The sequence below is a fragment of the Crocuta crocuta genome, unplaced genomic scaffold, assembly GCF_008692635.1.
Source record: "Crocuta crocuta isolate KB4526 unplaced genomic scaffold, BGI_CrCroc_1.0 scaffold243, whole genome shotgun sequence".
Lineage (NCBI taxonomy): Eukaryota > Metazoa > Chordata > Mammalia > Carnivora > Hyaenidae > Crocuta > Crocuta crocuta.
The window spans coordinates 3198758-3259797 of record NW_027529596.1 but is presented as its reverse complement, the minus strand read 5'-3'; the positions used below and the strand labels follow the sequence as shown (position 1 = coordinate 3259797).

Below are 61040 nucleotides of genomic sequence, written 5' to 3'. Positions count from 1 at the left end.
TCCATCGCGTCCCCGCAGGTACGCAGCGCGTCGCCACGGACGTGGCCCGGGCTGGGTTTCTGGTTTCTGCCTTCGCGAGGCTCGAAAAAGTCATCGACAGCGCTGCTTCCAACGCGGGTCAGAGCAGAAAGCCCCGAGCGTGACTCGCTTCGTCCACCCTGGATGATCAGGGCCGTTAACGTGTGTTCGGGGGCCACGGGATTTATTCGCCTACGGAATTATCCGTGGGTGTGAAACAGGGACCCTCGAACTTGACCGGCCCCTTTTTCTCTCAAATGACACCAGGACCTGCGTGTTGTCACGCTGCCCGTTTCTGTGTCCTGGTGACTGCGTTAGAACTGTGACCTATAGCAACTCAAACACCGATTGTGAGAGAGCAGGCTCCGAACGTTCCCACCCGCCTGTCAGGTTAATGTCCTCCCCAAAGGAAGAGGCGCCGAGCGGACTTGAGCGTGTTCGGGATCTTTAAAGCGTGTGGCCAACGTGCGCTAAGCTCGCGAGTGAAATCTGTCTGTGTCGCTCTGCTGTGGTTGAAAGAAACAGAGAGAAGGGAGAGAGGGGTTTCCCAGTGTAATGGTCAGTGACCCTTCCTGTGTACCTGACTTATTTTTACACTGTCTTCTGAGTTGAAAATGCATTTGCATTCTGCACCCTCAGGTAGAATGAGTTTCAAGAGAAGTCATGAATTGGAAATGTATTATAAATGTGATACTTGTAAGGAAATGCCCATTTTTGGTTTAATTTTATTTGATACTAAACTCGGTAGGCATCTGGCCATTTCTTTTCCGTTCTTTCTTCATTTTATTTTGAGACATGAGTTTTGTAAAAAAAAAAAAAAAATCTATTTCCTGGGATTTTCCCATGTTTGATTTCAAATTTTGAAGAAGGTTATATAACACTTTTTTTTCCCTGTTGATTACTTGTGATTAAATTAACATTGCTTCGTGAGTTCAGTCTTTCCCTTGGAAAAGCTAGTGGGGATTGAATGAAGCCTGAGTTAAAAGATGAGTCTTGCTCTGGGCGATCCTCAAATAACTGGCGTATAACCGCTCTGAATGCCTGGAAAACCAGCTTTTCCTGCGGTGAAGAACATACGCGGATTGGGACTCTAGTTCAGCAAGAGAATGTCACAGCAGCAGGTGCAGGAGAAAGACCTTATCTTACCCGCACTGTTCTCATTAGATTCTTGGTGGGACATATTCAAACCATGCGTTGGTAACTCACAATCAATTCCCCATTCTGTCATGGCTGGGCTTCAGGGCACTCCTTATCCAAGACTGTGCCTGCCCAAGACAGATAAGGAAGTTATAGAAAGGTATTTGTTTTACATATCACAGTGGAGAATTTACATTGACCTGTTTTCTTTCTGTTATCAAATGAGCATGTTCCTTTGTCATTAAGGAAAATGCATGAGCGTAGCCATGAAAAATGTCCATATTTTTGCCCGTGGCCGAGTTTGAATGATTTAACAGGGTATTTTTGAAATCATGTCAAAGAATAGACACGGCAAATGAACATTTTATTTAGGGGAGCGCATTTTGATTTTATAGATGAGTATTTTTCTCTTTTTGTATCACAAAGGAAACTGATTGTCAAGAATTCGCCTATTTAAATAAATACTAATTAACTGACCCAACTGAATTCTATGCAGTTAAAAGGGTAGTTCTGTGTCACTATGAACACTTTTCAATCTATAAATATAATATCTGAAATAAATTGAGACCCGTTTCCCTCCTGCCATTCAAACTCGAAAGCGACTTTAGTCATGTTGGTGGCGACAAAGTAAATGTGAGACCGAATATATATACACGCTTGGTCTGAACTAAGACACGTGATGGCATTTTGAAGATAAATGTAAGCAGTGCTTTGATTACTCATTGTTTTGTGCTATCATTCTTCATTGAAAGAAGTAATCAAGAGTTCATTCCCTGTGCATTTTAGTATAGCCAGCCAGAGCTTACCCTATGCGTTTGGTAAAGTTTAAACAAGGTACATGCCTTTAAATCTCTTTAAAGTAAACACCTCTTCCTTAGCCCTCTTCTTCTAAAGCGAAGGAGTGGAATTAGGCTTCCAGTCTGGGCGCCGAGTTCTGATTGATATGGAGAGGCCTGGCCTGCCTAGGTCAAGGACAAACACAGAGAGGCTGTGGAGTCCCAGGCACACAGCAGATTAGACCAGCCACGTTTCTACCGCAGTGTTGCTCTAGCAATCCCACGCCAGACTGCAAGCATTTCCTCGGTATCAGGGTCCTTTAAGTATTTAGGAGAAAGTAATGAATTATTGCAACCAAATGTGACAAGTATTGGGCTTAAAACAAGTCACACAACGGAAGAGCAAATAAGACAAATTGTTTCAAAGGGGAAAGTGTGTAATTGTAAATTTGGCCTCTGGTGCCATCTATTCCTGTGTTTGCTTAGCTGTTTCTCTTCCTACAGCAGAGTTCTCCTTTATATGAATTGGACACACTGGCTAATAATGCACAGAATTAGTCTTGATCACAAGTCAGGCTAACGTATGGTCTTCCAACCACTAATCTAAATACAGATACATCCCATAGCCACCACTTCTAATTGGGAAGATGTCTCTGGCCAGCGCATCCAGAGGACCTAGCTCATTTGGATCACTGATTTGCAGAGCAGGGTCCCAGAGCCTCATGGCAGTAAGATGATGAATAAGGAGAGGGTCAGAGCACCACAGTATGAGCGAAGGTGGCCTAATGATCGGCATCCTTGAATATGAAGCCAAGAGTCAAAGGAATAATGAGTTTATTTCATCAAATAAGCTTCAAGCATGAAAGTTAGTGAGAGTTTCTGAGTGTCTCATGTGAACACATGCACCTTGCACACAGGTATGGGACGAACATCAACACATTCGATGACCTAACCCTTCCGTACACACAGGCCAGGAGAGGGCAGCATACAGACTCTGAAAGGTGTTATCTCCTCTTGACCAGGGGGAGACTCCAATCTCCAAATAGCTGAACCCGACTCCCTAACCGTCCGCACCTTCCTCCTTTTAGAAAGCGGAGTCTTGGGCCTTACTTAACAAGGGAAACCACATGCAGAAATGTTTGGTTCTGGTTCTGCGGCCAGACTTGGTGCGGCCGGGCAAAACAAGGAAAGCAGCATAGTTCAGAGAGAACTTTTATTTCTTTGAATTCGCTTCACTCTTTGAAGCTCTTCAGTCAGTCTTTATCTTGACTCTGCCAGCAGATGAGTGGGAGAAAGGGACGTAGAATAAAAGAAAATAAAAATGGGGTTTCTTGAGTTGGTTCTCCAGGGGAAAGGCTTATGAGCTGCTTCATCCAGAACTTAGCCTTTATATTAAGCATGTCTTTGAAGGCAGGTTCAAGGCCACAAGAATGCATTTTACACACTGGCAATCAGTAGTGTGTCTAGAGTCCTGGCGAATTTGGTTTCAAAACAGAAGGGCGGGAATAGCTTCTCTGAGTGTTCCAGAGTTTAAGACCATGTGCTCAGAAATAAAAATTATGCATCTGCCTCTTAGAATCTCAGAGATGGCTAAACCTCCTCCATAGTACACCTGGTCCAGCCTTTTAAAAACACATGGCCCGTAAGCCTCGCAACTGTTGTTTCTTTCACGGATCAGCCATATTCTGGGAGCAAAATTTAAATGTGCGTAGGAGAGATAATCACTCTTAAAGTGCGCAGCCTGTAGCTGTCAGTGGTCATTTCTGCACATTTCATCTTAATTTAGCTAGGTTGGTGATTGTTGTTTCAACACCTTTGTCTCTTTGCCATCTTTAGTTCAAATGCCACACAACTTGCTACTAAATACGAAGGCCCTAGGACACAGCTCAGAGGGAGTTTTATTTTTTTTTTTAATTTTTTAAAATGTTTTATTTATTTCTGAGAGAGAGAGAGGCAGCGTGTGCCGGGGAGGGTCAGAGAGAGAGGGAGATACAGAATCTGAAATAGGCTCCAGGCTCTGAGCTGTCAGCACAGACCCCGACGCGGGGCTCGAACCCACAAACTGTGAGATCGTGACCTGAGCTGAAGTTGGATGCTTAACCAACTGAGCCCCCCAGGCGCCCCTCAGAGGGAGTTTTAAAACAAAGTCTGAGAGGCCCAGAAGAGAGCATTCTTGGTGAAAAGTTGAGGTTCCTCCTGGGAGAAAAGGAGGCAGAAGGAACATTGGGCTGGGGACAGGCACATGGGGTGAGAGGAGCCGTGAGCTCTTGTCGAGAACGGATAATTCTGAGGCTAATTTGGGGAAGTGAATCCTGGGATTTTCAGGGGCTGCCCGGCAGGGCTCAGCTTGTGGGTACGAATGAGGCCTTGGAGGCTCTGATCACTGCCTCTCTCTGGTGCCACTCTTCTCTGCTGCGAGGTATGGCGTCCTTGAATCAAAGCAAGAGGGTTTTCCAAGGACACAGTAAAGATTTCTTGGTGTCTGGGAAGAAAGGGAGGTCACTGTGTGTCCTCGCCACTCTCAGTCAGATTAGCCTCTGTAGCACTGCCCATATACCGTCTGGAACTCCGTAGCGCCCCAGGGCTGGGGGGGCTTGGATGGAAGGGGAAGATTCATCCAAGGTCACGTAGAACCAAGACAATGCTGTAGTAGCAGGAGGTTAGAGCAACACGGAGGGAGAGGTAAATCTTAGAGGTTGAAAATCTCCACCGTGGCTTTTCAGCTTTTAATGTAGCTCTTCGAATCTCCTTTCAGTCAGAGAAACTCTGGGTTCCATCTCTTTTCTTTTTTTTTTAGATTACTTTGCAGTAAAGGAATCCCATGGCTGAAGGAGAAATCTCTTTGAAGGCACTTACCTGTTTGAGAGGCAAAGCAGGGTAAGTACGATCATAGCCTCCTGGCAGATACAGTAACCCTCAGGAGAAGACATACTTGAGGGCATGTTACACTAAGAAAACATTTCTGAATTATGAATGCAAGGGAATTAGACACAAAGGAAATACATGACTTAATGGAAACATTCTCCCGGAATAGAGTTTTTGAAGGGTATGACGCCAAGAGCACAAATATTCGCAGACATGACTTTCATGTTATGGATTAGTAGCAGTTTCAAGCTAAAATTCTCCTCTCCTGTAATTTATTTAAACAGTGAGAGAGCGGAAAAACAGAACAACCGAGCAGGGGAACACTTGGCTAGCTCATGTGAAACGCTAAGCTAACTTGACTTTGTCTAGTACAAATACTGTCCCCATTAAAAATCACTCCATCTGGTTCTACCGCCGTGATTCTAAAGGCCGGAGGAAGCTAATCTTATCACCTATGGGAAACTCGCCACCTCACTCTGCTTTTATGCCATTGCAACACAAACCCTGAGTAATGCATTATATTTTCTAATCGCAGTTGTGGTGTTTGGGGAAAGTTGATAGATGTGTGATACTGCACCGAGAGTTCATAAAAATCCAGTAGCTCTATAATGAGATCTCATCGCCAACTGCTTTTTCTAGGGGTCTAAATCTCATCAAATTTTCAAGCTATCTTTGACTTTTCTTGATTAATCACTTTACAAGCTACGACTCATCTAACATTTCTCAAACGCTTGGAAGCTTCCAGGTTATACTAGACGTGTTCCTGCAAATTATGTAATTTAATCTTCACTACAACCTCAAGGGTTTATCTTCTGCAAGTTTTATTGATTAAGGCAGTTGATGATAACCACAGTGTTCGATAGCTAAGAACATGACCGTTTATGTAAGCCTTCATTCAACAAGGAGCTGTTGAGCTTCTTGTTTCTATGGCAGTAACAACAGCGACAGTACTAGGATAGTCTGGGTATTGTTCCCAGCGTGACGCTCTATATTTCCACATACAGTCTTGCGTTGAATTCCTGTGTGAGCCATTCCTCATACAGCTGAAAACAACAGCAAACCTCTTTCTAGAAGCACCAGCTCATCACTAAACGCTTAAAATCATGTATGTGGAAATAATCTTGATTGACTGTGGCTCGATTCATGTCTGTCGTCATAGAAGTGTCTCCTTTGACAGACTATAAACAAATGGAAAATATCCATGCTCAAGCCTACTGTCTGAGAGAAAAATAGATAGGTGCCAATCTTAACCCTTTTGCTAAGGCTGTGCTCATGTCTCAGGTCCATGCCACGTAGCCTGCAGACAGCATGCCTCGTTGTTCCTCATTCAGTATTTGAAGCAATAGAAGCGCTTCAAGTCTATCTATCCAAGACTCCAACGTGACAAATAATATGGAAACAGTACTTCAGGTATCTCACTTCTGTGAATTCAGAGAATGTAAACTTTGGAGAAAACAGACAACAACATCGCTTTGTTTTAGAGAACCAAGTGGCATTAAGACTCTCTTGACCTGGAAGAGGGTTCTCTGGTTATTACTAAGACTTATTAAGCTGGGAAACTCAGGAGACCCGGGTTTGCACCTGTTCTGTTTTTCACACTGCAAGTGTGGCCTTAGGGACAACCCACAGTCTCTTGAGTCCACTCTTTAAAAGGAGAAAGCGGAAGTGGATTATCATATTTCATTCCAGCTCTGAGCATCAGTTCTACATGCTTCCTCCTGTGACGATAGCTGACATTCCTTGCAGGATGATTGTTTGTTACATAGTTTACAGGCATCATATGACCTCTACCCAAATCCTAGTGTTCTTGTCCTTATCCCCATTTTACAGGTGAGATGACTAAGGTTTAGAGAGAGATTAAGAGCTTTCAAAAATGGACACAGCCAAGCAAACTGCAGAACTGGGTTTCAAAACCCCTGTTCTCCACCATTACTATAGTATGTTACACCTTCATTCACTTATTCATATCATGTGTGGAGAGGATACCATGTGGGAGGTGCTGTGCAAGGCTGTTGGGATAATCGTGAAGAGCTCAAACAAGTGGAAAAGACAAAGAATATCCTAGTAATTATCATGCCGTTTGCATAGTATTACAATACGGGATGCCTTGAAAATCTGGTTATTATTTTGCCTTGTTAACAAAACCATTTGAATGACGATATAGGTCTACTGATTATTATCTTTCCTCTACATCTTTTGGGTATTTCTCCTCCAATAAACCATGGCTTTAGTGCTCCTTGTATCATTATTTTTGCCATGTGTTTACATTTCTGAATAAATTTTAGGTTCCCTTGTGGACAGAAGCCATTTCGTATCCATCTTTTTTTATTTCCCAGCACAGAATTAGTGCTTAATTCATTGTACCTCCATTGAGATCCAGTTGTATCTAGTTTAAAGCCAGGATCAGAGACTCCTGCTTATTATCTGTTGAAAGGTGAAAAGCTGTAAATACACACATCTAGCACAGGCCAGACAAACTACAAATTCAGTCATTCATCTTGGGGAAAAAACTTTTTTGTTTTTTGCTTTGTATTACTGATCCCTTGTGTTACATCTTTGTGTTTAAAATGATCATCTCAGTAAGAAAATGAAACTGTCATTAAAATTCACTTATTCCTGGGGCACCTGGGTGGCTCAGTCGGTTAAGCGTCTGACTTCAGCTCAGTCATGATCTCACGGTTCGTGGGTTCGAGCCCCGCGTCGGGCTCTGTGCTGACAGCTCAGAGCCTGGAGCTGCTTCAGATTCTGTGTCTCCCTCTCTCTCTGCCCCTCCCCCACTGCTCTCACTCTGTCTATCTCTCTCTCTGAAAAATAAAAATAAACATTAAAAAAAATGCTTTTCAGTCAGTTACTCCTCTTTTCATAAAACATACTGCTTTGACTTTAAAATACCTAATAACCATTTTGACGGATTTTTCTCCCCGTGAGAGGCCGCCGATGTCCCTGCAAGCCCGTCCTTCGTTCCTTTGGGGGTTCATGGGCTGGTCGTAGGCCCTGGAACGCTTGCTGACCTCCTGGTTTCAGTGCTTCAATTTGGAATTAACAAACTCTATCTCATGCAGACAAAGTGATAAGGTTACTGAAGAATATGGAAACAATGAATGACAGCTTCATTTAGGAGAAGCAGGAGAGTTCAAGGGGACTGATTTGATCTCTGTGGTTGCAAGAAACAGTTTTTTAAAAAATCTCTGTGAAAGAATTCTTTACTCTGGGGTAGTCTATGAGAATTCAGGGGAGTCTGTGAATTTGAGTGGAAAAAAACTGCATCTGTGTTTCTACCGCCCTGTAATTGTGATTTCCCATTGCCTTTAGTTATGAGTGTGCGCAACAAACCATAGTAATATTAACAGGACCGTCACTGTGTCACCAGTAGAAATCAGAGCTATTTTCATATCACGTTAGAGTTGCTACAGATGTCTCAAAATATCACACATGTCACTACTTCAAAATTATGGTAATTATTATACCTATTTCTAGATCTTATTAGTAATGGGTTATAAAGAAGACCACATAAATCCAGATCACAGTTTGTTCTAATATATATATATATATGTATGTACGTATATATGCACACACACACACATACATAGTTTTCTAAAGTATACATTTCTGAACTTAGAAACATTGTCCTGAAAAGGAGATTCATCAGACCCAAAGGAAGCCCACGGGGGACAAAAAATGTAAGACAACTCACCCTATAGGATGATAAATTTGGCTTATTAGATGGCAAACTTTCTATCAGCTGAAGTTGCTCCAATTGGAATGGGCCGCCCTGTGAGCCAAGGAAGCTTGTGCTGGCGGAGGCGGTGAGGGGGGCCCTGGATGGAGTTCGGTTGAGGAAAGTCATACATCAGATAAGGAGTTGGCCCTTGATGCTGCCACCTAACACTGAGGCTACATGGTCAAGACCAAAAGACCTAGAGAAGTCCATTGCTTTCCTCAATTCGGATTTGCAAGGGTTTGAGCCAGCCAGCTAGTGTAAGAAGAGAAGAGTCCTGAAAGTCGTACCTTTGCCACATATCTTTGTGTGTGTTTCTAGGCAAGTCTCAAACATCAGTAAGAACTTGTTGGATGGCTGAATTGGATGGCTGAAGGCCGCAGTGGCTGATCAGGTCTGGCTAGTGCCCTGAAGAGTCAGAGACTCTCTGCATGGCTTTCCCAGTCAGAGATAGCTCTAGGCTGCATTCTAATTGTCTTTTCCTGTATTTTCTCCCCTGCTGTCCTGTGAGATAGCTAAGGGGCCATGCGTTTTCATCTTTACATCTCTAGTCCAAGATACTTCACGTTTGGCAGATGGATCAATGAATACCCCTGTAGGGGTCACTGTTGTTGCAGAACCAGGGGCCCCATTTTTAAAAAATAAAGTCAGGAGGAAAATATGAGAAAGAATACTTGTGATTCTACTCAATATAAGTATCACTGTGAGATTATCTCATGGAGAACATAGTTCTGGACCACAAAGTACCCAAATAAGAGCCTCAAAAACGGATCCTGGATATGGCAGGATGAGCAACTTCTGTTCAACTCAATGGAAGTGTTGATAGCAAATGGCTTTCAGGATGGCTGGAGCCTTGGTGGCCTCTGGTAACTTCTAGGGAGGTAAAGCATTTTATTTGAGACTTGGTTAGGCTGAGGAGGAGAGTTCTCCTTAAGAGAGGATTCCAAGGTGTTCCTGTAAATGTGTAGTTCATTTTTCTATTGTTACAGACTTTGTTTGGGAGGACAGTGCTTCGACTGAAAGGCAGAGTTAGGAGGGGGACAGGGAATGACTTACTAAGCATATACTATGCATTTTGGATATTTCAATACACAGTATTTCATTTTTTATAAAAACTTATGGAGATAAGTGCTATTGTCCACATTTTACTGACAAAGAACTGAAGCTTCAGTAAATTCCTAGCTTTGTGAAGCCAGTCGGGGGCTAAGTAAACATTAAATTAAGAACTTAAGAACACCAAATAAAATTCACTGCCTTTCCACTACAACACAGCTCTTATATACTGCCTTTTTCTTCAGTAATTTTGGCTGTATTGCCTTGCATTGATGTAGAGTTCATATCAGAGACTCACAGAGATATAAAAGTCTAGGTAGGCTGTGTTGGGTGGATAACCAAACACAGAGGGAGCACGCACTACTGGTAAGCATGAACTTTGGAGTCAGATAAACCAAGCTCCATTCCTGGGTGAGTGGCGCTATTACTTAGTGGCAGAAATGCTCTTCTGAAATTCCACAGTATCGTTTTAAGAGTTATGTAAGATAATGTGTTCAACCCAGGCACAAAAATATAACTCTTGTTTTTATGTATGTATGTGTTTATGTGTATATGCATGTATTTATTTATTTAGCAGGCTTTTGATATTAGTGGATTGGGGCAAAAAAGCAAAGGTCCTCAGGATGAGTATCGGCAAATGTTTATTAAAACAACAGCTCATTTCTGTGAATACTTTAGAATTGAGAGTTCAAATCCAATTTTATAAACTGAGATAAATGTTTGGGTCTTAATCTTACCTTTAAACAGTAATAATTTTTAGAAGAATTAATTAAAGTTAATTAAGCTAGGCACTCAGTCAGAACCATTGATTCTTTAGACAAATATTTATGGATCCAGAGCTAGAAATGGCAGAATATCAAGAGATGGAGCATATTTTCAAGGAGCTTATAGCTAATTGGGAAGATAAGACATATATTTCAATAATAAAAACACAAGATAAAAAGCTGGATATAAGGATGTGGGCAGATAATGTGCCAAGGGAGTTGGAGGATTGAGAAAACACTTCCAGTGAAGAATTTTTGATGCTTAAGGGCTGGGCAAACATGCAGTGTGCCACTTTTCACTATTTCCTTTCTGTTTTCTGCCCCCTGTTATTAATGTCTTCTAACTTACAGTTTTAGAGATACAAAGAAACAATTCGTTTAATCTTCTCATTTTACAGATAAGGAACTGATAGCTTATAAAGTCATGTGCTTTTTAAGACTGCTAATGAAGGGCTCCTGGGTGGCTCAATTGGTTAAGCTTCTGACTTCAGGTCATGATCCCACAGTCTGTGGATTCGAGCCCCATGTTGGGCTTGCCGCTGACAGCTCAGAGCTGCTTTGGATTTTGTGTCTCCCTCTCTCTGCCCCCTACCTCTCGTACTGTCTCTCTCTCAAAAATAAACGTTTAAAAAAAATTTTAAAGACTGTTAACTAGTGTTTTGTAGAATTAGTAGTAGAATCCACATTCCCTATCTCCCTGTCTATTCCTCTTTCTACTACCCCATGCTCCCCAGTGTGCCTCCACCATTACCCTAAGCCTAAATCAACAGTACATGAAGTGCTGTAGGAGATTTCACAAAGGTCCAAGGTGCAGCCTACAAGGCTGTGTGCCATAGTGGGGGAGAAATCACTTTGCTTTGAGGACAAGTAGAAGGATTTTGTATAAATGCAGTGGAGTTTGTTGTTGTTTAATTTGGATGACCTTTTCTCCTGCTCTCTGTAATACTAAATAATCCAAGAGCTTGAACTCCCCAAGGCTGAGGTCCATTGAAATAGTCCCAGTCATTTTTAGAAGTCCAACAGTGTCTTCAATGCAAGTGATGAACAAATGGAAAATGGAATAGAGTAGTAGGAGAGTAAAGTCGCCTTACATTCTCCTTCCCAGGTCTCCAAGTGCCGTGGTACATTTTGGCTTACTGAAGTAATGGCAATGACTTTTCTTTCCCTCTGTTTGGACCAAGAATGGATCTTTCTTGTGATATATGTAGTCAGGTTTTTCTCCATCCCCACCAACTAGTTCAAATGCCCTAGTTAGACTGGTTTACTTGGTCATATTTAGAATTACCTTAACCAACAAATGCAGCCTCTGGACAGGATTTGGGAAAAGAAAAGAGTTGGTTTCAGAGTCCATGCAGAACCCTCTTCCTCCTGTCAGAGGAAGGTCACTCTCAGGAGAAAAACATTCTGCTCTTCCTTAGTCAAGTCATGTTGACACAGTGTTCTTTTTCCTTCCACTTGCCTTTTGTTTCTGGAACCAGACATGCACAGAACCAGACATTCACCTGGGACAGATCCTCCAGTAAATAATGGACACCTCTTTCCTTTACTCTCTATTTAATGAATGAATGAATGAATGAAGCATAGCAGTCCTTACCCATGGTGCCCCCAGCTTACCATGAGAGTCAGCAACAGATGGACGGTTCACTGTGGGAGAAGCACTGTCCTTTGCAGAGTCAGGAAGATGTTTCCTGCAGCAGGAAGCAGGGGATAGATAAAGCAGGGTACGTCCAAGGCAGGAAAGCCACGCTCCTTGGCTACTTCATTCATGTTTGCTGCCTTACTCCAGTTGAGTTTACATGCCATTGACCTCAAGTATTTGGGCTGTGGAAGATGAAACAGCTAACTCTTCATAAAAGTTCTTTTTATCCAAATTTGGAGCAAAAATTGTGAACTCTATTCTTGGGGGTGAATGAGACAGCATTGCTGATGACTGATGTCTGAATAGGCACCATATGGATTTGTACAAAGGGAAGAAAATAATCCTCAGTTGTAAAAATATCTTCGGTCTCACAAGGGTGATATGCACCCGCATGTTTCTGTCAGGTGGTTTTGCTATAAACGATTATTCTTGGACTAATAGGAAAATTTCCTTTTATAGTGATTGTACATTTTCCCAGATTATCAGTGTAGCATGCAAAATCCCACAACTTCAGAAACTCAAAAGATCAAAGGCAGCGAGGCCAGTGGAGTCTTTAGGCTCAGCACACACCAGAACAATAGTTTGGCTACCAGAAAGCCCCTTTAATGACAACAAGAAAGTGTACTCTCATAATTACCACACTGCTCTGTGAAAACTGATATGCATTCCTAATTCCTGCATTAGATATTCCCGTTGTTTCTTGATGGCAGTAAAACTCAGATCGTCTCCATATGATTCAGACATTGGCCAACTGAGGTTTGGAGCTGTTTAGTCAACAGTTAACTGCTGTGGTGTTGAACTGATTTTCTGTTTCCAATGACGGCCAAGACTATCAAATAAACCCCAAAATATTTATTAGGGCGGCTTCTGAATACATAGACTGTAGCTCATGACACAGACTCAGTAATCTCATTAAAGGAGGGGAAAGTATTTCTTTCCATCTGTGTAAACCCCGAGTACCTGGCGCGAGGGGCGGGTGCGTTGAAAATGTTTTGAGGGTGCGCGAAAAAAAAAACAACGAATAACGTAGAGCATGTGGATTTGAAAGTAAGGATCTGTACTTGTTTAAATGTAGAAAAAGTCACAGGTAATGTTAACAAATGGGCCATCAGTTTAAAACTTCGGCCCTGTTTCATCAGGGTTCCGATTTATACAGTCAATAGACATTATTGCGTGATTACGGTGCGCCAGGCACTAGGAATCTAAAAAAGGACTAAGCTGTGGTCTCGACCTCCTGGAGTCCTGGCCCTCCCGGGGGCACACACGCTAACAAGATAAAAACAACACTCCGTAGCAAGGGCTACCTCTGAGCTAAGGGAAGTGGGAATGGGGCAAAAATGCCACATGGGAATCACTAGTTTTGCTTCGTGGAGACTGGGAAGCACACATCGGAGGAGAGTGTGTGCCTGGTGTGTGAAGCAGTGAACAACCCCTACACGTCATCTGTTTAGCAGGCTGGTTGTTGTTGTTGTTGTGACAGTACAGAAGGTGTGCTGTGCAACTTTTCCCTAGTGGTTTGAACCATGAGTAAGTGCAGACGGTCTGTGGCATCGAAACTGTCCTGCTGGCTTGGCCGCCNCCCCCCCCCCGGCCCCCCGGCATTCTGCTCTCGGAACGCTCTGGCTTCTGGGTTCTGCTGCACACCAGAGACCGTGGTCTCATCCCTGGCTTTTTCCAAACAGATCATAACCACAATCATAAAAAAGGATTCTTGGAATCCCAGCAAGTCACATTCAGGTGTAGCTCTTCGGAAAAACATGATCTGAGGAAGGCAATGTGCCTCAGTAGAGAAGTAATGCTCCTTGTTTCTGGTTTCATATCTGGCGTTGGCTGGATTTTAGTTCAGGACGAAGAATGGCACAGCAGGCGTGTGGTTTCCAGCCTTTATTTACTTGTGCGCTGGCCAGAACGCAGGATGGAGAAAGTGACTATCAAAAGGTCAGATCCTTTTCTTTTTTCTTTCCCCTCTCCCCCAAGTACGCACAAGGAGATAACCAAATGTTTGTTTTTCTGTCAGAGCATAAGTTTGGGTACATCTACGTGACTAGAGGCAGCTGAACTGGAATCCTGTTTCATAACAGAGGCTTACCTGGAGTGCTCTAAACTGCTCTCCGCAGCCCAAGATGGCGTTAAAGATAGATCCGGTCAATATTGGGTGGGTGCACACAAATGACTGTGGTAAGTAGTAATGGGGGACAGAAGAAAGCAAGTGGTCTGTCTGTAGGTTTGCATTTCCTTAGCTTCTCCCTGGAAGAACCTAATGGATTTCAAACATTGACTAAGTTTCCCCCAGCTAAGAAATGTTATTATATAAAATGATTGATTAGAATCAAGATTCTACCTTATGTTGAAATAAGGAAGATATCCATCTCTCAAAGGAATTTAGAAATGCCAAAGATTCGATAATAATAATGACAAGAAAGGTAATCTCTGTCATTCATTGAGACCATCCACAGTAGAGCAATCTAACTATAAGTGTTATTATAATAGCCACACCTCGTTTAGGACTTACTATGTTTCAAGGGCTGGAGTCGGTCTTTTTTAAATGCACTTAAGCCTTAATAACAGTCCCGAGAAAAGCAGTGCTATCTCTGTGCTTCGGAAGCATGGGAGTCAAGTTATTTCTCCTTGAGCAAAAGTTAAGCCCTATCTACTTCCAAAGCTCTAACTCATAACCTTCAGCAAGTTTACCACCTGCACATATTACTAGGTGTTTTACAAAGACATTCCCGTTTAATTTTCAAAGCAACCTTAGAGTCAAGTCTTATTATTATTCCTTTCACACAAATGAAGACCCAAAGCCACACTGCCAGTAGCTAGGAGCCAGAATTCAGACCCAACTCGGCCGGACTCCAAATCCCATGCTTTCCATCCACTCAATATGCTGCCTCCAGACGTGTTCCAGAACGCTATCCTCATCCTCAGATTGCCTTTCTTCCCAGTGGGTTTTCTGGTGCCTGAAATTCCCTTAATAGGAAATAACACCTTCCATTCCATAATTTGGAAAGTGACTTGGAAAGAAAAACACCGCTGTGGTATTTGATGATTGACCAAAGAGCTCTCGGTTGCCAAGGCCAGGATACAGGTGCACCAGGGCAGAGAGACAGAGGGAAGACGGTACACAGGGAAAGGATGGGGCCCAGTGCTGAGAGAGCAAAATAAGTTAAGAAAAGGAGCCTGAGGATTAATAAAGAAGCAACTACCTCACCATTTTCCTGAGGGCTACGGCAGCGAGCCACACTGCCTATTATCAAAAAACAAACAAACAGGCACCCAGGAAACTCTGAACTAAGTTTTTCCTTTAAATTTCATAGTAGCATTCCCTGAAAATATTATTTATAAATAGATATGAGGCCAGACAGCATATATATCCTTGACTTGGGTTTTTCTTTGGTCTTGCCCTTGTATCTCATTTTGGATTTATTATTATAAGCTCTAATGTTCTACCCATGTGGTGTTATCCCACCTCTAATTCTAAATGGCAGAAAGAGTTTCTCAGTCCAATATTCCTATCTTCCTGGACTCATAGCCAATAGTTTACCCTATTTCGTTTCCCCCAAAAAAGGGAAAATAAAGAATGGCTCCATTTTCTTCCATTTATTCTTTTAGCAACTATTTATTGAAACATTTCCTCTGTATGCGGGACTTTAGCTCCATACAGCAACTGATTGACTGCTCCCCCAAACGTCAAATGTAGTATATGTTTTGCAAATCAAGGAACTTAGTTTCTGGGAATGAAGCTGATGAGACGCCTCTCAAAACTAGGTGTCCATAAAATTTATTGTCCAGAGGTTAAGTGGGTGCTATTAATAATTTCTCTGGGACAACAGGCAGAAGGTAGGCCATTACAGGCAAACAATGGGATGAAAGAAGAGTGGTCTGGCCTCTCGGGGAGTGTAAGCCCTTTAGGAAAACACAGTCCTGGAAAATTACATGTGACACTGAAGGCAATCACATATATTCATTGACAAGTACTAAGAACTTCCTGTGTGCCAGGGTGGGGCTGGGCACTATTAAGGATTCCCTTGTTGACACTCACAATCTAGTGAAAAAAGATATATACATGACTTATGTTAGTAATGGTAACGGTGCTAACCAGAATTCCCTGAGACCAGTCCACATGGCACACACTCTGTTAATTGATTTTTTGTTTATTATCCCATGTCATTCTCATTCAGTCCTGTGAACTAAGTGACATATTTATGCTGGCCCTTCAAATTCGGATACTGAGACTCAGCAAGGTGAACGTGTCCAAGGTCTGTCAACATATAACTGGTGGAAACAGGGTTCAAGCCTTGATATGTGCAGGTTCAGGCCTCAGCTCACGGCCACCATGCTTTTCTGCTTCCAAGTTGAGGACCTAAGACACATGTTATGGTAGGCATAGATGACAAGTGATGGTGGGAGTGCAAAGAAGCCTCCCATTTCCTGTGGCGCGTGCGGAGCATGAGGGGAGAGGAAGCATCACAAGGAGGTCGCATTTGAGATGGGCTTTGAAGAAAACCTGGAATTTCATCAGGGGGCAGAGGAGTGGGATGGCTACATTCTAGGCCAACGGCCAAGGAAGCGAATTTCTCCCGTTCAGCATCATGGTGTAAGGCCAGGGACAAGACTCGTGTCTTCGAAATACTTGTCTCTGCAGTGGAGAGTAGGGAAGGCCCAAAGCTGACAACATTTTGGAGGTGAGATGTATAAGCATATGACTGTAGGCAGTTTTGCTTAAGTTTAAGATCACTGATGAGGCCAGAGGTAGATGCAGAACCTCGGTCTCCACTGTACCCTGAGCTTTTCTTTTCACATGACAAACTGACTCCTAATATACTGCTGTCACTAGAAAGTAGTTTCTGTCACATCTCAGAATTGTGATAGACTCCGTGTTACACAGTAAATCAAGAAATAAATCAAGAACAGGAAGACTTCAGGGGCGCCTGGGGGGCTCAGTCACTTAAGCGTCCAGTTTCAGCTCAGGTCATGATCTCATGGTTTGTGGGTTCAAGCCCCGTGTTGGGCCCTGTGCTGACAGCTCAGAGCCTGGAGCCTGCTTCCGATTCTGTGTCTCCCTCTCTCTGCCCCTTCCCTGCTCACGCTCTGTCCCAGTCTCTCTCTCTCCCAAAAATAAATACACATTAAGCATTTTTTTAATTAAAAAAAAGAACAAAGACTTCAGAAAACCCTATTTGTCAGATGACATCAAGTGTTGGACTTCCATCTATGTGAGTTTTGAAAATAATCCCAATGTACCATTTTAACTGCTATGGTTTAAGTTATATGTTTCTTTTCTGCTGGAAATATTTTCAAAAAGTGTTTATTTTCCTGCCCTATTAAATATAACGTACTAAAAGTGATAAAAGCCTCCTTTGTAAAATCATTATCATCCTAGAGAACATCAATTGTGCTGTAGGCCCTCATGTTTTATTAAGCTACACATTTATTTATATTAATTTAATAAGCATCTACACTGTGCTTGCTGTGTGCCAGGTACTGTTTCAAATGCTTTATAATTGAGTCATGTCATCTTTATGAGGCTGAGACATTTCTCATCTGTATGCCGTGTACTGCCTCACATAAGAACTCTATTCCTTTTCCTCCTTTCAGTCTGTGGTTTCTTATCCCTTACTCTTCACCATGGCGAATTTGTTTTATCAGCCACAGCAAACCAAATAACAGAGCTTATTAAAATTGAGTATTAAATAAAAGTGTGCAAGTTTCTAGAGGATGGTCTTCTAAAAAGCGTGGAAGGTTTTGTTCCTAAATTTTGCGCCGCCAATTTTTGCTATTCAGAGATCGTCTTAACCTGGTCCCCAGTTCTTGGCTGCGTTCAAAGATGTCAGATAAATAATGTTTAGGTATATGAGGAGCCACTTTAATTATGCAGCTCAAGGAAGTACAAACTTTTAACTTCGGAGTCACGGATGCTGACCTTCAACATGACCCTGGACAATTCACGTACATACTACAACTCATTCTCAACATTTCCACATCTAACGTTGAAATGTTGAGAATGAGTTGTAGTATGTTTATGAAGCTATAGCAAGAAATCATATGCTTGGCGAGGAAGAAATTCCACGTGAAAAACAGAGGTAGGGCTTCCCTTCAGATATTCAGCAGGCCACTATTATGATGACGTCTCATTGTGTCCATTGGCACAATCAAAATATTTATAAAACAAATCGTCTCTGTCCTATGAACTCCGTTTAGGAATCAACTGTGTCTTACAGTTTTGATTGCCTTTCACTCTAGAGATCATTGGATATGTTAATTAGTGTTCTTTTCTTCTGCCTCCAGGTGAAACTTAATTTTAGAAGTAGTCTTAAATCAGGCTTACCAACCTTTACACATTGATTCTTTAGTTCAGTGCACTTTTTTATTCCAAAGCCAGGAAGAAGGGTCTCTCAGCTGTAGTCTCAGCTTTATGATTCTTCCCGTTGAAGCCTGGAGTAGAGGCTCCAATCACAGATTTTTATATCCTTGAAACAAGACTGTAAAATTTTATAGCCAGTTGTAGAACCATGGTCTGAAAAACCTATTCAAACATTTCAAATATGAACTTCATCATACGGTAGAATTAAGAGTCATTTATTTTCTATCAAAAGCATCATAAACAGCTCCATACCTCATAGTAAATCAGGAAACCAGATTACCAGGGAAGGTACTGGGCCTACTAGTTTGGCTGCTGGAGCTGTTTCAAAAACTGCTGGATGACCTCCAAAGGCCCCTCCACTTCAAAACACTCCCTTTCTTTTCAGCAAGTCATGACTTATGACCGGGTCTTGGGCAACTCAATCCACGGCCATCTGCAAGAGAGCAATCCATTTCCAGATCATTAGGAAAATTACCAAGCCTAGCACTTAGTTGAAATAATGGCCAGAAAATGCTGGAGGTGGGAAATGTGGGGAAGAAGGAACAAATGTACTGAGAGGAAATTGCACCTAGAAGTGATGCGTGAGCTAGCATGAGTAAGGACATCCGAAACGGTATGATACTCTGCACACTTGAACCAGTATGATTCAGAGACCTTGATGCAAACCTCCATAAGCAGATGCCGAATACCTTCTTTAAGGTATATCTCTAAGCCGTGTAATGTCTTTCCAGTTTTCTAACAATATTAATCCTACTTCATTCAATTTATTCATTCAACAGTTTTTTTTCTTTTTAATTCTTGGATGTGTTAGTCACTCTGCCGAGCTCTGGGGATGCCCTGAAAGACCATGACTATAGGATGCATGCCCTCATGAGCCAATTACAGTAGCAGAGAGTGTACAACAAACAAATCATAAATAATTTTGTTAGCTTCTACATAGAAATTAGCAGGAATGTTACTTTAGATTGGGTGGGCAAGGAGATTTTATTTGAAATAAATGTCAGTTAAGAAGAAGCCAGTGTGGAGCACGTGGGTGGCTCAGTCAGTTAAGCGTCCGACTTCGGCTCAGGTCATGATCTCACAGTTCGTGGGTTTGAGCCCCACGTCGGGCTCTGTGCTGACAGCCCAGAGCCTGGAGTCTGTTTCAGATTCTGTGTCTCCCTCTCTCTCTGACCCTCCCCTGCTCATGCTGTCTCCCTCTCTCTCAGAAATAAGTAAAACATTAAAAATTTTAAAAAAAAGAAGAAGAAACCAGTGCAGAATAGGGGGAAGGGGGTCAGAAGGTACGAAGACAAGTAAGCACCGGGATGTGACCTACAACACAGTGACCATGGCTGACACTGCTACATGATGTATACGAAAATTGTGAGGAAAGTAGATCCTAAGAGTTCTCATCACATGGAAAAATATTTTTCTGTTTTCTTCTTTCTCTTTTTATTGTTTCTATATGAGATAATGGATGCTCACTAAACTTGCTGTGCTAAGCATTTCACAATATATGTAGGTCAACCCATTATGCTGTATACCTTCAATCTATGCAATGATATATGTCAGTCATACCTCAATAGAACTTGGGAGAAAAGGAAGCCAGATATATGGAGGCTAGAGGGAGAAGCAGTGCAGAATCCCTGGGCCAGGGAGGAGCAGAAGAAACTTCTAGGAACTTCGAGAAACAAATGTGCTCGGAGCTTAGTGTGCAAATGGCAATGGCATGATTTGAGGTGGAAAAGCAGGCAAAGCCAGGTACTATATCGTGTCAGAGTCACGGTAAAGGACTCTGATGTTATTCTATGTGAACTTAATTCTATAGTAAAAGCATGACTGAGTAATAACACAATAGCATTTAATAAAAAAAAAAAACTGTGTCTCCAGATAAATATTTGTGAAATACACACTTAAGTACAGCACTTCCTTGCTCACAGATCTGCTGCTCCCCAAATAAAATGATACCCCCCAGGCTTTGAGGGTAGAGTCCTTCAGCACATCATGTTCAACGTGTCTCTTCCGTCTCTGACGACGTGTTCTGTGAGCCCGTCACCCCACTGCACTCGACATCCCCTGAACACATATTGCATTTTTCTGTGCTCATGCTGCTCCTTTCTCCCCTCCCCACCCTGACATCCGCCTGCTGAAATCCTACCCATCCTTTCAGATCCAGCTTAAAGGCCACCTGTTCCATCAAGCCTCCCCTTCTCCCTCTGCCAGAATTTTATCTTTCCTTCCTCTATCCTCCCGAAGGACTTTCCACCTCTCTTAGAGTGCTTACCACACACTGCCTTGAACTGTAACTATTTATGCACATCACTGTCCCCCATGAGTCCAACCTCCTAAGGTTCAGCTAAATGGCACTTAGGAGTTTATGACCCCGTAGAGTGCATGGAAGAGACAGTTCACCCTTAGGTGACAAAGGAAGTGACAGAGGTGCTGCAGATGTAACATAAAGAGAATGGAAAGCGGAGATTATGATCAGGAACAAGGCAAATAACTATGATTTTAAAATACTCTGAATAGACTGTATACTTGAAGGTTTAGACTTCCGAAAAGTAATTCAGGCAACATATTCATCCCAAGCTGACCTCACTTTTGAAACACAACTGCTACTTAGTAAAGATACAGTTGTCTAATAAGAAAACAGATCTGGTACTGGCTCTTCTAACCAGCCGCATGACCTTGTACAAAGTTTGCTTAACCTCAGAGTCTGCAGTTTTTCAATATGAAAAATAAACATGGTCTTCACCGCTCTGCTTTTCTGTGAATACGTCAAATGTTATACTGATGTTTGGTGACTGGATGCATTCCTCCATTACCTCTGCAATAACATGGAGGCCGTGCCTTCAGCATCTCTCCTGGTGAAGAGACCGTAAGAGGGGTCTTAGTTTGGGTAATCCCAGAAGCAGACCCTGCGCCAAGGATTCAAGTGCAAGCAAGGTATTGGGAAGTGAGCTAGGGAAAGGAAGACATTTTGTGGTCCTCTTGACTAAGAAGGCTGCCATTCATTGTAGTATATTTCAGTCGAATCTAAACATAACATCCGTAAATTCTGTGGTGTCTACACATGGCACGCGATGCGGTGAATACGAATAATGTATGAAAGCTTATCTATTTACCTGGAAAAATACTCATGAAAGTGACAACACAAGTTAAAAACTTTTGAACATAAGCATGTGTATATAAATATGCATAAAAGTCTGGAAGGAAATATTTATACACAGAGTGTAAATTTTAGCAGAAGTTATTTTTGGGTGGGAGGTTTCTCCAGGATTTTATTTTCCACTCATGTCTACCTTTTCATTTGTCTCTGACATATTCCGTAGAACAATTTAACTTTAGAATAGCAAAAAATAATCATACCCAAGAGTAGGATCAAATAATCAGACTAGAGAATAAAATCAATTTAATCCAGAAATATCTAGAATATATGTCAAATCTGTTTCCAGAATTCTCCACTGACTGCTTTAATGACTGATGTGTATTTTTCTGCAGTCTCTGATTTGTCCAGTTTCATTCACTTTCAGTAGAAGAGTGGGCTGACTGGAACCTTAGAAGGACATTTTCAAACATGCAGTTTCTTTGCCTGAGGCAGCTCTAGAGATGGAGTAAGTCACTGAAATCAACACACTTGAACTTCATTCTTTAAGAGCCATCTTATTCATAGTGAGATAAACGTTTTTTCAGCTCTCTTTGAAGGAAGCAGCATATGAAGGTTGAAGGCTGCCCCACCCCAACTCTGTATTCTCGGGAAAAACACCATGAATGTGTAGCGTTTAGTTATTATTTTCCTTTGGGATTGGGAGCCTGGCTTATGGGTCTTTCCTGGGCCTTTCTCCTCAGGCCCACCTCCCTCCTTACACACAAGCCATCAGGCACTGGGTATCTTTTCTGCTAGTAATCACAGCCCTGGACAAGTTTCTGCACTTAGAGAATTCACTAAGCATAGAGAAGGTATGATAAAGAGAAAGAAATGTGCGTTAAGGTTACTCGGTGAGAAGTGTAAAGATCTGCTTGTTCTTTATAGAGAAGGGAGTCAGCATCCATTTCTGCTAAGCAGCAGCAGCAGAAGAAAGTCAAATTAGATTAATTACCTAGAATAAAAATGGACTTGTACTTTTGCTAGTAATGAATTTCTAGTCCAGAGAACTTTGCAAGTATTAATAGCATGCTAGTTCTTGGCAGATGATAATCATTAGTGAGCAAGGAACTCTATCCTCCTGAGATGATTTAGCTTTGTCACTATGGAGTAATCTTTGTCTTCATGTTATGTTGAGGCAGGGAGAAATTTCCCTTCAATCTGCTTGTGAAGCATAACAGTTTCTAGGATAAGTCGGAGAGAGGGCTTCCTGCTCTAATTATGTGTGGGTTTTGTTTGTTTTTAATGTGGGTTCTGAATTAAATATAGTAAAATTCTAAAGTCTTTACTTTGAGGACCCAAGTGGGAAAATTGTTCTGAGAAGGAGCTCAGTCGATGCAAATTCTTTGTAGATGTTCAAGCTTCCTCCCTGCTAGTACTCTTCAGTCAGTGTTCTTGAAACGCAGGATTCGCCTTATTCCTGGGTAGAATAGGCTGCCATGTATCCATTGCGAACTTCTGAGGGGTCTTTCACCAGCTAGGAACTTTATTTCTATTTCTTTAATCCCAAACTGTTGTCTCTGTTAAGTACATCTCCCCTAGGAGAAAGAATAGTGTTTAATCTATTTTTCACTGTTTTTCACTCTGATATTAACCCCTTCGTCCACTGAATTGCATGTGACGACAACAGTTAAGGGTGGGAAGTTGAAGGCAGCCTTCACACCCTGCGTAGGCACAACCCTGAGAGTGGGCGCCTCCCTAAACGTAGCACCCAGGCAGTTCACCTGCTTCACCCCAGTCCCAGCCCTGACATGAAGGTTATGCTTACGTAGCACACAAAGAAGACTTTACCTGGATTGTCTAATTTGATCCTCACTACCATCTCATGAAATCAAGCAAATGTGATACGGAACCTACATTTGTAGATAAAGGTCTTGCAGTTAATAGATAGATTGGAGCCTACAGCTTTATTTTAATGCCATGCTGTCTGTACTAAACCACATTCTTTTTTTCCAAATGGAAGGGAAACTACAGAAATGGGAAAGACAAAAAAAAAAAATGTCTGCGGTACTCCGTGCGTATTCTTGTTCAGGTAGCAGGAGGGAAGGGGACAGCCATGGGTCTAGAGGATTCAGCTTCAGAACAAGGGGTGATGCAGAGTTAAATGGACATGAAGGGTATGAAGGAAGAAAGCAGGCCGAAGGGAATGGAAGGAGGTGGTTTAGAAGTCTGAACTGATGTAGCGCATACCTTGGTCATCAGAGCAAAATTATAGAAGACAATTCAGTTCCTGTTGTTTGAATGGAGCACTTGCCTCAAAAAAAATATATATATATATATAATAAAATAAAAAAGGCACTGACTGCAGGTATATTTGGTGCAGCACGTGCAGGGAAAACTCCTGGTGTGAATGTTTGGCGAAATAGGAACATTGGCAATTTCTCATTCGCTATGTGTCAACGTCTTTTAATTCTTCCAAAATGATATCTGCATTTTTATGTGGTTGGATACTTCTGACGTCTGCCCAGTCTTGAACATATTCTTATCCTCTTTTGCCCCTTTTTCCTCCATGAAATTAATGCATATCATGCAGAATAAGCAACATTTTCTGCAGTTAAGGATTATTTCCCAAGTGTCACATTCCAGAAATCGTACTTTCAAATGGTAATTCAGTGTAATTATAGATTATAAGACAATGTGCAGGTAGATACAAGGAAATAATATTTTTAGGACTTACCCAGGCCAAGAAAAATCCTAAAATCCCATAAAGGGAGATTATCATCATCATCAAAATAAAGTATGCTGAGGAGGAGAAACAAAGTACAAAGAGGTCTTATAGAACATATCTAAAGTGGGACGGGGTCGGGGGGGGAATGTCAGCAGTGGAATCCAGAAGTCATTTTCCAAGAAACAGATTTTCCTAGATTCTATTCATCCTTTGGAGTTCAAGAACAAATATATAGAAAAGTTGAATCACTATGTTGTACTCCTGAAACTCATGTGACATTGTGTGTCAGCTATGCCTCAAAGAAAAAATCTAAAGAGGAAAAAAAAGACAAAAGAAAAACATACAAATATTTGGTCCTTGGATCAAAGAAGAGAAGAACATATAACACATTTCTTAATAAAGTTTTATTCATATGAGACAATAAGAATCCAACATTTTTAATTCTTGAAATGAATTATAGCAGTGGTTTTCAAAGTGTGGTTCACTGACCAATATCATCAGTATCACCTGAAAACTTGTTAGAAAGGCAAATTCTCACCCCCGCCCAGACCTCCTGAATCAGAGATCTGGGGATGAAGCCCAGAAATCGTGCTTTAATGAGCCTTCACACGACTCTGAAGTTTGAGGACCACTTTATTACAGAATCTCCTTATAGGCTCCAAATAGATATCTATTGAAGGGTTTACTTGAAGTGTTAATATTAATGCTTTAGTTTGGAGAACAACCAAAATCAATTATATATTAATACTAATTTATTTTGTAATTAATACCTTTTCAAAATGTAAAGACAGAAAAATCTGTATTGAAAATTTGATGTCAGAACCCTTATTCAGTCAATACCTATTTATATATGTAAATTAACAGGCATAGAAAAGCTCAATTCCAAGTTTAATTCTTTATCTAGAAAATATTTCATGGGGCACCTGGGTGGCTCAGTCTGTTAAGTGTTCGACTTTGGCTCAGGTCGTGATCTCATGGTTCATAAGTTTGAGCCCCGCATCAGGCTCTGTGCTGACAGCTCAGAGCCTGAAGCTTGTTTCAGAGTCTGTGTCTGCCTCTCTCTCTGCCTCTCCCCCACTTACACCCTGTCTCTCTCTGTCTCGAAAATAAATAAATGTTAAAAAAAAAAAGAAAATATTTCATGGCCAAAAATGCTTCCAGAAATCCAAAGCAATACAATTGAGAAAGAGAATTTATTTTTAATAAGATATCAATTAATTATTATTTTTGTATGCATATTATTTATTATATAATACTATTAATGTAATCATATAAATAATATGTAACATTTATATATTATATTTATGTTTATATAGTTTATTTTTATGTTATATTTATCATAATAATCACCTTATCTATTCACGTTATTTATATTGTAAAATATAATTATATAAATTATATATAANTGCTTTTATTTTATAAGTAATAAAAATATAATTAAGTAAAATTAAACTCATTAATTAAACTCATTAATTCAATTAAGTAAAATACAACTCATTTGTGTACCTTCGTTTAACTAAAATTTGATTTAACTAATATTTGATTTAATATACTTTTGTTAACATTTTTATGAGGCTATTAAACTCTCTTGAAGCTTTTCAGTAAGAGTCAATTTGATTTAAAATGTTTGGACTTAATATTAGCTACAATCCATTCAGGTTGAGTAACTAGCTTGAGATCAGGGGCTACTGAATCTCAGAGCTGTGTTACACACTCGGGCTGTCTGACTTCAGAGTGCATGTTCTGTTTTTTTTAATGTTTATTTATTTTGAGAAAGAAGGTGCTAGCAAGGAAGGGGCAGAGAGACAAGGAGAGACAATCCCAAGCAGGCTCCGTGCTGTCAGCATGGAGCCCAGTGCAGGACTCGAACTCACAAACTGTGATACCATGATCTGAGTCAAAATCAAAAGAGTCAGACACCTAACGGAGAGTCACTCAGGAGCCCCAGAGTTCATGCTCTTAACTAGCAGGCTATCCCCTCCTTTATTTCAAGTTTTTAAATGCAGATATTTATATAATATAGACAATATCTTGAATACTTTACAACAAACTTTGCTTAGAAAATTATGTATATAGTAGTAATTAACAAGTTGAGACAAGTGTCTCCATACACGTTTTGTCAAAGAGAGTTATCAGTTGTTTAAACAAGAACTTATATCTTGATGTAGCATTCCAACAAGTGAAAATATTTGTTGATGATTGGTATGAAGAGAAAGCTTGTGAAAATTCAAACAATTTTTATTTTCAATAGGCTAAGAAGAGAGATTTAACAAAAGCCTAACTTATCTATTCATGTTCCATCCTTACATACGTATTACTGTGAAATATTTTAGCATTGACATGAACTTTTCATAATGTTTTACAGTTGCCCAAATTTCAGGCATCTTGGACAGCAATCTCCATTTTTAGAGGCATACTGGCTTAGGTTTCTTTGAGTCTCGTGAAGAACAACAAGCATGTATGGCTGACACTAGCTACTCTACTTTTATAGTTGCCCTTTGTACTACCATATGGACGAGGATGGTCCCAAGGTAGAGATGGATTTGAAGGCAAAGTATGTCTTCTCCCAAGTACATCTTCCATCCTTGAAAGTCTACACTGTTCCTCATGTCCTCCCCTTTCCGAGAAATGCCCTTCTAGTTACTTGTCATTTGAGATCCTAACCACACTTCAGAGCCCAAATGATATGCCATTATGCACTGCAACAAAACTTTCCAGGTGATCCTGGACAAAATCCTTCAGAACTTGTCATTTGAGATCCTAACCACACTTCAGAGCCCAAATGATAATGCCATTATGCACTGCAACAAAACTTTCCAGGTGATCCCGGACAAAATCCTTCAGAAATCCTTCAGAACAAAATCCTTCAGCATTTCGTCCACTCCCATGACATTCACACTATAGCTGCCCAAGTAGATGTCAACACCTTATGACATTGCAGTTACCCTTGGGGGACGGGGGGACCACACCTGTCTTCAACATCCTTGCATTTCTATAACCTTTACTGCAGCATCTTGCACAAGGGAAAAAGAATGCTTGCTCAGGCATTAGAATTTATTTGTAAGGTGCCTTCACCCCAGATATCACTTCATCCTCACAGATACCCACGATTCGGCATAATCATGATTCTCTTACAGTACATGACGAATCTGAGAGTAATACTGAGAAAGGGTTTGGCTTAGTTTCACTCTTGAGTTGTGCTTCTTCCAATGCACATCTGTCCTCAAATATTTGTTGAATGAATTGAGAAATCTAAACATAAATTAATCAATTCTGGGGTAGTTGGGATCCTACTGCAAAGTTGATGTTACGGCCTTCGATTGCTTTCCCACAATTTAATTTGTAGACTTCTCTACAAATCTCAAAGTTTCTCCACAGGCAGTAGTGGCAGAGAGAATTGGGCATGGATGTCATTGTACGTGGAATCTGGCAGCTGTGGCCTAGGGAATTCATCTCTCGTCCCTGACGGTTTTCGAGGAATGCCCTCACAACAAGTGTCTGAACAGGAGGGAGAAGATCTTCTAGTCTCCAAAGTGCCAAATGCCAGATGAATTCCTACCTAAGTGTGAAGATTGTTCCCTTTCAATCCCTATCTTTCTTATGGGTCTCAATGTGTACTATTTGTTATATTCTGGATAGCATCGCTCTAGTAAACAGTTGCTACCATCACTTACAAATGGTTTCGGTTGAGTATCTCCATGGGAGCTGTAAACTAGCAGTCTAACCAGGGGAAGGAGGAAGCTGAGAACAGTAACCGTGAATGATAGCAGCCGCCCTGATTTCAGCTGTGACATTCGGCTCAAGCTTGTTCTCCATGCCCTATTGTGTAAAGAAAGTCTGAGGCATAAAAGTCTCAAATGAGATTCACAAAACCCCCAATCTTGAGATTTTTTTTAAGAATGCAGGTTTACAATCTCTGCTCTAGGACTTCTGATTCATTATTGTCTACCAAATCTTCTTGTAATCTACAGTTTAAGTAAACTCACAGGTAATTCTAATGAAAGTAATTAGTAGGTCACAGTTTGGGAAACCGGGGGATATAATGTGCCTCTGTGAGTTCAGCATGTGGATTAACCTGCTGTTTCCTCCCAAGAGCCTTTCATAGATGTTAATCTCATTAACCCTCATAAGCAGCCGTAAAGCTTGCCATGCATTCGGCTGAAGCCCATAAGAATTTATGGTGGAACATCTGTTAAGAATTCCAATTTCATTTCTTTTACCATCAGTGAATTTGAGATCTCAGAACTTGGGTGGAGAAAGGTTGGAAACAAATAAAAACAAAATAATTGGGAAATATGACATAGCAACCAGAAGCATTGTTTAGGCTAAACAGTAGCATAGCAAGTGCTTTTCTACCCATTGTTTAGGTGAGCAAACTAAAAGAAAGAGAATTGCTTTGCCAAGGGTCATGGAGTGAAGAAGCCATAAAAAAATGAATAAGCCAACACCCTACGCTCTTCAGACCACACACCTTCAGCTTCTTGCTCTTTGAATTTAATACCACATGTATACAAAGATTCATGACTTGCGCTCAAGAAATGATGATCTTGAATTCTTGGATATTTTATTTTTTTAAAATAAGTTGTTTACTCAGCTCAGTTATTCCAAAAAACATAGATGTGCTTACATGGATTTAGTATGTGCCTGATTCGTTTTCATTGTGAATATTCCATAAATCTAATAGCTAAAATTATAAGATATTTTATATAGAACATACACATAGGTAACCATAAGTTTATGATTTAGAAATTGTTAATATCATTAACAAGGTAATTTAATAGTTTGTGAATTAGTCAAAATATCTAAAAACTTGGCATTCAGACCTAACATCCCAAACTGTAATTTCTCAAAGAAATATGTTTCATGATGCTCTGGTTTTAGGGCCAAAACCCCATTCAAGAAACATCCGTGTAAATAGTAGACCCAGCTCTCATTAGCACTCGTGTTTATAACTTTATTTTTTAATGTTGTGTCCAAATGGTGGGAACCATACTTGAAAAAAGAAATTCCTTCAATACTCAAGAGTAGCACAACATATTTGTGTGTCGTTGTTGGAGAAAGTTATGTTTATAGTAAAGAAGAGGAATCTAAATTAGGAACACACTGAGTTTTCCTTTATTTCCATTTTTTTCCTTGTATGACACATGACAGAAGAAACATGTTTTTAATTTTAGAACTCCTCTTTGTTGAAATAAGTTGCGACAACATCACTTTTATAGCCGACTCAGTTCCATGTTAGTTTTCAGGAATGGAACTTCTATTTATTTTGATATTGACGCTGCCAGGAATGTTTTTAAAATTCACTTAAAGAAGAGATCCTGGCTTTGCATGACTTTGTGAAGAAAAATAAGAAAGATCCACTATAAACCAAAGATTGATTTTGATGCCTACTATAAATAGAGACAGAATAATTTATTTGGAAATTTTGTATAAATATTTTAAATATAAATCTGTTGATTGTTTATTAGATGAGTACTGAGACTGAACAAGGAAACCATGTAGCACTATACTCAGAAATATACATCAGAAACAGAACTAAAAAACCTTACCAAGTATTCAGTAATTATACAAGTAGTCTTATGTATTCTCTTCTGAGATATTGATTATGTAGTTGTTTTAAAAATAAAATACTGCAAACAAATGGAAAAAGAACTAGCAGAGCTTAATAAACCTCAATTAATTGAACTCAATTTAGTTCCAGTTGGGACACCTGAAATTTTAAGAAAAAAATTGTTATAATTTCTGATATTTTATCACACCCAAATACTTAGTTGTTTTTACTCCAAGGAGTTCAGTTTAAAATTTTTGAAAGCCATCTGAATATTTTAATTAGAGTTGTATTCTTTAACTTTCACCCATCCCGGTTTCCACGACGATACTAACTAGGTCAACCAGGGAGGCTTGGCAGCCTTTGGGACTGAGGACTTGTGTGGTTTCACGGTTTCTTAAAAAAAAAAAAAAAAAAAAGAATCGTAACCAAACCAAACCAAAGCTATTATTCTCCAGAGTTTGTGGCTTGCCTGACATCTGAACAGAAAATATGGAAGGGTGATGTTAGTAATGTGACCAACTGTCACAAAGGCTGCATTACATTCCCTAGATGAAAGCAGGAAGTTCAGTCGAGAAAGGGAAGGCAGATCCATTGACAAGATTGGAAAAACACTACGTTTGGGAGGAGGGGCGGAGGAGCTATACTAAGGTGCAGAGAGAACACAGCCAATTCTGTTGCTAGCCCCAGTAAGTCATAGTGAGTAATCTATGAATACAGATTTCGAGTTCAGCTTTCATGCTTGCCTTGATGGATTAGCTGGTGTACATCATTGAGCTCATAGGTTTTCTCCTTTCTGTTTTCTCTAGAGAATTCATTTCTATAAGGTGTGTGGTTGTTTGCTATAGGGAGTTGGAATAAATGTTTTTAAAAGTTACTTCCATGGGACACATAGCAATTTGATTATTTTTTTCTTCTTACTTTGGGAAAATAGCCTTTCTTTCTTGGGTTTACCATTGATAATGCTCTATGATTTTACAGAAGTGATTTTGTTATTTGCTCTTTTTTCCCAGTGTAGCACATACCACCCAGACTCTAATGTTGTTATTCATTCTACTTCTGTATAATCTTATTGTTTTTAATTAACAATCTTACTGTGATGGCAGCTGGAATGAACAACATGTTAATAATATAAAGGGAACAACACACTGAATGGAATTACCCTTTAGGAAATTTCCAATGAAAGTTATTGAAAACTAAGTTTCAGTTAAGTAAATCTTAGGTTCATATTCTCTTCCACTATGTAATCCCAGATTTGTTTCCACTAGAGTATGACCTGTGGCCTTATTTTTTGTGAAAAAATTAGAGTAACTCTTAACCACATTTACCACAAAGAGCCTTCCAAAACTGTCCACCTCTTTGCCCTCGCCTTCCACATTCTCATGACCCCCACCTTCCCACCAGTAGTTACAGTGCTCTACTTCACTGACTTCTGAGCTGGCTGTCTGGAGCCACTTTACTAGTTCTATCTGCAAATAATCTGGTATTTCTTTTTTGTTCTGCAAGTAGACATTTTCCCTTATTTTTATCCATTGACACCTTCTGTCTTATCTCAGAGGAAAAGCACCCCTTCCTGTTCCAAGGGCTTACTTTTGTGTCCCAGAGCTCTTGCTTGCATGAAATAAATGCACAGGTGAGGACTATCAAAAAAGCATGAGGACTATGTTAGAGGTTATTGTTTCGTCATTAGGCTATACAAAGCTAGGTCCTTTTCTGAGAAATTACTCCTTAGATGTTACCTTTTTGCATGACCAGTTCCCTTTATTGTCTTTTTAGGATTGAATCCTGTCCAATAACAATAACAAAAAATGTAAACATTCCTCCTACATGACATAATTGGCCCTTAATTCATTCCTGTATCTCTGTCAAAGTTCAGTCTCATCTCTGAGATTGTTAGCTCTGGATTTACTATCCCAGTCTGGCAAGAAACAAAGCTGGTTTCTCCAGAGCTGTTAGACTGCACAGCCACTTTAGGAAGTATTAGACCACAGTCCTCAACAGAAGGCCTGATGAGGCCTGATATTAAATCCAGACTTCAGCACTTAATGACTGTGTGACCTTGGAATTTCAGTCTCTGACCTTGGGCATCGTAGTAGAAAGCCAGGGCTGGGACAAGGGCAAGACAAGACCACCTCTGGTACAACATTTAAGAGGGTGCCAAAAACCTGAGTAATCAAGATAAATAATATTTTAATGCAATATTTTAAAGAATCAAAATTAGCGCAAAAAAATCCAGGATGAACAAAATGTCAAAGTTTTAAATATAAATGGTGTCAGCAATGATACTGTGTGGAGTTATGTATACTAAGCTCAAACCAAAGGGGAGAAAAATCCAAATAATATTGGTCTTATCTTTATTAAAGCTTTGATATTTTGATTCATCATGGATTTTTTTATATGGACTTGGTGTTTGGTTTGGGTTTAGGGTTTCTTTTTAGTATCTTTTAAAAATGTTGTTTATCTCAATTACTGAAGCTTTTGCTCCCTCTTCAATTTTGACTTGAGGGAAGCAGCTTACTTGCCTCACCCTAGTCCTAGCTCTGCATGCCCACACTTTAGCACTATTTTGATAGATTCACTTCCAAAGGCTGGTGACTAACTTTAATACAAAATTAAAGACTCTATGATTCAAAGGAAAGATACATCGTTTTATTTTACCATTAAGGCAAGTTGAGAATTAGTCAGCTGTGTTATCACAACAAAACTCCTTTTTTCAGATCATCTCCCTCCTCGTACCTCAGTGTGTGTGCCAGCCTAGACACTTTGGTAAGAGAAATGCTTAATTTAATGGTTACCCACCCAGTCACCTTATTTGGCTGCTTGCCTGAAATATTTAGGGTTTTTAGTCAACATTAATGAATTGATGAGATCCCATACAACCAATCCACCAAGAAAAACAGGGTCTTGTCTATACGAAACAAGAGTTATGGGAGATTACCTCACAACTGTAAGAAAATTGACTTTTAACTCTCTATAATCATTAGTCAAAGGTAAAGTCCACCAGGAGATAAAATAAACTAGATGTTATCAGTGTCTCTCCTTTGTTGACATAGGGACATAGTTTGTCAGCTGCTGGAGAAGACTTAATTCTTTAAGGTGGTGTGTCTGATTATATAGAATGCAGAAAAATAAGATTTAGAAAAGTCATTGTATGTCTTATGTGTCAAGTAGTGCCAACTACTTTCGTTATTGTTCCAGTGCTACTGATTGACTCTATTACTTTATAGACGGTTAAAGTGATGGGAACACACCAGAGCGACAGACTCAATTGCCTCATCAGCTATTGCCAGAAATTCTTCAATAAACTATGTTCAGTGTAAAAGATCTGTCTGAATACACCAGAACACAAACATCTTTTTAAAATAGAAAATAAAAATCTCCTAATAAATCTGTTGGAATATTCCAGCTATAATTAAAACTAGAGAAAACAAGAGAAAGGAAAGAATAAGCTTATTTATCATTACTTCAGCATCAGTTACATCTTGGATCAAAAGGTGCCAAAATTCTCATGGGGCCCTGTGGGTGTAATTAGACTCCCTTCTGGAATCAGCCAATTCTGAGTGGTGATGCTGACGTAGATGCCTGATTCTGGCAGTCAGAATGTCTCAGGAACTTGAGAATTGATGCTGAACCCAGCACTTGCATTTGGCTTCATTATTTCCTCAGTGCTCAAACACAATCAATAATTCAAATTCTTCAATTAGAAAACTGAAAACTAATTGGTAGTGGAACTTGAGGACATAGGTAGCACCCCTAAAAAGTTCACTGCAGGGCAGAGACTACCATAAATGCCAGATATGAAACTGGCCTGAATCCTTCTCTAAAGATACGTCCTAATCAGGTATGTAACCCTGGGAGGGATCTTGGAAATCAGTTAATTCAAACAGCTCTCACTCGATAGGTGATGAAACTTCTTCAAGGCTACCCACCTTTTAGAACAGAACACCAATCTATGGAATTCCTTATCCAATGTTCCCTCTACCACGAGTTGATTCTGCTTGCTCATAAGGAATGCCACTTTTTAAGCTGAACACAATTAGAATATTATGGAATAGAATCAGAATTTTTTTCACACGAAGAAGAAAAATACATTCACGTGAAATTCCAATTAAAAAAACCTGGATGTGTCTTTTATAGGCACACTGATTCTTCTTTACTTTTTTAGGTGTACTGGTTCTATATTAAAATTAATGATAATGTATTAAGAGTGTTCCAAGTGTTGGAATATTATATGAATGTAATTGGTAATCTGTAGGTGTTTAACCTAGATAGGCCAGGTATCTCCTATATTAAGCACTGTTTCCTGCTTAAATCATAAGATTCATTACTTGCATGTGCATAGGGTATGGGTCACTTAGCTCAAAATAATAATGATTAAGGAATTTTACATAGTATTGTATGCAGATGATCACATCCATGTACATTTTACTAATGTACTCACTCAAAAACAATGTGGCACGTGACCTACAAATACATGGTTACTTAGGTTACCTGACACTGTCTTTTTTGGAATGACTTTATTGGTGGTAATAAATGAAGAAGTGAAACTATAACACAGAATTGTCAGTACTACATTAACTTCTCCAGGAAGACACTTTGAAGATCCCTGGTATAGAATGCAATTCCCTCAGTAGAGTATTGCTGTCTGAACAATCAGTGTCTCAGGCCTTCTATTAAAATGAGCCGTATTTGTCCTTTGCTAGGGTTTCCTCAACTTTCTGAAACTTATTCACAAAACTTTCATATCCTAATTAATTTAGCTTTAAAAAGAGAGTATCAGGGACCTCAAACACCAAGCCCCGTGCTAGTATTTCAATGAAAATCAAATATGCATCTCCATCTGTACATCTATCTGCAACTTGAAGCATCTGAAGAACACAAGATTTCCAACCAAATTGTAAGAACATAATGGATCAGAAGTCAACATGACCACCAAGAAGCTAGTGGGAGGCAAACAGCAGCCAATACAGAATTGACACACATTTTATTTATTTGTTTGTTTGTTGTTTTTTTACAGTTTATTGTCAAGTTGGTTTCCATATAACACCGAGTGCTCATCTCCACAAGTGCCCTCCTCCATGCCCCTCCCCCCTCCCCCCCCCACATCCATCAGTCCTCAGTTTTTGTCAGCATTCAAGAGTCTCTCATGGTTTGCCTCTCTCCCTTTCCCCCACCATTTCCCCCCTTCTTCTCCCCCTTGTTCCTCCGTCAAGTTCCTCCTAATCCTCCTATATGTGCAAACATATGATATTTGTCCTTCTCTGCCTGACTTATTTCGCTCAGCATAACACCCTCAAGGTCCATCCACGTTGCTACACATGGCCAGATTTCATTGTTTCTCATTGCCATGTAGTATTCCATGGTATAGATAAACCACATCTTCTTGATCCATTCATCTGTTGATGGACACTTAGGCTCTTTCCATGTTTTAGCTATTGTGGAGAGTGCTGCTATGAACATTGGGGTACATGTGCCCCTATGCATCAGCACTCCTGTATCCCTTGGGTAAATTCCTAGCAGTGCTATTGCTGGGTCATAGGGGAGTTCTGTTGTTAGTTTCCTGAGGAACCTCCACACTGTTTTCCAGAGGGGCTGTACCAGTTTACATTCCCACCAACAGTGTAGGAGGGTGCCCGTTTCTCCACATCCTCGCCAGCATCTAGAGTTCTCTGATTTGCTCATTTTAGCCACTCTGACTGGCGTGAGGTGGTATCTCAGTGTGGTTTTGATTTGTATTTCCCTGATGAGGAGGGATGCTGAACATCGTTTCATGTGTCTGTTGGCCATCTGGATGTCCTCTTTGGAGAAGTGTCTGTTCATATCTTCTGCCCATTTCTTCACTGGGTTGTTTGTTTTTCGGGCGTGTAGTTTGGTGAGTTCCTTATAGATTCTGGATATTAACCCTTTATCTGATATGTCATTTGCAACTATCTTTTCCCATTCCGTTGGTTGCCTATTAGTTTTGTGGGTTGTTTCCTTTGCTGTGCAGAAGCTTTTAATCTTGATGAGGTCCCAGTCGTTTATTTTTGCTCTTGATTCCCTTGCTTTTGGGGATGTGTCAAGTAAGAAGTTGCTTCGGTGGAGGTCAAGGAGATTGTTTCCTGCTTTCTCCTCTAGGGTGTTGATAGTTTCCTGTCTCACGTTCAGGTCCTTTATCCATTTTGAGTTTATTTTTGTGACACACATTTTCAATCGCATTCTTATAAAAGCTTTAGTGAGGTATAATTGTTATACAGTAAACTATGCGTAGTTAAAATGTATAATTTTGACATATATCACCACAATCAAGACAGTGAGTTACCCATCACCCTCAGAAGCTTCCTCTGGCCCTTGGGAATCCCTCTACCACTCAGTGCATTTTCTAGAGTATTGTATAAATGGAAACATTAAGTATGTCTGATTTTAACTCAGATGATTATTTTGATATTCACCCATGTTGTTATATGTATCCTTTCGTTCAATGTAAACAATGTATCCTTATGTTCAGTCGTTTTTGGGGTTTTTTTTTCCCTGACTAGGTAGTATTCCACTGTGTGGCTCTACCGCAATTTGTTGTCCGTTTACTTTGTTGTGCATTTGGGTAGTTACAAATAGAGCTACTACAAACATGTTTGTGCAAGTCTAGATATAAGAATACTTTCTTTTCACTTGGTTAAAGCCTAGAAATGGAGTGACTGGATCAAATGTTAGGTACACGTTTAGCTTTTTAATTTTAACTGCCAAGCTGGTTTTTAAATTTTTTCTAATGTTTTATTTATTTCTGAGAGAGAGACAGGCAGCGTGAACAGGGGAGGGTCAGAGAGAGAGGGAGACACAGAATCCGAAACAGGCTCCAGACTCTGAGCTAGCTGTCAGCACAGAGCCCAACGAGGGGCTCATACCCATGAACCATGCGATCATGACCTGAGCCGAAGTCGGACTCTTAACGACTGAGCCACCCAGGCGCCCCCAAACTGGTTTTTAAAGTGGATGTACCATTTTGCATTTCCACCAACAGTGAAATAGTTCCAGTTGCTGACACTTGATATGGTCACCCTTTTTAGCATTTCAATAGGTATGCAGCAGTATTATTATGACCTTAATTTACATTTCCCTAAGGACTGCTGATGTTGAGTATCTTTTCATGTGCTTATTTGCCATCTGTGTATCTTCTTTAATGAAGTGGTGACTCAGCTCTTTTGCCCATGTATCAGGTCATTTTCTTATTAATGAATTTTGAGATTTTCAGATATACTGAGTCTGGATACAAGTCCCTTATCTGATATCTGTTCTACAAATATTGTTTCCAAGTCCGTGGCTTCTCTTTTCATTTTTTAAATACTATCTTTCACAGTTTATTTTGAAGAGCAGACATTTAACATTTTTATGATAGAATCCAATTTATCAGGCTTTTTACATACATTTTACCTTGGATGTCATATCTAAGAAATCTTTGCCTGGTGTACAATCACAAAGATTTCCTCTGTTTTCTTAAAGGAGTTTTTATTTTAAGCTTTACATTTATATTTATTACAAGCAAATTTTTGCACACAGTGCAAAGTATGGATCAAAGTTCAATTTTTCAAATATGGATATTTAGTTTTTCCAGCACCTTTTGCTGAATAGTTCGTCCTTTCTCTACTGAATTGCCTTTACATGCTTGTCAAAAATCATGTGTGAGTTTTATACATGTGTGGATCTATTTCTGGACAATTCATTCTTTTTCTTTGTTTAATTTGTCTATCTTGAAGCTATACCACACTATTTTTTTTTAAGTTTATTTACCTATTTTGACAGAGAGAGAGGGAGGGAAGGAAGAGCAGAAACAGAGAGAGACAGAGAGACAGAGAGAGAATCCCAAGCAAGCTCCATGCTGTCAGCACAGAGCCCAGTGCGGGCTTGATCTCACAAACTGTGAGATCATGAGCCAAGTCAAAATCAAGAGTGGGATGCTTAACTGAATGAGTCACCCAGGCACCCCTACACTATCTTGATTACAATAAAGTCCTAAAAGATTTTAATATCAGAAAGTGTTCACCTACCAACATTGTTCTTTTTCAAAATTGTTTTGGCTATTTTGTTTTTTTTCATTTTCATTTGAACTTTAGACTCAGCTAAGTATCTACAAAAAATAGCCTGTTTGGGTTTTTATTGAAATTGAATTGAATCAGCATATCCACTTAAAGATAGTTGTCATTTTAACAATATTGAGTATTTCAACCCCTAAACAAGAGGTCTCTCCATTTACTTAAGTCTTCTTTAATTTATGTCAGCAATGTTCTATAGTGTATAGTGTACATATTTATGTACCTTTTGTTAGTTTTATTCCTAACTATCTCATATTTTTGTTATTGTTTTGATATCACCTTTTAATTTCAATTTACAAATGTTTGTTTCTACTATATAAAGGTAAAATTGATTTTATATATTCATCTTGCATTCTGTAATCTTTCTAACCTCATGTGTCAGTTCTAAGTGCCTTTTAATAGATTCTGTCAGATTTTCTGCGTAGACAATTATGTCATTTGAGAATAAAGAGAATAAAGACAATGCTACTTCTTCTTTTCCATCTGGAACCTTCTCTAGCTTTCTTTTGATTAGTGTTAGCATGGTAGACCATTTTGCATCCATTTATTTTTAATCTGTTTTTAAAATTTATTTTAATCTAACTTCATATTTAAAGTATCTTTATTATAGATAGCATACAGCTGCTTTTTCATCCAATCTGACAATATTGTCCTATTAATGGATTGTTTAAACCATCTACACTTAATGCAATTATCGATATGGTTAGGTTTAAGTCCATCATCTAACTATTTTATACCTATTCTACTCTACTTCTTTTTCTGCCCTCTTTTGGAATAAGAAATTTTTATGAATACATTTTACATAACTGCTTTGTTGGATTGTAGCTATAATTCTTTGTTGTTATTTTAGTGTTTGCTTTAACACTTCTAGTATACATTTTTAACTTATTACAATCTATCTTCAAGTGACAGTATACAACTTCATGTATGGAATAAGAGCTTTAAAATAGTGTACTAAAATAGTGTACATTTATGCCTCTGGCCTTTATACATTATTGTTACATATTATATGTATACATATGTGATAAACACTATAATACATTATTTTTGTTTAAACCATGACTTATCTCTTCAGGTTATTCAAATAATAAGAAAAAAAGCCTCAAATATGTACTCGTCTAGTTACCATTTCTGGTGCTGTACACTTTTGTCTAGAGGCATAGTTCCATCTACTCTCATTTTCCTTTCACTTGGAGAATTTCCTTTAACATTTCTTAACAGTGTAGATTGGCTGGTGATGAATTCTTTCGGCTATACATTTCTATATCTTAAAATGTCTTTATTTTGCTTTATTCCTGAAAGATTATTTTGCTGGGTATAGAAGTTGAGGCTGGCCTTTTTTTTTCTTTTAATAGTTTAAAGATGTTCCACCGTCTTCTCACTTGCCCTCTTTCAGAAGGGAGATCTGCTCCTATCCTTTCCTTTGTTTCTTTGTACACAGGTCTCTTATCTTGCTGCTTTCATATTTTTTTATTTCCTCACTGCTTTTGAGCAACTCAATTATGATGATCTTTGATGCGATTTTCTCATATTTCTCTGCTTGGTGTTCACTGAAATTCTCAGGTCTGTTGGTTTATAGTTTCACCAAATTTGGGAAATGTAGGCCATTATGTTTTTTTCCAATATTTTTTTCTGCTCTGGCCCCTCCTTTGGGGATTTCAACTGTAGATATATTAGACCAGATGAAGTTATTCCTCAGTTCCCTGATGCTCTATTCATTTTTAAGTTCTTTTTTCAGGTGACTCTTGGACAACACAAGTTTGAATGGCACAGGTCCACTTACATATGCATTTTTTTTAATAAACACAGTATGCTACTGTAAATGTATTTTCTCTTCTTAATTAGCCTTAACAGCATTTTCTTTTCTCTAGATATGTTGTAAGGATATAGTATATGATACATATAACATACAAAAATATGTTTTGATCAACTGCTTCTGTTATTGGTAAAGCTTCTTTCTGGTTTACAGTAGGTTACTAGTAAAGTTTTTGAAGATCCAGAAGCTATGTGTGGATTTTTGACTATACAAGGGGTCAGAACCTTTAATCCCTGTGTTGTTCAAGTGTCGATTGTAGTTTTTATCTATCACTATGTCTTCAAGTTCATTAATCTTTTCTTCTGCAATATATAATCTTCCATTAATCCTCATCCAGTGTATTTTTAATCTCAGATATTGTAGTTTCCATTTCTAGAAGTTGGTTTGGGTCTTTTTATATTTTTGATGTCTCAACTTTCTGAACATGTAGCTAGAATAACTTTTTAATGTACTTCTCTGCTAATTTTATCATTTGTGTCCATTCTTAGTTGGTTTTGATTAATTGCTTTTCCTCTTCATTGTGGGTTATAGTTTCCTAATTCTTTTCATTCCTGATAATCTTGGATTGGATGCCAGATATTGTGAAATTTACCTTGTCGGGCACTGGATAATTCTATAATGCTTTAAAAATTCTTGGGCTTTTTCTGGGGAGTAGTTAAGTTGCATGGAAGCAGTTTGATTCTTTGGGGCCTCTAATCCATTTAGATCATTCTTTTCATGGCCCTGGATAGTTTCTTCAGATGAATTCTCTAATCAGTACACAGCTGAATGCTAAAGACATCTGAAATTCTCTCTCTGCGCTGCTCTCTCTCCTCTGATAGACTCTGTTTTGAGAACTCTAACTACCTTGATCTCTCCAGACTTTCGGTTTTATTTCTTCAATTCAGGAGGTCCATTGGGCTCCACCTGTGCTCTCTCTCCCTGCAGTGCAACCTAGAAACTCTCAAAGCAGTAACCTGGGGGCAATCACAAGGTTCACCTTGCTCGTTTTTCATCTCTCAAGGGGCAGTGTCATTTGTTTCCTTGAGTCCGTTGTCTTGAAAAGCACAGTTTCAAATATTTTGTCTGTTTTGTTTGGTCTGATTTTGGTTTGGGGGTTTGGTTGTTTCAGGCAGGAGCACAAATACAGTCCCCTCTTTTCTACTTGGCCAGAAACAGAGGTCCTCAATTAAATTTGTAACCTGTGATAAAACTAATCTACATTTTCTTTTGAAGGATGTTGTGTATTTATATTTCTCAGAATCTTTAACTAATACTTTAAAGTTTGATGCTGAAATAGAAAAGGAAAAAATGTCCCCCGGTTTCAAAGAAAAACACAAAAGCTCAAAGATTAAATGATTTAATCTCCGTCTTTGGCTTTGATGCAAACTACTGCAAATGAAAAATCTTACATGAACGTTCATAGTTAAGGATGGCTATTCCCTACACTGTAAAATAATTCAGTGACATTAAGTTTATGGAGTAAACAATAAATAGGAATAACTTCTTAGTATACTCACTTGAAGTGACTGAACCCAACAGGTAAACAATAGGTATGTACTCCCTAACACATTGCTTTCATTGATGACACTTATTGCAATTAGTAAAAACATAGGCCATCAAGCCATGTGTAAAATATTCATATCTCAAGCCTTTATCACAAAAATTTATAAAGTACAATGAAAAAATAGTATAGTGAATTTAGGTAATCAAAGGTACATTCAATTTTAGTGATTTATATTGTAATTTGACATTGTCATTTCATAACTAAATACAGTATGACCTGAGAACATATAGAGGCTATGCACAAACCTGAATAGAGCATTATCCTGAACTAAAGTTTTAAAAGTATAATAGGGATTCCACAATCATACATTTAACAACAGGAAATCCTCTATCTATATAGAATAAAATATTAACATAAGGCAAACACCAAGAGACATAAAAAAGAAAATCAGGGAAAGATCCATGTTTGCTGGGGCNCTGACAAAAAGAAAGTCAATGCACTATTTCTAAAGGCATCAATTACTGGAAGTTCATTCACCCACGTACAGGAGTGACTGTGAACCACATAAATACATCCTACCAAACCCAAAATGAATGTACATCCAACTCTGCTTCTCCTAGAAATGAAAGTGCAAAGTGGGCTCATAGCCATGCCAGTATTACCTGACACAAGTGAAAGTATGCAGAAGGGCAAGTTGAAATGGAAAGATTTTCAGTATTAACCAACTACAGCTAGTATACCTTACCCTTGCTAATGTTATGAAACCATATGACCCTGTGAATAGATTGCTAGCCTCTAGGGGACCCTGAGGTTACACTTCATTAGCTTTATCCTAGATCCAACTCAGAGAATGAAGGATTAGAGAAGCATGGCAGAAGTACTGAAGTACTGACTAGGAATAGGGCTTAGAATTGTCACACCTTCACCTCTCTCCAAAGTAATTTTCGAAAACCCAACTCTGGGTACTCATGTGGATCTTGTCTTTCTGTATCCCCAAACACTGAAAGTTCAAAGGCCACTGGGAAGAAGTCTGATTTATTTATTTATTTATTTATTTATTTATTTATTTATTTATTTATTTATTTATTTATTTTTATGTAGCCAGGAACAGAAAGTGGAAGCAAGGTTAAAAAAAGTGAGGAAGGGATGGGAAGGTGGGTTAGGCAAGGCCATCTAGATACGTGGTCCTGCCAACACAGACATTTGCAAAATGATGTGGGATTCCAGGTTGAGCTGGTCATGCTAGCAGTTGCTATGGAGACTGCCTACGTTACACTGGGTCCCCTTGACTAACATCTTGGGAAACTCAGACAAAAGGTAGCAATCCTATCCCATACTTGGATTAATAGCTGGGCACAGAACATTTTTTCCATCCTCAGCTATTTTGTTCTTGTCGAAATCAATTTGTTATGCCATGATACTACAGAATGTATTCATATAGCGAATTTTGCTAACTTGTTTCTTACCCTTTAATGTACGGCAGCAAACAGACAGAAGTTCATCCTCCCTGAACTTAGCCTGAGGAACATTGCATTCTCCAGTCACAAGACTTCATACTTTTTGGCATATGCAGTGGGTGTGTAAAGAGATGTTATACTCAAAACAAATGTGTTTCTGCACATGTACACACATATACACTACAAACTCTGTAGTTCTACTAATGTCTATATAAAGACATTTTCTAAAGGGAAAGCCCTACGTCAGATATAAATAATTTCCTCTAGAGATATTGGAAATCCCGGGACATTCTCCAGGATCCTGTCTCCTGCTGTCTTTCCCACAGAGAAATATTAAACTAATGGCATGGATTACACCTACAGTGAAAGGCGAAACTGAACACCAAGGCAGCCCCTGGAGGATTAGGTTCTGCTTTCTGACACCACCTGTTAGCGGAGGAATCGTAATCCCTCGGAGCACCAAATGGCTGTGTCTCCGAGGCAGGGCTGCTTCTGAAGGTTACAGCAGCTCTGTCATTTTTCAGTTTTCGTTATTTCATTAGACTAACAAGGTAAAATGACTGTAAGGAAAGGGCACCCGGTGCCACAACTGTAGATTTGTTGAGATGGCATCATATAGCTCACAAAGGGAATGGGGCCTTGGGACCATCTATTTATGTTTACCATTGCTTTGCACTTCTGAGTCAGCAGCAAGCAAGGATTGCATCACCTCCCTCTAAACAACTACCATCATCCAAATGCACACCTCATCTAAAAATGTTTATGTTTTTTTTCTTTCTATAGGGCATATTTCAATTAGCAAGAAGCACCATAGTATCACATTTAATATTTACAGAGTAGCTTATACGACATTTAGTTAGCCACTTTTTCATCAAGCTATTTGACATCTTATTGAAAGAAGAAATCCCTTTACTGGATAGAGAGAAAAGAACATGTGTTCAGACAATAGTACCCACCCTTGAACCCACACACAGACATTCTGTGACTCTGGTCAAGTTTCCTACCCTTTCTAAGTGTCAGTGACTTTTTCTCTAAATGAGGATAAAAATACCTATTTTGAAGACTTGGTGGGAGGAGTAAATAAGTGGTATCCACGTATCTGACAAATAATAAACATACAATAAATATTTCCATTTCACAGTTCCTATGGTGTTTTTTGTTTTAAGTGCTGCATTATTTTGTGTGATTGATGACCAAATCTCAGTGTTCAGTCAGTGTCTCAAGGAAACTTTTTCAGTTAGAAGACTTGCATCAGGACACAAAAATGACCGATTCTGTGAAAATTTTATCTTATTATTGAGAGAGCTAGTTTATGTAAAATAATTTATTTATGAAACCAAAGGCCTTCTTATTTTGACTGCATTCTCCATTTCGGCTCTTGCCTGGGTCTATTATGGTGGACAAATAAAATATAATGAAAATCAATTGGAAAAGTGGGATCTACAAACACTACTTGGCTTTGCTCTGTTCAGACTTACCACATCCATCCAGTCTTTTAACTCCCTTGTGGATAATCTTTCTCCCAAATGGCAGCCCTTGCTTTCTGCATTCAATTAATCTACAAGTGTTTATTGAAGACCTACAGTAAGCCTGTATCATATTAACACTATGGAGTCTGCAAGAAAAATAAATGATGACAGATTACATAATAATTATTGGTTCACAAGCCACTCACTGAATTTGTCTCCTTCCTCCTTCGTCTCATCTTGAGAAAGATGATTTCCAGACTCCAGGAGCTTGATATCTAGGGAGATAAGATTAATACACATAAGTCAATTAGCAAGCGATTGACTGCCTACTTATAAAATCTTAAGTCATGTGACCTCAACCTAACCTAAATCATTGGCCAGGGCACTAGGGTCAGGTCACCAGGAAACACATCATAAGAATGTTTGTATCTTAGCCAGATACGAAAGACAAGGGAAAACAGAGACGTTAGGAAATAGTAGAAGGATGTTGCCCACAGGGAGACAGAACCATCAGCTGTTGGAAAGAAACCAAGTGATTAATTAGGGGTCAGGGAAAAGGAGCTATAAAGACAGGGAAGTCTTGAATGCAAGGCTTGGTGTTAACGCGGATTTGTTCTATAGGCCAATGTAGTGCCACTTGGGAAGCAGTAGGGGTGTGGAGGCTACATTTTCAGGAAAATAGTAAACAGCAGTATCATACAGAAGTTTAAATTTGTTGTTTTGAGGGTCTGCCTCTTGTCATGGTCTCCCATTAATTTACTCCCCATTTTTCCACATCGTGTTTCATTTAACTATCCTCAGTCAAGTCATTATATTTTTGACCATATATTAGAGAAACAAAGAAGAGTAAGGAAGGAGTGATCGTCACTTGCCACGAGCCTACAAGTTCACTCAGAACGAGTCCCTGAAGCAGTTTCTGGAAGTCCAAAAGGTCATAATAACACCAACACATTATTGGTCTTTTTAATTGTGTTGACATTGGCAATGATGCTATGAAAGCAGTGGTGGCTAAACCTTCCCGTGTCTCAGCACCAGTCAGGGCAGTGTCTCCAAACAGTTTTATAGTCGNCCAGCTGCCAGTTTTGCCAGTTTCACCTAAGGACATTCTCAACAGAGTGGGGAAAATTCCTCATTCTATTAAATCTTAACCCTTGAATAGATGTCTCTTTAATACTGTAAGTGGCAAAGGGGAGGCACACAGAAAACATTCTTGCTGCACACTGAAACACAGCTGTTTGACTGAGTTCAACAGCCCTGAGCACTATCAAACATCAGGAAAACCAGGGCTACCCCAACATGTGTATCTGGGAGAATTTAACCAAATGTAACAAAATGAGCTTGTCACTTCAAGGAGAGCAACTGACGGTATTTATTGCCAATGGAAAACTCTGAGCTTCCAAGAAAACACTAGAATTTATCTGCCACAGTAGTTTGACAGCTTGTCAAAGACTTTTTTCATGAGATTGGTGGTGATAGAATGGCTGATTTCTTCCATATTGTATAAGTGTGTCAGCATTTTCAGGATCTTTGCACTTCAGGAGCCAATGCATGATGTTGATAAAATCCTGTTTGCATAAAAGATCTACGTGAACTGAATGGTAGACCAGTGAGTTTTCATGGAACAGAGTTCAAGAAGTTAATTGATATCATTTTAAATTCCACATTTCAACTAACCCTGAGGAACATGAATCCTCTAGAAAGGATACATGATTACATATCTTTGTAAGGCCAGATTTTCTTCATGTACTTCAACACAACAGTTTCAATGCAGAAGCAAATATGAAAATCCAGCTGTTTTCTGTTAAGCCAGATATTAAAGAGATTTGCAAAAGACCTAAAAGAATGCTATTCTTCTCTCTATTGAAAAATATAGTTACTTTTCATAAAATATATGGTGAATTTGTTGTCATATTTGTAAATGAATTAATAAGTAAATATGTATAAATTTCTAAGTTTTAATTGCTAATCTGATTAATATAATAGATATAACCCATTGAAACAAAAGCTCTTCATGATTCTCAAAAATATTCTAAGAGTAAAAAACTTCTAGGACCAAGTTCAAGAATTGCTGGGCTAGCCAGTTGTGGAGTGTCCAGGAAAGACTTTTTCCACTTTTCAGTTGTTCCCTTATCTTTTCAATTAGGAGAAATCAGTGTAGAAAAAAAGAAAAAGAAATCAATGCAGGTCGCTAATTATCAGAGTTGAAATTATAATTCAGAACTTGCTGAACTTCCTCAATCTGCTTTTATTTGTTATGTATTTGCTTTCCATAGTTACTATTTTATTGATTTAATTTGCATGCTTTATATACTCGCAGGCTTTTTTTCTTTTTGAGTTTATTTTTCAGTTCATCAAAGTCGCATTTTCACTTTGGAGGCGTATTTTTCTACAGAGCTTAATTAAGGAATCAGATGCTCAGGTGCTAGTCCATCACCAAATTTTCAACTTTTGAAACGCAATAATTTCCAGTGTTAACAGCTAATCCTTTTGGTATTTACCTTTATTTCTCTATATAAATGCTTAAATTTTGAGGTCTTCATTTTTCAGCTGTTAGCAGTGTGTACTAACCCCCATCTGTGGAAGATGAGGATTGAGAGCCGTCACCTCCACCACCAGTGCCACCTCCCAAATACGCACACACACTCCCCAAGCCCCATCTCTCTAATAACTAAAGATTTGGTTAGGTAAAATATTAACTCCATATACCATTATAAATATGTAAACACAATTCACTATGGAGCGATGCAGTGCATTATTATTAATTTCCCTTTCCTGCTTGTTTTCTTTCTTTTCCCTGGGTTCATAATTGGTTTTTATTTTCATATTCCTTCTATTTATTGCTTCTCCAGCCACGAACTTTCCATAGTTGCATCATCTCCTGTTGATATTTTAATCACATTAGCTGTTCTCTGATTTTCATCTTACCGAGGTAGAGTCTGCGAGTGCCCTCTGACCTGCCCCAGCTGCGCGGCAGCCATCTTTGGGACCTCACACCAGCCCAGCTCACCAAATACTGCTTCTCTTTCCGAGCCCCTGTTTTCTTTACTTTCTCTCTCCTTAATTTGGGGTGGCACACTCTGGTAACGTCACCAAAAAAGGCCCGTGGAAGATTAAATTTCCTGCAATGTATATGTTTGGAAATGCATGTATTAATTGCATTATTAATTAATAAATAAAAATAAGTTCATTAATTTGAAAGAGAATTGCAGTTTGAAAACCATTTGGCCTCAGAATTTTGAAGGCCTGTTTCCGTTATTCTCTGTTTGACAGTCGAGCTGTTGAGAGGTCCAATGTTATTTTCATCCTTGGTTATTTGTATAAAAACTATTCTTCTTTTTTGTTTGTTTTCCTTTCTGGAAGAATTTGGGATTTTCACCTTGTCTCACTTGTGAAAATTCTTAATGTACTTTAGGGATGCAGTCTTCATTCATTATGGTCGACAATGGCGGATTCTTCTGTGCCTGAACGTTTTCTTCAATTATTTTGTTGATAATTTCTTCCTTTCTACTCCTCCTGAAATTCCTTTTATTCAGATAAATCTTGGACTGGTCCGTTAATTTTTTTTAATCATCTCTTTCCTGTTTTCCATTTTTTATTGTTTGTTTTCAGTTTGTAAAGATTTCCTCATCTTTATCTCCCCATTTTATTATGTTTTTAAAATTTTTACATTATTATTATTATAATTATTATCATTAATTATTTCTCTCTAGAATTCCTTAACTTCCAAGAGCTCTCTTATTCTCTGAAGAGTCTTTTCTTGGTGGTGTCTTCTTTTTTCCCAAAGGTTCCACTGAGGATGTCTTACTTAAGGATTTCAAGATTTGTTCTCCCTGAATAGTTCTTTCTTTCCTCTGAATTGTTTCTGCTCGTTGGTTGGCTCATTTGGAGCTTTTTTTTTTTTTTTAATGCTAAAGGCTTTCCTCAGATGCCTACCACACATCTGGCAGTTTTGGTGGAAATTTAAAATTGAAGCACTAAGAAACTGATTGGCAAAGCAGTACTGCTGAATAGACTTGCTGATCCTAAAATGTACTATGAGTGATCTATATTAGTTCTTTATTTGGGAAGACCCCAAAGACAGTATCACTAGGCCTTTGTCATTGGGTGAACAGATTTCCCAGGGAAGGTTCTTCCTATCCTGGCTAGGAGGTATAAACCTGGCTGCCAGAGTTCTGCTTGCTGAGCTAGGAAGGTGTTTGGAGACTTCCTATTCCAACATTCACTCAACCACCCCCTTTTGAGAAGTGTCCTCACCTTGAAGCTGTCCTTCAGTCTAGAGTCCTTATGCCTTGACCATCTCCAGAGAAAGAATGTATGTATGCACATGTGTGTACTCAAAAAAAATACACATCACACTCTGGAGCAAGATGATCTCTTTCTACATAGAGCGGTAGAGGTGCTAAAGGCTTGATTCTGTCCTAAACAAACCTTAAACCCACTTTCCTGTTTTTAGCCCCCAATTCACCCCTATTTGTGAGATTCCTTGTGCACTCAGTTACTTTTTGACTGCCACTCTGCTGGCTTATGGCCCATACTTCCAGCCTCCAACATTTTGTTGCTCTTGTCTCTTCTCCTATTTGGATTTACATGCATTTTGATTTATATCTCTTTTTTTAACTTAATACTGTCATCCCTTAAAAAAATTTTTTTCAGGGGCGACTGAGTGGCTCAGTCAGTTAAGAGTCTGGCTTCGGCTCAGGTCATGATCTCATGGTTCATGGGTTCGAGTCCCACGTCAGGCTCTGTTCTGAATGCTTGCTCAGAGCCTGGAGCCTGCTTCAGATTCTGTGTCTCCCTCTCTCTCTGACCCTCCCTGCTCATGTTCTGTCTCACTCTATCTCTCAAAAAAAAAAAAGTAAAAAAATTTAAAAAAAAATTTTTTTTAATGTTTATTTATTTTTGGAGAGAGAGACAGAGTGCGAGCGGGATGGGGCAGAGACAGAGGAAGACACAGAATCTCAGGCTCAAGGCTCTGAGCTGTCAGCACAGAGCCCAACGCAGGGCTCGTACTAACGAACTGTGAGATCATGACCTGAGCCGAAGTCAGACGCTTAACTGACTGAGCCACCCAGGCGCCCCTTCATTCTTTTCTTAAAATCCTGTCATTTAAGAATTTTTTGGGAGGCAGTGGCAGTTTTTGTATGTGTTCAACTATCTGTCTTTAAATAAAGGCCTACTTTGACTTTTATTGCTCATTGTTCAACAAAATTTCCAGAACTTGTCAGAGATTTTATATTCCAGCATTTGCAAAGACTAAGAAAATTTTGCAGTTTTTTTATTAAAATTTGATCTAATTTATAACATTAACTGAAGGTTTATTCATTTTTCAAGCATCAAACATAACTTAAATGAATATAGTGTATAAAGACACTTGCTAGTATTGGAATCTGATGACAGGGAAAACTGGAGCTCATTAATAAATGATGACTAAAGTCAGTCTCTCAGCATTTGTAACAAGTATTTATTGAATAAACACTTTTTGGATAGGCTCTACTAGAAACTTTGCAGTATAAACTGCACAGTGTGATGTCACAAAGCTAATTTTTGACCCACCTTGGAAAAATAAATTTGACAGAGAAAAGAAAAGCCAAGGGCTATTAAATCAAAGGTGACTAAAATATCTTGGCAATTAAAATCTATCTACTCTGTGGGAATTATGAATTAACTGCAGGTTTGCATCTGTTTCAAATCACACTATTCTCCAAGGATAGCTGGGGTGAGTTGTTAATGAATAGCATGCTTTGAATATTTTCCCAGTACGAATATCTTAAACTCCAATCACTGAAGATCCATTTTACACTTATCTCTTGATCTGCTAATAAAGTACTCCTAAATACATCATCTGCATCCAAAATAAGGGTGACATCAACATTCCCTAAATATACACTCAATTCTAGTTTATGTACAGCTTTCTTTTCCATCCTCAGAGCAGTAGGAAGGCACACCAAATACTGTTACAGTGTCATTTCATGTCATTCATTTCTGATTGATCTTGGTCCAAATCCATTTTATTTAAATGATATTTAAGTTATATACCTCACTTTACAAACCAACATGGACTCATTTTCACATTGCCAGTAATCATAGCTATTTCTTTCTTTTTTTTTTTTTAACTTCATTTATTTTGAGAGAGAGAGAGAGAGAGATTGAGTACATGACCGGGAGAGAGAGAGGGAGAGAGAGAATGCCAGGCAGGCTGCACTGGTAGTGAAGATGGGCGAGAGGCTCTTCATAAACCAGGAGATGATGAGCTGAGCCGAAATCAAGCCAACCAGAGATCCCCAATCATAGCTATTTCAAATGCCTTTTAGGCTATGTTTTGCACATATAAACTGTATTCAGTCCTTATAAGAACTCATTATTGTAAATGTAGAACCAAAGCACAGTGAGGCCTGGACTTGGATACAGTTCTATCTGCCCCCAGATTCTGCATTATTCAAAAATGACAAAATATGGCCTCCCAGTTATGTGGTCATAATTGTTATATCATGATTGATTCCTTTTTTAAAACTTTTAATTTTATTTTAGGGGTGCCTGGGTGGCTCAGTCGGTTAGTGACTGACTGGATTTCCGTTCAGGTCACGATCGCACAGCTTGTGGGATTGGGCTCCACATTGGGCTCTGCGCTGACTGCGCAGAGGGGAGTGAGAGGAAGGGGACAAGATACGCCAACTCCAGTTCCAAAATGGGAAACATGCTGTGGTTATGGGAATGAGAGAAAACTGTGAAGAATAAGTGAAATCCAGTGTGGAAATTACGAAATTTAAATTCCAATTCTGTTTCCTGGGACAATGTAAAATTGCAATTTTTATAACAGTTTAATAATCACTGCTGCCCTGCTTATGCAAATGTGTTTGTACTCATGGACATCAGTGCTTACTTGGACAGCTTTCACTACTATCACCAAATAATGTCAGCTCTATGGGGGAAAATAACCTCATACTTTACCTATGTTTCTGGTGGTACCATTCTGTAATAGATTTCAGCACTCCAAACTAATGCAACATTTGTGTATTTACCAGCTTTTCTGTCTAGGATTCCTGGGCTGAAGTCTGAAAATTTTTAGTGTCATACCAAAAGGACTATCAGAATTAAATATGTACGATTCAGGAACTCTGTAGTGTCTGGAAATTATACACCACGGAACATTTCAGTTTATTCAGTCCTAACTTTTCATTTGAAACTAATTAGGAATTTCTAAAATCTGAACTGAATCAGTTTAGGTGCTGGATCTTCCAAATTAAAAATAAACTTTTTTTTCTAAAAGTTATAGGCTAACATCCCTGATGAATATAGATGTAAAAATCCTCAACAGAACATTAGCACACCAAATACAACCATACATTAAAAGAATCATATACCACAACCAAATGGGTTTACTCCTGGGATGCAGAGATGATGGTTCACATTCACAAAATGAAGGGTAAAAATCACATGATCATCTCAGCCTAAGGATCAGTCCGCAGATGAATGAATGAAGAAAATATGGTACGTAGGTACACAGTAGAATATTATTCAACCCTTCAAAAGAAGGAAATGCTGCTACTTGCAATAACCTGGAGCGCATTATGCTAAGTGAAATGAGCCAGGCAAAGACAAATAATGCATAGTATTAAGAAAGTCCTATAGAAAGTAGAGTAAAATGGTGGTTGCCAGGGACTGAAGACTGAGGGAAATGGAGGAGGTTGGTTAAAGGATACAAGCTTTCTGTGATAAGGTCTGAAGACTGGATGTCTAACATGGTGACTGTCGTTGATAACACTGTATTGTATAATTGACATTTGCGGAGAGAGTAGAACTTAAGTATTCTCATTTTACAAAAAGAAAATGGAAAAATAAAGTAGGTAAATAAAAAAACAGTTTTGCCTTCTATTTGTTCTTGATCATTCTTCTGAGCCAGAGGAAAACACATTAAATTTCTAAAAAGTATTCTATGGAGCTATAGTTACTGTAAGTAATGTAAAGACAAATAAGATCCTGTTTCTAAAGAACCTGAAATCAAGTAAGAAAAATCAAGGGGGGAAGGGCTAAAACATTTTTATAAATGATCCTAACAAGAGATATGAGATGATCTACCTCAAATGAGATGCACAGTGCAAGAGAATTGCCTCTCCAGTCAGAGAAGAGGCAATTGTCTCTAATCTCCATGGGCTACTCAGGGCAGAGAAATACTTTGCCTCTCCTGGCATTATTGGTCATCTACACATTGTGTGTCATGAATCCATGAGCCATATATGATTTGTTCATTTTAGTAGTTCCAGTGCCTGGAACATAGAAGATGTCCAATAAATATGTTTTGAATTGGCCAATTCATTCATTCTTTTATTAATCCATTAACCTTCCCCTTTGGGGAAGCCCACTGCTCTTCTAGAGCCACTAAATTCTCATTTTTTTCATTGTCAAAGAATTATTTTTAAAAATATAAATGTGTTACCAAGAAGGACACAGAAGGGAATGATCTAATCCAAAGGGACCTGGGCAGATTCACTTTTATTTGGAAGAAGGAAGGGAAGACGACAGCAGAATCAGATAGGCATTTGTTAGTTGATCTATTTTTGTTTGTCTATCAAAAGTTTAAGCTCCGAGACGGATTACTGCAGAGTGTACATCTAGGTGTCAAATAAATTATGTGTTTTGGAAAGGAGGATTTCAGATAGTGACTTCAAAGAGAAAAACAGTAAAACACTTAAAAGACACTTTCTCTACTGTGTGATTTTACTTTAGACTATTTCCATATTTATGCATTTATTTCTAACTCTAACATATGTCAAGTGCCTTTGAAGACTCCCATTAGAAGAAAAGAAATTTTTTTAATTCTCTACCTTCCTCATTTGCAAAGTGAAAGTCAAATGAACACATTTCTTTGCCTCAGTTTAATTGAATTGGAATAAATGAATTTTTAAACTTCCAGCTCACAATTCCCATTTCACTGTGTTATGTGATTTTCCTGAATGTGTACATAGAGTGAAAGGCAGTGATAGTCCTCTGCTCAAGAAGCTATTCCTCACTAGTTGCAAAGAACATCTCCTTCCTTCTGAGGCCAGAAGTGGTATTTGAGGAAGAGCTGCTGACTCCAGAGACTGGTCCAAAAAAGCTGGAAAGTAATAGATCATAGGTCACTGCTTTCTTCCAGGATCAAGAAGAAAGAAACTGCAAAAAGGAAGACAAGACGTTAATGCATTTAGCATCCAAGTCTGGAGTTGATGATTCAAGCAACTCCAGAGGCGGGGGACTTTCTAGACTCATGGGACACGGGCAAGCCCCTCAACCAGGGCTGATTGTTCACCCTTGGAAAAGAGTTCGTCTGCCCATACCTGGAATTTGGTTTTTTTCTTCTTTATTTTCTTCTAGATCAGTGTATTCTAAAGCAGATTCACATTGTCTGTAAATCTGTGGAGTATTTTCCATGGAATTTTAAAAGGGGAACTAAGAAAACCAAGCTCTGTCAAGATTAAGAGTTCAGATGTTATCCGTTGAGGAACATGAAGTCTACTTGAGATTATTTATAGACCCGTGCACAGCATTTCTTTATACTTCTCCATATACATTTCATTTCAATTGGTCTCAAAAGTATTCACTGTGTAAATAAACAGTGGCAAGCCTGAGACCTCATACTGCCGTAAACACGAAGTGTTAACTGTGTAAAGTGTGTGAGCCCCTTTATGATTGTTAACTGAGAACCTGTGCCTAATTAAATGTGGAGTCCTGTCAGACTGTGTCGATGTGCGTATTTCGGGTCGAATTTAGGAGATTTTTACACATCTGCCAGGATGGCGGGTATGTAGAGAGCCCTGGTGAAAGACATCAAAAGAAAATCATGTAATTTAACTCCTAGAGAATTGTGTCATTTGCCCTGTGGCCCTGAAACAACTACAAGAGAATTGAAACATGGTTTAGCCTTCCACCCTCTGGCTAGATGCTCCTTTTAAGCCATATCATGGTCAAAATCGAAAGTACCTTTACTTCTTACATTGCATAAGCTTAAGATGTTCAACAGGATGATTTTATATGCATGTATTATAAAATAATTATCACAATTAGTTAACATTATCACATCATCTAGTTACATTTTTCCTTGTGATAAGAACTTTTAAAATCTACTCTTAGAAACTCTCAAATACACAAAACATTATTATTAATGATAGTCATCATGTTACACATTATCTTCCCATAACTTAATTATCTAATAACTAGAAATTTGTGCGTTTTGCCTACCTTTACCAAATTCTTCCAACCCCTTACCCCTCCACCCCTTCCACCTCCACTTCTTGCAACCACAAGTCTGATCTTTGCTTCTATGAGTGTGGTCTTTTTAGATTCTACACATAAGTAAGATCATATAGTATTTATCCTCTGTCTGACTTATATAACTTAGCATATGCCTTCAAGGTCCATCCACATTGTCACAGATGACAAGATTTTGATTCAGGGGTCACGTTGGCTCAGTGGTCAGGATACAGACACTTCAAAGCCTCTGTGATTTTCCATAGACTTCTAATATTCTTTGGCATCTCAGCATGCTGAAATCAGGTTACCATATACTATTTCCCATACTAAGTCTCTGGCAGAAATACCACTGAATTTCTTTCTGATAAGATATTTTCCAGGTACTTAGACAAGAATGCAAATGATAGAAGAGAAATGCATAAAATGAGATTGAGAATCTTCAAATATATAGAAAAAATATATATATGTCACCATATCTATGGAACACTACATAAGAGAAGAGCTCAATAATTAGGAAAAGGTGTTTTAGTTACTGTTATATCAGTTTACATAGGCATTTTTCAAGAACTTTCAAATATAACATCTTATAAGATTCATGTAGGCTAGAAGAACTTTATCATTCTTCATTTACAGCCAATGAATATAAGTCAAGAAGGCTGAATCTAGCATCACACAGCTTGTAGACAGCAGATCCATGATGAGACCAAACCTACTGATGCCACTTTGGAAGACAGTATAGCAGTTTCTTACAAAACTTAACATATTCTTACCTTATGATCCAGCAGTCATACTCTTGGTATTTACCCAAAGGAATTGAAGAGTTAAATCCACACAAAAGTCTGCACAGGATGCTCATAGTAGCTTTCTTCTTAATTGTCAAAACTGGGAAGCAATCAAGATGTCCTTTAATAGATTAAAGGATAAACAAACTCTGGTACATCCAAACAATGGAGTATTGTTCAGCACTGAAAAGAAATGAGCTATCAGACCATTAAGAGCATGGAGGAACCTTAATGCACATTATGAAGTGAAAGAAGACAAACTAAAAAGGTTACACACTATATGACTACAACTATATGACATTCTGAAAAACACAAAACCATGAAGACAATAACAAGATGAGTGATTGCCAACAAGGGGTGGGGGTGGGGGTATAAATAGGCAGACCACAGAGGATTTTTAGGGCACTGAAAATACTCTGTATGATATTATAATGATAAGAGACACGTCATCATACATCTGTCCAAACCCGTATAATTTACACCACCAAGAGTGAACCTTATGGGAAACTATGGACATTGGGTGATTATGATATGTTCCTGTTGGTTCATCCTTGGCTAAAAAGAAATGTACCGTTCTGGTGAGCGATGTCAATAACGGGAAAGACTATAAGTGTGTGGGGACAAGTGATACATCGAAAATCTTTCTTTTTTTTTTTTAATGTTTTTATTTATTTCTAGGAGAGAGAGAGAGAGTGTGAGCAGGGGAGGGTCAGAGAGAGAGGGAGTCACAGACTCCGAAACAGGCTCCAGGCTCTGAGCTGGCAGTGAGCACAGAGCCCGACGCGGGGCTCGAACTCATGAACCGCGAGATCATGACCCAAGCGAAAGTCGGACGCTTAACCGACTAAGCCACCCAGGCGCTCCCATGGAAAATCTCTCTACTTTCCTCTCAAATTCTTTTGTCAACCTAAAACTGCTCTAAAAAGTTAAAATCTTTTTAAAAATGATGACCGCTAAAAACTGGAATCACTTTCAAAGAGAACTATTAGAAACTCATTTAGTTGAATACTTTAAATGCAGCTGATTCCTATAAGGAGATCCCATAGTAATTATACCCTAGACTCCTAATGCTATTGCTACAAAAAAAAAAAAATCTATGCTCTCTATGGAAAGTCATTCAGTTAATAAAATATCTGGGTTAAGAGAAACTTAGAAGAGACAGCATGGTGCAATGGAAACTTAGCTAACTAAACTGAAAGTTCTGGCAGATAGTCCTGGATTATTCAGTCAAAAGGTGTGTAAACCTAGACACATCATGTTATTTTTGAAGTCACAGTTTTCCTGATTTAATTCCTAAGGAATGGTGACATAATCTGAGGGTCCTTTCTGGCTCTAAAAAGCTCTGATTTTCTAAATGATTCTTCCTCCTGTCTCCATTAATTCAACAAATATTTGTCTTCAATAGCCTCAACTAATCTGAACTCAGCATTCAAGGAGGCAAAAAGAAATAGCATCAACATCTGATTTCTGTGCTTTTTTCATTCATATTTGTGCTAATACCTTGCACCTCATTCAACTGTTCATTTAAAAAAATGTTTAATGACAAGGAGGCCCCTATACTCAAAATATGTATTCTTCACTGAACTCAGATCTCAACACAAATCCACCAGATTTTTTTCAGATGTCAAGGATTTAAGATTACAGACATTTCATTCCAAAGAACTAGTGTTTCATCTAACTGAATCCTTGTGGATGAGATCCAAATGCAAAGTCTCTTCCAATGTTAAAGAAGACTCTGTGCTTGGATCAGCTCCACTGAAAGCATGGAGAAGATGAGAATCCAGCCCAATTCAGAATACAACAGAATAAATCAAATTAAAGAACATTTTGTAATATTTAGCCCATTATAGAACATTTTTAGTCAGTTCTTTGGGCCATGGAAGGTTTTGTATTTTTTTTTCAAAATCAGTATTCCTTTTAAATTCTAAGTTTCCATTCTAATAGGTCTTCATGGTCCTGTCATACTATCTGCAATATGTCCAGATATATGAAAGGCCTAATTTAAAGAACATAGTCTGAGAATGTTTGAAAATGCCCATTTATTGCATATGTTAGCACAATGTCTGCTTTCGATCATTCAAAACATTGCAATATGCAATGAAAACCATTTTAATTAGCATATAACAGAAGTATCACTAAAATCTTTTCCGAGTGACCAGACAGATCAGTCTACAATGCAAATATGGAAAAAGAAATGCCATTATAAAGCAAGAAAATTAGAGTAGAAACTGGGTGTTGATACTGTATAATAGGGTTCTATTTTCATCTTTCATTTTTAGCAGAAAGCAATCCTTTCTAGCTTTTGAGTTAATGACATTTTTGGCCTTAATCTGTTTTCTCTTACTCCCCTCTCCCGCCTCCCACCAAATCTCACTAGGGCCTTTAGTTATGCTGCCTCCCACATCCTGAGTCACATCCACATTCACCCAGTCTTCTGAGCATTGCTGTAAAAGGCAAGAAATTGTGCCATGAGTTTATAACTTACTCATTTATAATCTCACAGGGTCCTCATGGTTTAAATTTGCCCCTAATCATGTTTTATCTTGCCTCCAGAGTCTTTTCTCACAATTCTGCCCTTCTGAAGGGCTAACGTCTTCCCATAAATGGAACTCTACCTACCTTTTTATTCCTTGCCACGTCGGCAGGACTCAGAGACACATCTTTCTCACAGGCTCAAAGCACATATTCATAGCTTGCTGGACCTCTTATTCTTCCATCTTATCTCAGAGAAAGAGCTGCATCTTCTCTTTTACAAGACTAATCCGCCTCTAGTTATTTCTGTCCTATAAATTCCCATATCCCCTTGAACTTTCTGATGCTCTGATGCACAGTATTTCCTATTCCACCTTGAATCCTTTACTCCTTATTGATTCTTTACCTTGTAAATCTGCTCAGATCTCCTATCTAACACACAGGCACACCCCTACTTCTTTTTTAAATCACCCTATTGTGATTTATCTCTTTTTAAGTTTGACTCAGTAATTAACATTATCTTCAAGCTCCTCCGATTTTCTAGCTCTGTACTTCTTGGTTTACTTCTTAAGTCTGACCTGACTTTCTTTCTACCTTGACTGAATCTTTTTTTCAATGGTTAACAGTGACCTTTAAATACCAAAACCAAAAGTTTTTCTTTCACAGTCATTATTCTCCTGGATTACTCTTATCTTCTTCAAAAATTCCTTTCCTCATTTAGTTTCTGTGATTCCACATGGACCTAGTTCTTATTTTACCTTTGAAATTTTCTTTTCAATGAAACTCACTGGCTTCATGTTTCTTCATTCCCTCCTTGAACACATTCGTTTTGTACAACTTTTTTCCTTTTCTCTCAGGAGTCTCAACCAAATATTCTCCTGACTTAAAAGAACACTTTTGCCAAATCTTCAGTCTTGAACTCACTCTTCATCTTTGCCTACGGATGAAATACACTGTACTAAAAGTCCTACAATTACTTCAAACTCTCAATATCTTAAACCAGACTTGAATTTTTTTGCAAGATGTTTACTTTTTATATATATATAATATATATAATATATACAAATATATATATATATATGTTATTGGAAACACTGTTTATCTATCAACCCAAACCCAAAGCTTTTGAGTCTTACACAAAAATAGTACAATATAGACCATAGTATAAGAGCTTTAAGAGAACTCCATGCAAAGTTCTAAGGACTATGACTGAGAAATTAAATCTGAGCAACTGGGAAAGATTTGTAAGTTTCAGAAGAAAATCATAGAGATTTTATAAGGTTGAGGAACCTAAATCCTATTTCTGTGATTTTTTACAGAAACATAAACAAAATCCATATGAAATCTTCTTCCCTTCTTAAAAAAGCAAATGTTTATCACTAAATCCTATTATCTTTCTTTATAATGTATATATTCTTTATATATATCAGATAACATATTTGTGATTCTCATATCTGTTTACTCATTTATTCAATAACTAGTCAGTCAGCATTTAAGGTTCTGGAAACTGACTTCTTCTGGGTAGTTTTTTTAATATAATAAGTAGATGATTATAATTTTCTCCCAAAGACTTTCTGTTCCCAGAATTTTCCTAAGTGCCATGTTAATCCTCCAAAAACAACTCTTCATGCACTCACTACTTTGTTGAAGATATTTTCAGTTATCAAGACCAATCTGAATTTGACTTCTGCCGTTTTTAGTCTAATGCATTACTCTGTCTTAGAGACCCCTTCCTAACCGTCTTTCACATCAGAATACTCCTGTCCTATCTCTCCTTTGTAACCATGCTGTGTGCATTCCAGCTTCCCAAGGCATTTCTTCACATTTCTTGCCAAGAATACCTTTCATCATCCCCTCCCCTTTAAATCCCTCTCTTCTTTTTAAGGTCAGGCCAATTTTCACCTCCTTCACTAGGCCATCTACAGGGACCTCAGTGCTGAGTGTCTTCTCTCTGCTCTGAACTCTGGTGGCACTATTTCCTCCCTCCCCTTTGGCACTTTCTACATGATATCCTGTGTTGCTATGCATCTTTTGACATGTATGTGTGCATTTTACTTTCCCAATTGCATTTATTTTAAGCCCACAAACGACAAGTTACTGCTTTGTGTTCCCAGCCTCTAAACTGGTACTTTGAAATATTAACCAGACAAGGCAGGTGATGAATATTTATGAGTTGACAGCTACTTCTTTCAATTAAATACAGATCTCATATTATCTCTCATTCCCAAAAGATACCATGGACAGTGCCAACACATTTCTGTACGTTTTACTAATTTCTGAAAAGGAAGCATACCTCTGAAGCACAGATGCAACGAGTATTGTTGGCAAGCTTCTCTGTAGTGCATACCACTGATTTAGTGAGCTATGTGCAGAACTCTGTGATAGGTAGGAGCTGTGGGAGGGCGAGATAAATGTGATAACCTTTCCCTTAAGAGGTTACAGTTTTGTAAGACATACATAAAGTGGACAAATTATGAAGTGACAAATCCTTCCTAGAGTAATCGAAGACCACTGTGAAGAGATTGGGTAGAAGTTGGGAGCTGTTAGCTAATTAGATTTGTTTTAAAGATTTTTTTATGGGGCACCTGTGTGGCTCAGTCAGTAGGGCATGCAACTCTTGATCCCAGGGTTGTGAGTTTGAGCCCCACCTTGGGCATAGAGATTACTTAAGAGTAAAATCTTAAAAATAAATACTAAACATTTATTTTGACTTAAGTGATAATGAATTAATAAGTATTACTTGGTTAAATAAACAACAGCCATTGTTTCTTGTGTAGTTTTATGCAAAACAGTCATCTTCTGGATGTACTTAATATTCAATCTAGTTTTGTCTTTATGAAATGAATTGGTATGGGTAATGTGAAGTCTTGAATTTTGAGAACTGTAAAACTATTTCATGGGCCAGAGGGATGAGAACATCCAGAGAGGTCTGAAAGTTTAGTTCTTTACAGTATGCACACAAATCATACATAAAACAACATTCATAATTGAGATAGGAAAAGGAAACAGAGTATAGCATTCAGGGTGCCAAAATCGCATATTTCAAACTACACAAATCATAAAATAAAATAAGAGATCTTTGAAAATCTTTGAAATTAAACTAGATGAACTTGGAAATACTTAAAAACATAAATGGAATCATTTTTCTAATAATAATAGAAACCACTTAGCTGTGATTGCTAATAAAGAGTTTTTCAAGTCATAGTTGGGGCATTTTGAATATACGAGCCTTAGTTCTACTCTTGACTCCACAGAAAAGCATATTTGGTCTCGTATACGGTTTTTTTCTCTCAATATGTCAAATTTCAGAAATAGTGCTAACCCTGTGTACCAACCCCTTTTAGAATGTAATTACTCAGTTATTGTGAGGAAAGATCAATGTCAAGGTAGGTTTGCTTTAAGAGCAAATTACCTTTGATGACATGTTTTGTGTTTATGTCAAATATTTTTTAAAGGTGCATTTTGTTCCTAAAACTGACATGAAATATTTGTGATGATTTCTAGACTAATTATCTGACACATTTTACTAAGCACTTTTTCTGTTTTCTCTGCTGGGCTGTAGAGTCATGCTAACATGAAGCAAGCTTGGCC

At 38.7% G+C, this 61040-nt stretch overlaps 1 long non-coding RNA gene across 1 annotated transcript; it reads left to right on the top strand.

Moving 5' to 3' along the window:
- The first annotated feature begins 396 nt into the window (after positions 1 to 396).
- Positions 397 to 27755, top strand: LOC144229666 (uncharacterized). The gene is made up of 3 exons (XR_013334550.1): positions 397 to 576; positions 4729 to 4808; positions 27505 to 27755. It is a non-coding gene; the product is annotated as an uncharacterized LOC144229666 (long non-coding RNA).
- Positions 27756 to 61040: the final 33285 nt, after the last annotated feature.